This window comes from Plecotus auritus (genome assembly GCF_963455305.1).
Source record: "Plecotus auritus genome assembly, chromosome: 6".
Taxonomy (NCBI): domain Eukaryota; kingdom Metazoa; phylum Chordata; class Mammalia; order Chiroptera; family Vespertilionidae; genus Plecotus; species Plecotus auritus.
In genome coordinates, this window is record NC_137773.1 from 88,016,467 (window position 1) to 88,088,555 (window position 72,089).

Genomic DNA, 72,089 nt, shown 5'->3' on the forward strand with positions numbered 1-72,089 from the left:
ATTCGCATATTAGCCTTTAATTATATAGGATAAGGTGCCGATAGACATCCCCAGTCCCTTGGCACATGAACTTCTCCAGTGGGCAGCTGATGACATGGCAGCTATCTTCCATCAGAGTGAGCTGGTGAGAGCATCAAATAGGGCTGGTATTTGAAAGTCTGAGTCTATTTTTTACTCATTAATGTTGGAGGGACAGCCCAATATTTTTTGATATTTTATTCATTTCATGTAAGTCACAAGGTACAGCTCAGATGGAGAGGGGTATATACCAGGGCATGAATACAGAAGGCAGAGGATACTGGAAGCATCTAAAAGCCACCCACCACAAGGCCTCAATTTCTGACAGAAATTTGCGTTCTGAGCACATGATACTAGAGCTGTCTCTCTGCTTTCCAGCACAGTCTCCAGTCCTTCACATCACCAACTCCTCAAAACAAACAAAAACTAGCACATGCAAGATCTTGCTCTGCTTTAGGTATTTCTGCAGATCCCACAATGCTACTTCTTGCCATGCCATGAAAAGAGATCTTCCTGGTTTCTCTTATATCTACAGAGTCCTTCCTATTTGTCAGGAGAAGTCAGAGCCATTTTAGGACTCATTCAACATGTGTTCCTAGAGGCTTCTGATTTCTGTTCCACTAGTAAGGACTAACCTCTTATCAAATATATTTTCTTTTATAATCTTTGCATTTTAACTCTTGAAGTCTTTTAAAATGTGATTCTGCCTTATATGGTGATTGAAAGTGGGATGTATGGTAATGCTAATTGGTGACAACCCCTAACCTTTGCAGTCCTCCTGGCTCAGATTTCTCTGTATGAGGAGCTCAGAGAGCGATTTAACTGATATGAAGAAAACTTAAATACTTGCCAAGTTAAGTTGGATATGGGATAAAGTATGCTAATTATGTGTGTGTTCCTAAAGGGCAGAGGAAAACTTTGGGGATCCCAAATGACCAAATGGCAGGAGTATAGGAAAGTGAAGAAGGAGATGTGAGTGTTGGCACATTTTAGAATGCTATGGTAGGAGAAAAAGTGTAATAGTAAACTGAGCCAATTAGGTACTCAATTCACTGTAGTGAGGCTGGTAGGCTATATAGTTTAGTGCTTAAATTACATGAGTTATTGGATAATTTCTCAGAAACTCAGACTTCTACCTCTGCAAATATGTATTGTATCTTTTAAGGAAAAACTGATATGTACAAAGATACCTAAGTATCCTATCTAATAAAAGAGTAATATGCAAATTGACCGTCTCTCCAACACACATGATGGCCGCCCCCATGTGGTCAAAGATGGTACCCCCCCATGTGGACACAAGATGGCCACCACAAGATGGCCAGCTGGGGAGGTATGTTGTGGGTGATCAGGCCAGCAGGATAGGACAGTTGGGAGGGATCAGGCCTGCAGGGGAGGGCTGTTAGGGATGACCGGGCAGCAGAGGAGGGCAGTTAGGGGTGACCAGGGCTCCGGGGGAGGGAAATTGGTAGAGACCAGGCCTGCAGGGGAGGGCAGTTTGGGGTGAATAGCTGGCAGAGGAGGGCAGTTAGGGGTGAACGGGCTGGAAGAGGAGAGTAGTTGTGGGGAACCAGGCCTGCAGGGGAGGGCAGTTTGGGGGGACCAGGCCTCTAGGGGAAGGTAGTTGGGGGGGACCAGGCCTGCAGAAGATGGCAGTTGGTGGCAACCAGGCCTGCAGGGGAGGGCAGTTAGGGGCAACCAGGCTGACAAGAGAGGGAAGTTTGGGGTTACCGGGCAAGCAGGGGAGGGCAGTTAAGAGCAATCGTGCTGGCAGGGGAGCTGTTAGGCATTGATCAGGCTGGCAGGGGACTAGTTAGGGGGTGATCAGGCTGGCAGGCAGAAGCGGTTAGGGGCAATCATGCAGGTAGGCAGGCGAGCGGTTGAGAGCCAGCAGTCCTGGATTGTGAGAGGGATGTCCCACTGCCCATTTAAGCCCGATCCCACCGGGCAGTCAGACATCCCTTGAGGGGTCCCATATTGGAGAAGGTGCAGGCTGGGTTGAGGGACACCTCCCCCCCCCCCACTGCACAAATTTCGTGCACTTGGCCTCTAGTCCTATATAATAAAAGCATAGTATGCAAATTATCCCCTCGACCAGGAATTGGACTAGGAGGTTGGGCTGCCAGGGAAAGGGAGGGAGTACCCGGCCAGCAGCCGGCTTTCACTAGGGACCCTACAAGTGCACGAATTTCATGCACGGGGCCTCTAGTGTAGCATAAGACAATAGGAGGTCAAGGATAGATTGACCATGAAAAAAGAGAAGAAATGATGGTTACAAAGTGGAATCCTAATTGAGGCAGTTACCAGTGAAAGGAAAAATGTCCCCTTTGCTGAGGACATGGTTGTTTGTTATCCCTGAGTAATGAAAATGAAAATAGAGTTAAGTTCATTCATAATGACTTGGGAGACTTAACAATCTACAGGCACAATGAAAATCACACAGCCACTGGAAATAACATACCACTGTTTTTTTGTGTGTGTGTGTTTTTTTTTTTTGTTTTTTTAATATATTTTATTGATTTTTTACAGAGAGGAAGGGAGAGGGATAGAGAGTTAGAAACATCGATGAGAGAGAAACATCGATCAGCTGCCTCCTGCACACCCCCTAACGGGGACATGCCCGCAACCAAGGTACATGCCCTTGACCGGAATCGAACCTGGGACCTTTCAGTCCGCAGGCCGACGCTCTACCACTGAGCCAAACCGGTTTCGGCATAACATACCACTGTTTTAAACCTCAATTGTATACCCTTGACCCAGACATAACATTACAATTACCTTTTGGTCCTGAGCTGACTTTAAATTCTTCCAATTGTATATCACACCATAGCTTTATTCCCCATATTATGAGTTATCGGTGAGGGTTAAGTCAAGGAGAGAGTAGCCACACTAGTTATTTTTAAGGGAGATACTTTAATATAGGTACGATTAAATAGTTTTAGAAAGATGTAAGGCATAACTGAAAGAAATATGGTAATACAGTGTCATAACTGCAGGTTTTATTGACAACCACATAGGATAAGGGGCAAGGCAAATGGTTGGAAGAACCTTTCCTTTTACTGACAATTACTGGAAGAATCTAAAGAGAAGCCAGGTGGGAAATCAGAGGCCGCACCACAGCGTAACACCTGAAAGCATAGAAGGGTAAGTTTGGAGCAGAAAAACTATAGCTTAATATCAAGTACAGAGAGACAGCTGTGGAGTGTGGAGGGAGAAGATATGTAAAAAAAGATATTACCCAGAATGTGAGGGGAGGAAATCACATTGACCTTTACTAAGGCAAGCTCTTCCATAGCTGCTCCTTTGGAGTTCTGATCACTTTAAGGTCTTCAGTATCTGATCATGAACAGTAAAGAACCCGAGACATACCAGTCCTTTTTAAATAAAATTTCAGACAAAATTCAGTAGTTCTCGGCCAGGTCTCAATACACATTAGACCCACCTGGGGTATTGTTAAAAAACATTATCCTCTTTTCACTCTCCAATTCAGTTAAATCTTTGTGTATGGTTAATGGACTCAGGCATAAAGATTTTTAAAGCTCATCAGATGCTACCTAGATTGAAGATCAGTGCCACACATTCTCTCACACACCTGCACTAATAGATTTGATTAAAGCCAAAGTTTTGTGAAAAATAGCATGGACACAAAAAATAGCTTGGACAGTGAAATGGTTGAGAATCATATATAACATACATATTAAAAAAGAGTTGTGAATTTCTACAGGATGCCTGGGTCATAGGCAACAAATACAGAAAATTCCATATTTTAATTGGATTAAATTGTGTGGTGACTTGACATACATAGAATCCCAGAATACTCCCTTAATCCCATCAAAGATGTGCCCAAATAAATTATTTTTAGACATAATAGATCAGGAGGATTGAAAGTCGTAAGCTACAAAAATTGTCTGACCAAAAAGATGTTTGCCAACTACCAATGTTTGTTTTGAGTCATTTCTAATCGACAGACAAAATTAATAATAAATAAATAAATAAATAAATAAATAAATAAATAAATAAGAAAAAATCTACAATGGCCCATGTATTAAGACTAGGCTATTCTGTTGAGGAATCGCTGCAAGGCCCTCTTGATGTCCCTGTTCCTCAGACTGTAGATGAAAGGGTTCAGCATAGGGGTGACCACAGCATACACCACAGAGGTCCCTGCAGCCTTCCTGGGAAAATGTGAGACAGTGGAACTGAGGTACAACCCAAGGGCTGTCCCATAAAATAAACAAACAACTGACAGGTGAGAACCACAGGTGGAGAAGGCTTTATACTTTCCACCTGACGATGAGATTCTCAGAATGGAGGAAACAATTTTATAGTAAGAGAAAAAGATACCTGTGACTGGAATGCCACCAAAGATGGCCCCAATAAAATAGAGTAATATTTTATTAGTAGAGGTATCATTACAAGCAAGCTCGAGGAGTTGAGGAGGGTCACAGAAGAAATGAGGAATTTCCATGCTTGTGCAAAAGGAAAGCTGTGATATCATCAAGCAGTGCAGTTGGGAGTCCAAAAGGCTGATGATAAAAGACACCAGAAGCAGCAGGCTACAGACACGGGGGTTCATGATATCCAGGTATTGCAGGGGATAACAGATAGCAACGAACCGGTCATAGGCCATCACAGTTAGGAGCGCACTGTCCAAACATCCAAAAAAATTTAAAGAAGACAACTGAGTCAGGCAGCCAGCATAGGAGATGACTCTGCTACGAGTTTGAATGTCCAAAATCACCTTTGGGACGGTGGTAGAAGAAAAGCCAATGTCAGCCATGGACAGGTTGGAGAGGAAGAAGTACATGGGGGTGTGCAGACGGGAGTCAGAGCCGATGGCCAGGATGATGAGCAGATTCCCCAGCATAGTGACCAGGTACATGGACAGAAACAAGCTGAATGTTAGAGGCTGCAGTTCGGGATCATCTGAGAAGCCCAGAAGGAGGAATTCCAATGCACCTGTTAGATTCTGGGGCTCCACATAACAGAGACACCTTTTAGAAAATACTTGAGAGCTGGTATAAAGGAAACAAGCACATTAGTGTGTCTATATTTTGAATTTAAGCAATTCCTAGTTTTCACACTTAAGGACCATGCCTCTTTAGTAATATTTCTTGGTTATGAGAAACATTCTTCTTAGAACTCTTTGCATATTGCATTTTGCTCCATGAGCCTATTACTGCATGCTTCACTTTGGAAAATAAGGGCTGAATAAATGAGAGGAGTAAGGTTATTTAGAGCTTTATAAATCCATAAGCACACACTAGCCTATCAATACCCTCCTAAATAGGAAAAAAAAAAGGAATGAGAAGTATCCATCTCTCTTAACAAAATGCTCTTTATTATTGTCCTTATTAGTTCCAGGACACTAATAAGCAATTAAATGTACTTTTTTTATCCAAATGCAGCGTGATTAATTTCTTTGACTTGTAGTATTTATAAGCACGCTATAAGAACTATGTAATAAACACTCTGAGTCCATTTTTTGTGTGTAAAAAAGAATGATATCTCACCTTTTGTGACAGAATAGATGGACCTAGAGGGTATTATACCAAGTGAAATAAGTCAGACAGAGATAGACAAATACCGTATGATTTCACTTGTATGCAGAATCGAAAGAGCAAAATAAATAAACAAAATAAAAACAGACTTCAGTCCAACTTAGCTACAAATCAGAAGTTCTCAAAGCCCCCTCATCAGTTTCAATTAGTCATTCTGGGAAGCGTGCTTGGAGGAAAATGATGAATCTCATTCATTTCTTTAGTCACAGGACATTCCTGGAAGGCAGCAAACCAAGGCAGCAAAACCGCCAGTGTGTGTCAGCCATAGGGACTACGCTGTGTAATTATACACTAACAACATGTAAGCAGTATTTCACAGAGTGTGTATATGTTTTTGTTTGTTTTAGTTGCCTACTGTGTGCCAACCACAGAGTGGGTGCTGGGCAATCAGAAATAAATGAGAATCAGTTGCTTCCCCCACAGGCATGCACCTGAGGTGACCTGGAAAGGAAAAGGATAGACTGAGTAGGTTGGCCAGGAGGGTTTTTTGGTTTATTTTAATTTTCCTATTTGATTTAACTCATTATGCCAAAAACATAGTTTTACCAATATACACAATTGAGATATTTTACAATCTTTTCTTATATGTCTTCAAAATCCGGTGTTTTACTAGTATAAGGACAGCACATCTCAGTTTGGAGTAGCCACATTTCAAGAGCTCAATAGCCATGTGATGTAAATTGTATGGAAAGACATCGTTCTGCACCCTGTGTCCTGTGAATAGCGTCTCACTATCCAAATCTGACTCCACCTTTTTTGCCCAAGGACCTGGGTACAAATTGAATAGGAATATTTTGCTCCTTTCCTCAACTCTAAATTAACAATAGTTGTATACCCTGATCTTGAGGGTATTATGCAGGTGAAAATGGAAGCTACATAACACAGACCTCTGAATCTGGCACAAGGAAACCATCAATGGAGTTTTGTGAAATTATGGTTACTCTCCTCATCACTGTCATGATGATAACCACAGCATTCATGATCATACTGGAATGCTTAGGGAATGAAGAGGTCTGGTTCCCTCTCTGGTATGGGCAATGACTTTGGAAGGTAGGAATGGTAGTGGAGAAGAGCAGGATTCTGAATGAGAGTTCTAAAATCTCCAAGGGAAAAAAATAGCATAAATTTCATAGGCTTCTGAGCTGTAACTTTGCTTATCGATGCCCTCCCATCTGGCTATCTTAGCTGTCCTGCTGCCTTGAAAATGAGGAAACAAGTTTCTCCGTAATTCCCCCTCCATCTACCATATCCCTTGCCACTCACTGGTTTGTGCTGTCTCTCCGCTGAGTCATGACCTAAGACTTTGGATCCACTGCCCTCTCCTGCCTGCTAATAAGAAGGCTGAGGCTCTGTTCTCAGGACTGGCGTGAAGACAGACTCAGCCATGGATCTCCTGAAGCAGGTCTCAATTCTGGGAGGAAGAGCCACACATATGACTCTTAACTGGGAATGGCAGCCTGTATGGCCTTGAGCACTCAATGCACAGAGGTCATAATTAGTGAAATTGGTCCATGTTTTCCTAACCTCTGAGGACTTCCTAATATTAACAAAGAGGAAACGGAGAATAGGGAATGTACTTAGGAGGGTCTGGGACTTGCCTCTTCTCAGGAGAAAGCACATCTGTACATTTTGCTTCTGACTTCCAGTTTCAAAAATCTTAATATAGAATGCAGACTCTTTTCAATTTATGACTTTTTGACTTTGACATCTGCAAAATCATTGTATTAATCATGTAAATTAGGGACAATTAGGCCTTCTCTAACAAGAACCATAACTATTTCCATTTTCTTCATTAAGACTTCTGTCTTTAAAAGGAAAAGTCTATTTCCTTTTTTAGGTTTTATTTTTAAAGACATAAGTATTGTATATTGAAGGTTTACTGTGAGCAAGATGCTGTTTGCAGCACAATACATTTTTTATTTCTTTTTTTCACTTCTTTTTTTTTTTTTTTTTTTTTTTTTTGTTACCTATTTTATTTTATTTTTATTTTTATTTTTTTTTCAAATTTTTATTAAGGTATTATATGTGTACATATCTTACCATTGCCCCCCACCCCCACCCCACTCCCATACATGCCCTCACCCCCCAAAGTTTTGTATCCGTTGCTTACTCTTATATACATGCATATAAGTCCTTCAGTTGATCTCTTATTTCCCCCACCTCTCCCTAACCTTACCACTGTAATTTGACAGTCTGTTTGATGCTTTACTGCCTCTGTAACTATTTTTTTGTTCATCAGTTTATAATGTTTTTCATTATCCCCAAATGAGTGGGATCATGTGGTATTTTTCTTTCATTGACTGGCTTATTTCACTTAGCATAATGTTCTCTAATTCCATCCAAGTGCCTACAAATGGTAGTAATTCCTTCTTTTTTACGGCAGCATAGTATTCCATTGTGTAGATGTACCATAGTTTTCTGATCCAGTCATCTGCTGATGGGCACCTAGGCTGTTTCCAAATCTTAGCTATTGTAAATTGTGCTGCTATGAACATAGGGGTGCATATATCCTTTCTGATTGGTGTTTCTGGTTTCTTAGGATATATTCCTAGGAGTGGGATTACTGGGTCAAATGGGAGTTCCATTTTCAGTTTTTTGAGGAAACTCCATACTGTTCTCCACAGTGGCTGCACCAGTCTGCATTCCCACCAGCAGTGCACGAGGGTTCCTTTTTCTCCGCATCCTCGCCAACACTTGTCGTTTGTTGATTTGTTGATGATAGCCATTCTGACAGGTGTGAGATGGTATCGCATTGTTGTTTTGATTTGCATCTCTCGGATAATTAGTGACTTTGAGCATGTTTTCATGTGTCTCTTGGCCTTCCTTCTGTCTTCTTTCGAAAAGATTCTATTTAGGTCCGTTGCCCATTTTTTTATTGGATCCTTTATCTTCCTTTTATTAAGTTGTATAAGCTGCCTGTAGATGTTGGAAATTAAACCTTTATCAGTGATACCATTTGCAAATATGTTCTCCCATACAGTGGGGTTTCTTGTTGTTTTGTTGATGGTTTCTTTTGCTGTGCAAAAGCTTTTTATTTTGATGTAGTCCCATTTGTTTATTTTCTGTTTGGCTTCCATTGCCCTAGGGGCAGTATCACTGAAAAAGTTCTTTTGGCATATGTCTGAGATTTTGCTGCCTGTGGATTCCTCTAGTATTTTTATGGTTTCCCGTCTTATATTTAAGTCCTGTACCCATTTTGAGTTTATTTTTGTGTATGGTGTAAGTTGGTGATCTAGTTTCATTTTTTTGCATGTATCTGTCCAATTTTCCCAACACCATTTATTAAAGAGACTGTCTTGACTCCATTGTATGCTCATGCCTCCTTTGTCAAATATTAAATGCGCATATTGGTTTGGGTCGATATCTGGATTCTCTATTCTGTTCCATTGATCTATATGTCTGTTCTTGTGCCAGTACCAGGCTGTTTTGAGGACAGTGGCTTTGTAATACAGCTTGAAATCTGGTATTGAGATCCCTCCTACTTTATTCTTCTTTCTCAGGATTGCTGTGGCTATTCGGGGTCTTTTTTTATTCCAGATGAATTTTTGGAGAGTTCTTTCTAGGTCTGTGAAATACGCCGTTGGTATTTTAATGGGGAGTGCATTGAATCTATAGATTGCTTTGGGTAGTATGGACATTTTAATGATGTTGATTCTACCAATCCATGAACATGGTATGTTCTTCCATCTGTTTACATCTTCCTCTATCTCTTTTTTCAGGGTCCTGTAGTTTTCCGCATATAGGTCTTTTACCTCCTTGGTTAGGTTTATTCCTAAGTATCTTAATTTTTTTGGTGCAATGGAAAATGGGATTGCTTTTTTAGTCTCTCTTTCTGTAAGTTCATTGTTGGTGTATAGAAATGCCATAGATTTCTTGGCATTAATTTTGTATCCTGCTACATTGCCGAATTCATTTATTAAGTCTGTTAGTTTTTTTATGGAGTCTTTCGGGTTTTTTATGTACAATATCATGTCATCTGCAAATAAGGACAGCTTTACTTCTTCTTTTCCAATTTGGATGCCTTTTATTTCTTCTTCTTGTCTAATTGCAGTGGCTAATACTTCCAGTACTATGTCGAACAGGAGTGGTGAGAGTGGGCATCCCTGTCTTGTTCCTGTTCTTAGGGGAAATGGTTTTAGTTTTTGCCCATTGAGTATGATGTTAGCTGTGGGTTTATCATATATAGCTTTTATTATGTTGAGGTATGATCCTTCTATTCCCACCTTGTTGAGAGTTTTTATCAAGAAAGGGTGTTGGATTTTGTCAAATGCTTTTTCTGCATCAATTGATATGACTATGTGATTTTTATCTCTCAATTTGTTTATGTGATGTATCACATTTATTGATTTGCGGATATTGAACCATCCTTGCATTCCTGGGATAAATCCTACTTGGTCATGGTGTATGATCTTTCTGATGTACTGCTGGATCCTATTTGCTAGAATTTTATTGAGGATTTTGGCATCTACATTCATGAGGGATATTGGCCTGTAATTCTCCTTCATTGTGTTGTCTTTATCTGGTTTTGGTATTAGGGTGATGCTGGCTTCATAGAAGGAGCTTGGAAGTGTTCCTTCCTCTTGAATTTTTTGGAATAGTCTGAGGAGGATAGGTTTTAGTTCTTCCTTGAATGTTTGGTAGAACTCTCCTGTGAAGCCGTCTGGCCCCGGGCTTTTGTTTGCCGGAAGCTCTTTGATGACTGCTTCAATTTCTTCCATAGTTACTGGCATGTTGAGCTGTTTAGATTCTTCCTGATTGAGTTTTGGAAGGTTATATTTTTCTAGGAATATGTCCATTTCCTCCAGGTTGTCCAGTTTGTTGGAATAGAGTTGTTCGTAGTATTTTTTAACAATCCTTTGTATTTCAGCGGGATCTGTTGTTATTTCACCTCTTTCATTTCTGATCTTGTTTATTTGGGTCCTCTCTCTTTGCTTCTTGGTGAGCCTGGCTAGAGGTTCATCAATCTTGTTTATCCTTTCAAAGAACCAGCTCTTGGTCTTGTTGATCTTTTGAATTGTTTCTTTGGTCTCTATGTCGTTTATCTGTGCTCTGATCTTTATTATTTCCTTCCTTCTGCTTACACTGGGCTTTTCTTGTTGCTCTTTTTCTAACTCTTTGAGTTGTTGGGTTAGGTAATTTATTACCCCTGTTTCTTGTTTTTTGCAGTAGGCTTGTAGAGCTATGAACTTCCCTCTCAAGACTGCTTTCGCTGTGTCCCATAGATTTTGGATTGTAGTGTTTTCATTGTCATTTGTTGTCATGATGTTTTTTATTTCTTCTTTGATCTCTCTGGTAACCCAGTCATGGTTTAATAGCATGCTGTTTAGTCTCCATGTGTTTGATTTCTTTGGGTTGTTTTTATTGTAGTTGATTTCCAGTTTTATGCCACTGTGGTCTGAGAAGATGCTTGATATGATTTCTATCTTCTTGAATTTGAAGAGACTTTGCCTGTGTCCCAACATATGGTCTATCTTTGAAGATGACCCATGTGCACTTGAGAAGAATGTATATTCTGTGGCTTTGGGGTGAAATGTTCTGAAGATGTCAATTAATTCCAACTGGTCTAGTGAGTCATTTAGGATTGATGTTTCTTTGCTGATGTTTTGTTTAGAGGATTTGTCCAATGGTGATAGTGGGGTATTAAAGTCTCCTACTATGATTGTATTGCTGTCAATCTCTCCCTTGATATCCTCCAGGAGTTTTTTTATGTATTTGGGTGCTCCTGTATTGGGTGCATATATGTTTACCAGAGTTATTTCTTCTTGTTGGATTGCTCCCTTTAGTATTATGAAATGGCCTTCCTTATCTCTTGTTATGTCCTTCAGTTTGAGATCTAATTTGTCAGAAATAAGTATTGCTACCCCAGCTTTTTTTTCAGTTCCATTTGCCTGGAAAACCTTTTTCCATCCCTTCACCCTCAGTCTGTGTGCGTCTTTTTTTCTGAGGTGGGTTTCTTGTAGACAGCAGATATATGGGTCGTGTTTTCTTATCCAATCCGTTACCCTATGTCTTTTGATTGGGGCATTTAATCCATTTACATTTAAAGTTATTATTGATAGGTACTTATTTGTCGCCATTCCTATTCTTTACCCCTGTGTTACTTCTTCACTTCCTATTTCTTTTTTTTTACAGCAGACCCTTTAGCATTTCTTGCATTGCTGGTTTGGTGGTAATAAATTCCCTTAGTCCTTTTTTGTCTGTGAAGCTCCTGATTTCACCTTCAATTTTGATTGACAGCCTTGCTGGGTACAGTATTCTTGGATTCAGCCCCTTCCTTTGCATGACTTTGTATATTTCATTCCATTCCCTTCTGGCTTGATGAGTTTCTGTTGAGAAATCAGTTGCTAGTCTGATGGGGGTTCCTTTGTATGTAACTTTCTGTCTCTCTCTTGCTGCTTTTAAGATTCTTACTTTGTCGTTGTTGTTTGCCAATTTAATTATAATGTGCCTTGGCGTCGGTCTTTTGGGGTTCATTTTGCTTGGGACTCTGTGAGCTTCTTGGATTTGTGTGTGTTTTTTCTTCCCTATATCTGGGAAATTTTCTGTCATTATTTCTTCAAAGAGGTTTTCTATTCCTTGCTCAGCTTCCTTTCCTTCTGGAACCCCTATTATGCGGATGTTGTTTTGTTTCGTGTTGTCCCAAAGTTCCCTTAGACTCTCCTCTTGCCTTTTAATTTTTTTTTCTAGAAGTTGCTTTTCTTGGGTATTTTTTTCCATCTTGTCTTCTAGCTCACTGATGCGGTCCTCTGCTTCTTCTAGTCTACTCTTGATGCTTTCTATTGAGTTCTTTACAGCAGCGATGTCATTTTTCATTTCTTCTTGGTTCTTCTTCATTTCCTCTTGGTTCTTGCTCATATTGTCGAATTTGTCTTCCATTCTTTTCAGCCACCTTATGACCATTTCTCTGAATTCTTTTTCTGGAAGGTTGCTTGCCTCCATTTCGTTTACTTCCTTTTCTGGTGATGCCTGCTTTTCTTTCATATGCGGGCTGCCTCTTTGTCTCCCCATGGTCTCTCTTCTCTGGGTGTCTTGTTATGTAGTTCTTTCTCTCCTTATCCCAGGCGAAATCTGACCTTTCCGTGGTGGAGTGTAGAGCTCCTCTGAACCCGTGTGCTTGCGCCAGTTGGGGAGCGTTGTTCTGGGGCTCGCAGCTGTTCCTGGGGTGCCGCAGTTGTGGATTCTCAGGCTTCAGATAAGCTCCACTTTCCGGATCAAGATGGCGCAGACTCCGCGTCCAACCCCGCAGCTCCGGGAGGGGACCCAGCCGCAGTTGGTGCTGCCAGGTCAGGGGAACCCCATTCAGCAGTCCCCCACCTCCTTCTGGAATTCAGCTGTCTCCCAACCGGCCAACAAACACTCCTTGTGCGACCCTCAGCTGTTCTTTCTTTCTGCTCCGGGACAAGGCTCGGAACACGTCTGTCTATTCCGCCGCCATTATTCCCTTTTCTTCTTTCACTTCTTTTTTCTTTTTTTTCTTGAACTTATTGGAGATGACATTGATTAATACAATTATATAGGTTTCAGATGTACTATTCTATAATATGTCACCTGTATGTTGTAATGTGTGTTCAGCACCCCAAGTCAAGTAAGGGATTGTTTGCTTATTTAAATGACAGTCCAAGTTCTGATTTTTCTTGTTCATTGATGTTTTGGATACAGTAAAAACCTACTGACTTTCTCTTAAATTAAACAGGGTACCCAACAAGAGTGCAATCAAAGTATTAACTAGGGCTGCAGTCCCCTCAAAGTTTGACTGGGGTTGACCTATTCCAAACCACTCACTCTTGGAAGGAGGGGGTTCCTTGTGGGCTGTTGGCTAGAGGCCTTGCTCAGTCCTCTGCCTAATGCGCCTCTCACAGGGAAGCTCAGGCATGGCTGTGGCTCCCATTAGGACAGGTTACAAGAGACAAGGGCCAGGAATATAAAGCCTTTTTGTACCCTAATATCAGAAGTGACATCTCATCAGTTTTGCAATGTTGTGTTGGTTAGAAGCAAGTCAGTAGGCCCAAGACACACTAAAGAGAATGGGTTTCCACAACAGCGTGAATACAGGAGTGGAGGCCATTGGGAGCATATTGGAATCTGCCCACCATGCAGGACCCACCCTCTATCAGGACATTGGTCTCTAAGGACCACACACTGGAGAGATAGCTCTGCTTCCCAGATAGCCCACAATCCATCACACCACAATGCTCTCAGCAAAATTTCCTGCAGATAAACTGGCACATGAGTAGAAATTGCCTCTGTTTGGGCGTTTCTGCGAACCCCACCATGTTCCCTCAGGACACACAGTCCAAAAAAGCCAGCATGGTTTCCCTTCCATCACCATGGTCCCTCACATCAAGCTGCAGCCATTCTGTGCCAAGATTCAACAAATGTCTCCAATGGCTTCTGATTTCTGTCATTGAGAAGAGCTTAACCTATTACAGGATGAATTTTTCTTTGTGTCCACAGATCCTAAAATTTATATAAGTGTGTTTGGGGCCTATTTCGTTGTTGTTTTTTTCCAATTGATAACGTGAGTATGGGAATGATGGTACCTTGCAACCTCCCACATCCTACTCATGCAGTCCTCCTGCCTCAGATAACTCTGGATGAGGAATTTAGAGATCGGTCTGTCATTAACTGATAGAAAGAAAATGTGGCAAACCAAGTTGGTGATGTAGGAGACAACGGCCTCTGTTGGCCTGCAAAGATCAACAATTAGATCCATGAACGAAAACAGCTCTGGGAGAACTCAAGAGTCCACTTATGGAACGTCAGCAACACAGTGGAACAAAACACCTGAGAATAGCCACACAAAAGGAAACAAAGAGCAGCTTCATAGTTCCTGCATCATGCCATCACCTAGGCCAGGCTACTCAGCAACAACAGGAAACTCCAAGCTAGAAAGAGTTGTTAACCTGGTGGAAGAAGGGAGAGTAGAGTGAGCAACTAGTTTACCAAGTCTTATAGTGCCCCATAGGAAAGACCTGTTTTATTTCACTCCACCCAGAGAATGGCTAAGCTTAGACATAAAGACACAGCTAAAAGCAAAGAAGAAGAGCAGGGATTGCCACAATGGGATGTAGGAATGGATTAAAAATGGACAAAAAAGACCAATGGTACAGAATCTAGGGCCAGAAGTAAACCACTGCATACACAGGCAACTAATATTTGATAAGGGATACTCCGTTGGTTCTCAATCTAAGGAAATTTCAGGTGAAATATGAACCAGCCCCCATGCATGGAAAGCAGGGAGAGACCAAAGAAAGCTCACTACAGACCGGGAGGTGGCAGTTTTCATAAACCAGTGAATTTATATGCAAGGCTTGTCTAGGGTAGCCACAAGACAAGTATATCTATACACGTGCCCACCAAATCTTAAAAGTTCATATACAATAAAGGCCTTAACTGGGTTCAGTGATGTATAAAATCTAGATGGTCTCAACAAAACATAACTAGTTCAAGGGTATATCCTTAGGCCAGCTTCTGGAGAAGGGTAGGCAAGTGAAATGAACATTCCAAGGACAGGGGATTCCCCTGATTCTGCAGGGGCAGCTCTTGGGTCCAATGGCAGTCACATCTTCATGAACTCCTCCAACAGACCCAGTCATCAGTATTTATAAAATTCCCCAGTGGGTTCCAATAAAATCCATCATTATAAACCAGTGATCTGCATCCTCAGAAATTACCTGAATACTTAGATTTGAAAGATGCAAAATGTGTATGAAAAATACCAGAAAGACATGAGGAAAGATGTAACATTTAAGTATTTACTAAGAGAATTGTATATTTCACCTGGATACCAGAGTCAATGCATTTCTTATGGAATTATGATGGCGTACAAAGGATCCCAGATTACTCTGCAATTCAATTAAAGTCAAATCAAAAGAAATAAAGTTCATATGTGAAGCATGGAGAGGAATGAAAACCATGAGACTAAACACAATATGACTAAGGCAACAGTGTTCACTGGTCTACATGTTTGGTTTTGCTAGATTTCCCAACTACGCTCCATAGGGATTGCAGAGATATTAAGAGTAGACTGTTCTGCTGTAGAGCCTCCATAGGGCACTCTTAATGTCCCTGTTCCTCAGACTGTAAATGACAGGGTTCAGCATGGGGGTGACTATAGTGTACATGACCGAGGCCACCTCATCCTTCCTGGGGGAAGGCAACAGTGCTGATCCAAGGTAACCTCCAATAGCTGTTCCATAAAATAAGCAAACAACTGACAGGTGAGAGCCACAGGTGGAGAAGGCTTTATACTTCCCACCTATCGATGGAAATCTCAGAATGGAGGAAACAATTTTATAGTAAGAGCAAAAGATCCCTGAGATAGGGAGAAAACCAGAAATGGCACCAACAAAATACATGACTATGTTATTGGTGAAGGTGTCAGAGCAGCCAAGATGAAGGAGCTGAGAAGGATCACAGAAGAAATTAGAAATGTTTACATCTTTGAAGCAGGCAAGTTGTAACACAATTAAAGTATGCAGCTGGGAGTCCAAAAGGCTGATGAAAAATGACATCAAAACTAAGAAGCAACAGAGGCATGGGTTCATGATGGCTGAGTAGTGCAGAGGGTGACAGATGGCCACAAACCAGTCATAGGCCATGACAGTCAAAAGCATGCCATCCATACATCCAAAAAGGATCAAAAAAAGACATCTGTGTCAGGCAGCCCCCATAGGAGATGACTCTGCTGTGAGTCTGGATGTCCACAATCATCTCTGGAACAGTTGTAGAAATGAAACAGATGTCAGCCAAGGACAGGTTGCAGAGGAAGAAGTACATGGGGGTGTGGAGGTGGGAATCAGAGCTGACAGTCAGGATGATGAGCATGTTCCCCAACACGGCAACCAGGTACATGGACAGGAAGAGCCCCAAGAGCAGAGGCTGCAGTCCCAGGTCATCAGAGAGACCCAGGAGGAAGAATTCTGAGACACGTGTTAGATTTTGTGGTTCTATGTAGCCAGGACACCTTTAGAAGAGGATTGGGGAAAGGAAAATAAGTAAATGAGCACACAGCATTGTATCCATATTCTGTATTCAAGCTATTCACCCCTGAGGTCATATACTCCAGTACCTTTACCAATATTTCTCAGTATGATAAATCCTATTTAATTAGAACTGTTTCTTTTTTATTTTCTTTTTTTAAATGTGCCTTTATTGTTGAAAGTATTACAGATGTACCCTTTCCCCCGCATTGACCCTTCCAGCCTGCCCGCTCCCAGCCCCAGGCCTTCACCACACTATTGTCTTTCTTTATTGGTTTCCATGTTACTCACCTCTTTCTATATACACTTCACTGTCCAGAAACTCCATTGAAAAGTATCAGAGGAGCAAGAACATTAGAGATAACAAAGTCATAATCACAGGAAAACACAGCTACTTCTTTAAAATATATATAGAAGGAGAAACACCCATCCCCCTTTAAGAAATAAAAATTATTCTAATTTTAAGAAATTAAGAAGTAGCTACATATACCTTCTTTTATTAAAATACAATGCTAGTTAGTTAGTTCCTTTATTTAGAGTATTTTCAACACTGTATAAAAGACAGGATTGTGTAATCTGGATTCTAAATGAAAGTTGAATGTTCATAATCAGAAAATATTTTTATGAGATAGTTATCTTCATGGGTTTTACCATTCTTTGGTTTTCTGTCTCTCCTTCATAGAAATAAGTGATTACTCAAGCATGAGAGTTGTCCTTTAAAAGTCATTTGGAAGTTGTTTTTCAATTAGTACTAGTTTAAAATTTTTTGAGGAGCCACATATTGTTTATTATAATGATTGTAGGATATTTATTCACGCCATCAGTGTACCAGGGTTCCCTTTTCTTCACATCCTCACCAACACGTGTCTTTTTTTTCTTAATTTATCTTTATTGTTGAAAGTATTACAAATGTCACCCTTTTTTCCCCATTGACCCCCTCCAGTCCAGACCCTGCCCCCCACCCTATGCTCAGGCCTTCACTACACTGTTCTCTGTGTCCACGGATTATGCATATATGCATATAAATTATTTGGATAATCTCTCCCTAGCCACCACCACCTTCCATCTGAGATTTATCAGTCTGTTCCATTCTTCTATGTCTCTGAATCTATTTTGTGCATCATTTTATTGTGTTGATTAGATACCACATATGAGACTTTTCTTTTTTATAATAGCTATTCTGATAGGTGTGAGGTTATGTACTATTGTGATTTCTATTTGCATTTCCCTGATGGATAGTGATGTTGAGCACCTTTTCATATATGACTGTTAGTTTTGTTTTTCTGATCATAATCCCTCCTATTTATAGTTGAGGAGTTTAGCATTGGGGAGGTCCCACTCGTTTTAAGACCGAGATTTCTTATCCTATCTAATAAAAGAGTAATATGCAAATTGACTATCACTCCAACACACAAATGGCTGCCCCCATGTGGTCAAAGATGGCTGCACTCATGTGGACACAAGATGGCCACCACAAGATGGCCAGCAGGGGAGGGCAGTTGGGAAGGACCAGGCCTGAAAAGGAGGGCAGTTGGGGGCAATCAAGCCTGCAGGGGAGGGCAGTTAAGGGTGACCAGGCTGGCAGAGGAGGGAACTTGGGGGTGACCAGGCCTGCAGGGGAGAGCAGTTAGGGGTGACCGGGCCTGCAGGGGAGGGCAGTTAGGGGCAATCAGGGTGGCAGGGGAGCAGTTAGGCATCAATCAGGCTTGCAGGGGAGTGATTAGGGGGTGATCAGGCTGGCAGGCAGAAGCGGTTAGGGGCAATCAGGAAGGCAGGCAGGTGAGCAGTTGGGAGCCAACAGTCCTGGATTGTGAGAGGGATGTCCGACTGCCTGTTTAGGCCTGATCCCGATAGGACATCCCTCGAGGGGTCCCAGATTGGAGAGGGTACAGGCTGGGCTGAGGGACACACCCTCCCGTGCACGAATTTCGTGCACCTAGCCACTAGTCCTGTATAATAAAAGTCTAATATGCTAAGTGTCCAGCCATTGGTTAGACCACTCGACCAGTCTCTATGACACTCATTGACCACCAGGAGGCAAATGCTCCAACTGGTAGGTTAGCTTGCTGCTGGAGTCCTGCCAATCGGGACTGGGCAAGATGGGCCAGACATGCTCTGGAGCCCTCCCATGGTCCCACCCCAGCCCCTATCATGCACCAGTGGGGTCCCTAGGCCTGGCCTGCACCCTCTCACAATCTGGGACCCCTCAAAAGATGTCGGAGAACCAGTTTTGGCCTGATCCCCACAGGCCAGGCCGAGGGACCTCACCAGTGCACAAATCTGTGCACCCAGGCCTCTAGTGCCTAGATAATAGATTTTGATATCAATCCTTTCTGACACAGTGATTGAAATTCTCTTTCTTCAGCTACCAGAACGTTTATTATTTTGACAGAACACACTATGATTCAATTGAGGAAAAATTCAAAATAGAACAATGTAAATATATATGGGCAGTTTCCTCTGGTATAAAATTGAGATAATAATTGAAGCTACCTTTAATGTTTATTGTAAGGAAGTTTTAAAAAATCACTTCAGTTGCTTAAACCAGTGATTATTATTTCCAGTTGATTGATATATTTGCCTGTGGTTGTTTAAAAATATACAGATACTGTGGCCTCAGCCTAGAATCAATTTATGCAGCATCCCTACATGTGAGATTCTTGGTTGTCCTGGTGTGAAGCCAGGATTGAGAAACACTGCCTTAGAATACTGCCCAACACTTAGGTAATACTCCACTGATATTACCTATTATTACTGCCATTGACACCCACCACCCACATTAAAAATATAAACATTTAACAGTATTTCCTTCAGATCTCATGTTGTAGAGAGATTTGAAACATTACCGATAAGTATTGATTTTTCTTGGGATCTTAATTCAATCCCATTTCTATAAATACTCATTGCCCAAAGGCAACCAGTGTCATTGCTTTGGTGGGCATATTTGTTTTTTTTTTTGTCAATGTTGACTTACGTACCCATAAGCAGTTTTCTTAAAACCTTGCCTATATACGTCATCACTGAAATGTACTTCCTTACCACAACATTGTGTTTAAGTCTCTTAATGCAGTACATACATTGACCTAAAACATTTTATTGATGCACATTATTATGTGAGAGAAGACTTCATTTTATTTCGTTTATAAATTTATGTCTATATATTTTAATATAAATTTGACAAATGTAAAATATATATTTAAGATATTTATAACTTAACATATTTTATTTTTATGTTAAATATTTTACATTGTATATTTTATATTTCTATTATATTGTTATTTATATCAGTTTCTTCATACCACAATTCCATGGAAATTCTTGCACCTCTCTTAATTTCACACAAGTGAGAACTTGTATTGATAAGTTAGTGGTGATTAATATTTCAACTTCTACAAATTGGTGCCAGACTGATCAGCAGCCCCTGAACGACGGATGAACAGATTACTCCCACACAGTTTAACTGTGAAAGAGAGGGTTAAGGGGCTCCCTGGCTCTAGTGGCCAGAGCAGCCTCTATTGCCTGCCTCGTTAGGCCTTTATTGGAATTTTTATCTTTAGATACAATGAGTAGGGTGAGTAATCTTGGGAGGACACATGTGCTTACATTGTACTCTAAGCAAGGGCATCCAGGCATTAAGATTAAGGATCCCAGTAAACACCCGGGTGTCTGCACGTACACAGACTTGTTTGAAAAGGTCAAGGAATAATTAGGGGCACCGCCTTCCACACTCCCCTAAGTCTCCCCTAAGTCAGAATTCTGATAAACAGGTCAGGTGGCCTTCCAAAAATTTCCCTTTTATCAGAAGGTCCTCCTTACAACTTTCCAACCAAGTCTCTTGTGCTCCCCAACAAATTGGTACATGTGCAATATTTCTTGTTCCAATACAAAAATCATTTTCTATTAACTACATCCTTTTATTATAAGGATATGCATTTGAAAGTGTTCCTGAAGTCTGTTTTATAATAGTCATTCCATGAGAACTCCACATGAAATTTTCATCTTCATAGCAATTTATTTTCCATTTTGGATTTCAAAACTGGACTGTACAATGCTTGACTATTTATAGAAAACCATAAAATCCATAATGTTTGTGACATTATGGCCCCTGTAAATCACTGACACATTTCCAAATTCACAGGTAAACTCACTGAACCAAAAGGGGATAAATCAGTTCTTCTACCTCCATTTCGCATTGAAGACCAAAGTAGGTTTGAAAGAACCACTCCTTAGCTAATGTGGAGGTGACAGTGCCCTGGTTCAGGAATAAGGAGATCCATTTTTGAGTCCTGAATCTTTCACGCCCTCCATGTGGAGTGTGTGGAAATCTCGGAATCTCTGTGCTTGCGTTCCTTCTTGGAAATGGCCAGTCTAACATTCATCTCTAGACCATGTGTGGGACCTAAGGGAAGTTTGGAAATCAAGAAAGTTTTGATCATTTTTTAACAAAGAATTTCAATCATTATTAGGATAGTGTGCTTACTAATAAAATGCAATTCCAAAAATGTAATACTATTCTATGGCGGAAAGGGTGAAGCCTCTCCTGTCTCAATCAAGGCACTAGAGCATGGAATGACATGAAACCCTGAAATGTATCTCAGCTCAGCACTAACATTTACTACCCCCTTCTTTCCTGCTGCTTTTCAAAATATTTATGAAAAACCCCTGCAATGGATATTCAGTATTTGAATAATATAGATACTACTACATGGAAATTAACAGGTGTCATAAAAAGCCCATGACATAGCACAAATAAACACTATTTTATCTTCTCTCTATTCCTATGGGACATTCTAGAAATGGAAGGAAACACTGGCATGGATGGTCAAATGCAGAGAATTCATATTGACCACTTTATTTCTATACACAATGGAAGAGTCTATTCAATATTTAAGTGAGATTTTTTGTGTTTGATGCCTCCTGTCTGCCCAAAAGGTATAGGCTTGGGATGGGGGATCAGAAATAAATGACAGTCATTTCCCTCAATATACTAAGGATGTACTTGTAAAAACCAAAATGAATGGTCATGTCAGGGATGTAGGGAAACCATTAAGTTCAGCTCACCCTTACTGTATGCATTCATAACATATTTATTACATAGAGGGCATCAATTATTTGTTTAATCCTTATTCAGTGAAGTTGTGTCAACTGGGCATCAACTCAGAGGACAATCCCACGTTTCAAAGACATTAAGAACTTTCCCCGAAGCACACTAATAATAAGTAGAGCAGAAGGAATTCAAAATTAAATGATCATTCTCTGAAGTCTCATGCACTAAACTTCATTGTGCCCAACTTTCTGAAATTTTAAGCAGAGGTACAGAGATCTTAACCACAGGTATCTCTGAGGTACATTTTGAACTGCTTTGAGTATCCTGAATAGGAATGGACCCAAAGATTCTGACTTTGGCCCTTGCCAGTTTTGCCCATTGGATAGAGCATTGGCCTGGAGACTGAAGGGTCCCAAGGGCACATGCCCAGGGTGCAGGCTCAGTCCCCAGTAGGGGGCGTGCAGGAGGCAGCCAATCAATGATTCTCTCTCACCAATGATGTTTCTATCTCTCTCCCCCTCTCCCTTTCTCTCTGAAATTAATAAAAATATATTTTTAAAAAAGACTCTGATTTTGTCTCCTTTTGAAATTGAGTAGGTTGATTATAAGAATGGAGGAAGAAGGGGACAGTTGATTGAAATCCAGGAGCAAGGACAAGACAGGGACCAAATTATCGGCCCTAAATTATCATGTGCCAATTCTTTCTATGACCTTTGCCAGTGGTCTCAGCCATCCTTTTTATAGTTGATGCAGCAAATGTGGCCTACTGCTCTCCACTGTGGTCTACCAGAAGACTCCATAGAGAAGATAACAGTAAGTAGTGGGTTCCTGTCAGGATTGAGAGGGAAATGAAATGACTGCTTGTATTGGCCAAGGAGAAAACTGGCCAGATGTCCTGAATCTGGAGTCAGACTGCCCATATACAAACCTGCTTCAGTTCTTACTAACTCATGATCTGTTTCGAGTTACATAAAATGCTATGTTCTGTAGAGGTGTTTTCTCTTTTCCGCGTCAGCATGGGAAAGGAACGGGTCCGATTCTGAGTGGAGGAGCTGGGGACTAAGAAATAAAAGAAAGAAAGAGACCAGATAGAAAGATAGAAACAAAGCTGAGAGCCAGTTGGGATTCCATCCTCTCTGATGGAGAGGCAGGGACCCCGGAGCCCACATAGCACATTTATTTTATACCCCCAAATACCAGAAAATATCACCAAAACTTAGGATCAAAGGAGCTTATTTGCATTCTTGAGTAAGCCCTAGCATTCCTGGTGCTTGCCTGGATTTACATATTAAAGTCCGCTCCCCTGCACCTGGACAAAGGTAAAAATTCAGTACTGATAACACCTCCCCCCCCCACCCCCACCCTAGCCTTCTTGGGGAGGGTGTAACTGAGACTGCTCTGCCAGTCACCTCTGGCTCAGCTGACAACAATTTAAAGAAATGCCCATGTGCCTTCCCAGGCGGCCCTCTACAATGCTCCTTTCTTTTTATGTAAAAGAATAATAATGTTTGCACTAATAATTCATAAGAGATTATACAGATGAAACCAAACAAAATACATAAAACACATATTTCAGAGCCTGGCACTTAGGAAGCCCTCAATAAAAGTGCTTGATGTTATGGTTAATGTCACCCTTCTCATCATCACCTTCATAATCATTTTGGGGTGCTTAGGGGCAAGTTTAGAGAGATTCACTTTCTGCTATGCTGAGCAAGATGCCAACCAGAGCCAGAACCAATGAGGATGGAAGTGAACTCTGAAAGACTCACACCCCCACCATAACCAAGAACACAAACTTCATAGGGCTCACATCTGAAATTTTGCATATTGGTGCCATCTCATCAATCTGTTCCAAACTGTTCCTTCTCCAGTCACCATCTCCCATAGCACTAACTGGACTGGGCTGCATCTCTGCTGGAACATGAGCAAGGAGTATCAATGAATCTGCTGCCCTTCTCCTGCCTTGTGTGGGAGAGGGCTTAGGGTTTCTCCTCAGGGATGGCAGGAAAACAGGGACCTTCTGATGCATATGCCACAAAGAAAGGAGATAGATATGTAGCCACTACAATATAATTCACATCCATAAGGGCTGGAGGAATCAGCCAATTATTTACTACTAGAGGCCCGGTGGAGGATATTCGTGCACTGCGGTGGGTGTCCCTCAGCCTAGCCTGGACCCTCTCCAATCGGGGCCCCCTTGAGGGATGTCTGACTGATGGTTTAGGCCAGATCCCTCTCACAATCCGGGACTGCTGGCTCCTAACTGCTACTGCCTGCCAGCCTGATCACCCTATAACCACTCCTCTGCCAGCCTGATTGACGCCTAACTACTCCCCTGCTGGCCTGATTGCCCCCAAGTGCCCTCCCTTGCCAGCCCGATCGCCCTCAACTGCCCACCCCTGTGGCCTGATCTCCCCCAACTGCCTTCCCATACTGGCCCGGTCGCCCCCAACTGCCATCCCCTGCTGGCCTAGTCACCATAACTGCTTTTCCCTGCCAGCCTAGATGCCCCCAACTGCCCTCTCCTGCCGGCCTGGTTGCCCCTTACTCCCCTCCTCTACTGGCCTGGTTGCCCCCAACTACCCTCCCCTGCAAGCCAACTTGTGGCAGCCTTCTTGTGATGACATGGGTGTAGCCATCTTGTGACCACAGGGGGACAGCCATCTTGTGACCACATGGTGCAGCCATCTTGTGTGTGAGGGCATGATGGTCAATTTGCATATTATATCTTTATTATATAGGACTAGAGGCCCGGTGTACAAAATTCATGCATCGAGGGGGTGTATCCTTCAGTCCAGCCTTCACCCTCTCCAATCTGGGACCCCTCGAGGGATGTCCACTGGGATCAGGCCTAAATGGTCAGTTGGACATCCCTCTCACAATCCAGGACTGCTGGCTCCCAACCTCTCACCTGCCTGCCTGATCACCTCCTAACCACTTCCCTGACAGCCTGATTGACTACTAACTGCTCCCCTGCCGGCCTGATAGCCCATAACTACCCTCCCCTGCTGGCCTGGTCACCCCTAACTGCCCTTCCTTGCCAGCCAGGTCACCCATAACTGCCCTTCCTTGCCAGCCAGGTCACCCGTAACTGCCCTCCCCTGCTGGCCTAGTCACCCCTAACTACTGCCCTTCCCTGCTGGCCTGGTCGCCCCCAACTTCCCTCCCCTGCAGACCCAGTTTTCCCTCACTGTACTCCCCTGCAGCCCTGGTCGCCACCAACTGCCCTCCCCTGCTGGCCTGATCACCCCTAACTTCCCTCCCTTGCCAGCCTGGTTGCCCGTAATTGCCCTCCCCTGCCAGCCTGGTCACCCCTAACTGCTGCCTTCCCCTGTCAGCCTCATTGCCCCAACTGTCCTCCCCTGCAGGACTGGTTGCCCCTAACTACCCTCCCCTGCTGGCCCGGTCACCCCTAAATGCCATTCCTTGCCAGCCTGGTCATCCCTAAGTGCCCTCCCTTGCAGGCCCTGTTGCCCCTAACTGTCCTCCCCTGCAGGCCTGGTTGCCACCAACTGCCCTCCCCTGCTGGCCCGGTCACCCCTAACTTCCCTCCCTTGCCAGTTTGGTCACCCGTAACTGCCATCCCCTGCCAGCCTGGTCACCTCTAACTACTGCCCTCCCCTGTTGGCCTGGTGGTCCCTAACTGTCCTACCCTGCAGGCCTGGTTGTCCACAACTGCCCTCCTTGCTGGCCCAGTCACCCTTAACTGCCCTCCCCTGCTGGTCTGGTTGACCCCAACTGCCCTCCCTTACAGGTCTGGTCCCTCTGAATGGCCCTTCCCTGCTGCCCTGATCACCCACAACTGCCCTGCCCTGCCGTCCATCTTGTGGCAGCCATCTTGTGTCCACATGGAGCAGCCGTCTTTGACCACATAGGGGCATCCATCTTGTGTGTTGGAGTGATGGTCAATTTGCATATTACCTCTTAATTATATGGTGTGTTATGATCTTAGGGGCTCACTGCACAAATCTCCTAATTAGCCAATTGGTCCATGTTGTACTAATTCTGGATATTTGCTAGTATCAATGAAAGGGAAAAAGGAAAAAAAGTGAATGTCCCTGGAGGATCTTGACCTCTCCAGAGAAGGAAGGTCACCTCTACTTCTTGCTTCTTACTTCTGAGTTTCAGGATCTTAACATAAAATTGAGACTTCTTTTTTTCTTTAAGAACTTGCTGTGTGATTTTGGTATCTGTAAATTGCATTCTATTAATCATGAAATCCAAACATAATTAGTTCTTCTATACAGAGAATGTGATACTCTTTCCATTTTATCAATTAATATTTGTCTCTACAGATAACCTCCTATTTTCATTGCCTTAGTTGTTGGTTGGCATTTTGTATTTTGGAGATTCACAGGAGTTTTGTTTTCCTTTAGGAGCTGTTTATTTTGTGTGGTTTTTTTTTTTTTGGTTGGTTTTTTGTTTGTGTGCCAGTTTGAATGAGGCTTCAGTTCTAAGTTTTTCTTTAATTGAATCATATTAATATATTAAAATACTATTAATTGTTATATATTTACTAGAGGCCAGGTGCATGAATTTGTGCACTTGGGGGGGGGGGCACTCAGCCTTGCCTGCACCTTCTTGCAGTCCAAAAGCCCTTGGGGGGTGTCTGACTGACAGCTTTGGCCCACTCCCCAGACATCCTTAGCACTGCCGCAGAGGTGGAAGTGGGTCCTGTCACCACCAATGCCCTTGCCAGCCATGAGCCCGTCTTCTGGCTGAGTGGTGCTCCTCCTACGGGATCGCACTGACCACCAGAGGACAGCTCCTGCATTAAGCATCTGCCCCTGGTGGTCAGTGAACGTCATAGCAACTGGTCATTCTGCCATTTGTTCCATTCACATATTAGCCTTTAATTATATAGGATAAGTTGCCAATAGATATCCCCAGTCCCTTGCCACATGAGCTTCTCCAGTGGGCAGCTGACAACATGGCAGCTATGTTCCATCAGAGTGAGCTGGTGAGAGCGTAAAATAGGGCTGGTTGTTGAAAGTCTGAGTCAACACTCATTAATGTTGGAGTGACAGCCCAATATTTTTTGATATTTTATTTATTTCATGAAAGTCACAAGGTACAGCTCAGATGGAGAGGGGTATATACCAGGGCATGAATACAGAAGGCAGAGGATACTGGAAGCATCTAAAAGCCACCCACCACAAGGCCTCAATTTCTGACAGAAATTTGCATTCTGAGCACATGATACTAGAGCTGTCTCTCTGCTTTCCAGCACAGTCTCCAGTCCTTCACATCACCAACTCCTCAAAACAAACAAAAACTAGCACATGCAAGATCTTGCTCTGCTTTAAGTATTTCTGCAGATCCCACAACACTACTTCTTGCCATGCCATGAAAAGAGATCTTCCTGGTTTCTGTTATATCTACAGAGTCCTTCCTATTTGCCAGGAGAAGTCAGAGCCATTTCAGGACTCATTCAACACGTGTTCCTAGAGGCTTCTGATTACTGTTCCACTAGAAAGGACTAATCTCTCTCCAAATATATTTTCTTTTGTAATCTTTGCATTTTAACTCTTGAAGTCTTTTAAAATGTGATTTTGCCTTATATGGTGATTGAAAGTGGGATGTATGGTAATGGTAATTGGTGACAACCCCTAATCTTTGCAGTCCTCCTGGCTCAGATTTCTCTGTATGAGGAGCTCAGAGAGTGACTTAACTGATATGAAGAAAACTTAAATACTTGCCAAGTTAAGCTGGATATGGGATAAGTATGCTAATTATGTGTGTGTTCCTAAAGGGCAGAGGAAAACTTTGGGGATCCCAAATGACCAAATGGCAGGAGTATAGGAAAGTGAAGAAGGAGATGTGAGTGTTGGCACATTTTAGAATGCTATGGTAGGAGAAAAAGTGCAATAGTAAACTGAGCCAATTAGGTATTCAATTCACTGTAGTGAAGCTGGTAGGCTATATAGCTTAGTGCTTAAATTACATGAGTTATTGGATAATTTCTCAGAAACTCAGACTTCTACCTCTGCAAATATGTATTGTATCTTTTAAGGAAAAACTGATATGTACAAAGATACCTAAGTATCCTATCTAATAAAAGAGTAATATGCAAATTGACCATCACTCCAACACACAAGATGGCCACCCCCAGGTGGTCAAAGATGGTCCTCCCATGTGGACACAAGATGGCCACCACAAGATGGCCAGCAGGGGAGGTATGTTGTGGGTGATCAGGCTAGCAGGGGAGGGCAATTGGGAGGGACCAGGCCTGCAGGGGAGGGCAGTTAGGGATGACTGGGCAGCAGAGGAGGGCAGTTATGGGTGACCAGGGCTGCAGTGGAGGGCAATTGGGAAGGACAAGGCCTGCAGGAAGGGCAGTGGGGGTGAACAGGCTGGCAGAGGAGGGCAGTTATGGGTGAATGGGATGGAAGAGGAGGGTAGTTGGGGTGAGCCTGGCCTGCAGGGGAGGGCTGTTGGTGGTGACCAGGCCAGCAGGGGAGGGCAGTTAGGGGCAACCAGGCTGGCAAGGGAGGGCAGTTTGGGGTTACTGGGCCAGCAGGGGAGGGCAGTTAGGGGCAATCAGGCTGGCAGGGGATCCGTTAGGCTTTGATCAGGCTGGCAGGACACTGGTTAGGGGGTGATCAGGCTGACAGGCAGAAGCGGTTAGGGGCAATCATGCAGGTAGGCAGGTGAGTGGTTGAGATCCAGCAGTCCTGGATTGTGAGAGGGATGTCCGACTGCCCATTTAGGCCCAATCCCACCAGGCAATCGGATATCCCTTGAGGGGTCCCATATTGGAGAAGGTGCAGGCTGGGTTGGGAAACACCCCTCCCCAGTCCCCCATGCATGAATTTCGTGCACTGGGCCTCTAGTCCTATATAATAAAAGCATAGTATGCAAATTATCCCCTCTACCAGGAATTCGACCAGGTGGTGGGGCTGCCCAGGGAGAGAGAGGGAGTACCCGGCCAGCAGCCGGCTTTCACTAGGGACCCTCAAGGGCATGAATTTCATGAATGGGGCCTCCAGTGTAGCATAAGACAATAGGAGGTCAAGGATAGATTGACCACGAATAAAGAGAAGAAATGATGGTTACAAAGTGGAATCCTAATTGAGGCAGTTACCAGTGAAAGGAAAAATGTCCCCTTTGCTGAGGACATGGTTGTTTGTTATCCCTGAGTAATGAAAATGAAAATAGAGTTAAGTTCATTCATAATGACTTGGGAAACTTAACATTCTACAGGCACAATTAAAATCACACAGCCACTGGAAGTAACATACCACTATTTTAAACCTCAATTGTATACCCTTGACCCAGACATAACATTACAATTACCTTTTGGTCCTCAGCTGACTTTAAATTCTTCCAATTGTATATCACACCATAGCTTTATTCCCCGTATTATGCGTTATCGGTGAGGGTTCAGACAAGGAGAGAGTAGCCACACTAGTTATTTTTAACGGAGATACTTTAATATAGGTACGATTAAATAGTTTTAGAAAGATGTAAGGCATAACTGAAAGAAATATGGTAATACAGTGTCATAACTGCAGGTTTTATTGACAACCACATAGGATAAGGGGTAAGGCAAATGGTTGGAAGAACCTTTCCTTTTACTGACAATTACTGGAAGAATCTAAAGAGAAGCCAGGTGGGAAATCAGAGGCCGCACCACAGCGTAACACCTGAAAGCATAGAAGGGTAAGTTTGGAGCAGAAAAACTATAGCTTAATATCAAGTACAGAGAGACAGCTGTGGAGTGTGGAGGGAGAAGATATGTAAAAAAAGATATTACCCAGAATGTGAGGGGAGGAAATCACATTGACTGTTACTAAGGCAAGCTCTTTCATAGCTGCTCCTTTGGAGTTCTGATCACTTTAAGGTCTTCAGTATCTGATCATGAACAGTAAAGAACCCGAGACATACCAGTCCTTTTTTAATAAAATTTCAGACAAAATTCAGTAGTTCTCGGCCAGGTCTCAATACACATTAGACCCACCTGGGGTATTGTTAAAAAACATTATCCTCTTTTCACTCTCCTATTCAGTTAAATCTTTATGTACGGTTAATGGACTCAGGCATGAAGATTTTTAAAGCTCATCAGATGCTTCCTAGATTGAAGATCAGTGCCACACATTCCCTCACACACCTGCACTAATAGATTTGATTAAAGCCAAAGTTTTATGAAAAATAACATGGACACAAAAAATAGCTTGGACAGTGAAATGGTTGAGAATCATATATAACATACATATTAAAAAAGAGTTGTGAATTTCTACAGGATGCCTGGGTCATAGGCAACAAATACAGAAAATTCTATATTGTAATAGGATTAAATTGTGCGGTGAATTTGACATACATAGAATCCCAGAATACTCCCTTAATCCCATCAAAGATGTGCCCAAATAAATTATTTTTAGACATAATAGATCAAGAGGATTGAAAGTCGTAAGCTACAAAAATTGTCTGACCAAAAAGAGGTTTGCCAACTACCAATGTTTGTTTTGAGTCATTTCTAATCCACAGACAAAATTAATAATAAATAAATAAATAAATAAATAAATAAGAAAAAATCTACAATGGCCCATGTATTAAGACTAGACTATTCTGTTGAGGAATCGCTGCAAGGCCCTCTTGATGTCCCTGTTCCTCAGACTGTAGATGAAAGGGTTCAGCATAGGGGTGACCACAGCATACACCACAGAGGCCCCTGCAGCCTTCCTAGGAAAATGTGAGACAGCGGATCTGAGGTACAACCCAATGCCTGTCCCATAAAATAAACAAACAACTGACAGGTGAGAACCACAGGTGGAGAAGGCTTTGTACTTTCCACCTGACGATGAGATTCTCAGAATGGAGGATACAATTTTATAGTAAGAGAAAAAGATACCTGCGACTGGAATGCCACCAAAGATGGCCCCAATAAAATAGAGTAATATTTTATTAGTAGAGGTATCATTACAAGCAAGCTCGAGGAGTTGAGGAGGGTCACAGAAGAAATGAGGAATTTCCATGCCTGTGCAAAAGGAAAGCTGTGATATCATCAAGCACTGCAGTTGGGATTCCAAAAGGCTGATGATAAAAGACACCAGAAGCAGCAGGCTACAGACACGGGGGTTCATGATATCCAGGTATTGCAGGGGATAACAGATAGCAACGAACCGGTCATAGGCCATCACAGTTAGGAGCGCACTGTCCAAACATCCAAAAAAATTTAAAGAAGACAACTGAGTCAGGCAGCCAGCATAGGAGATGACTCTGCTACGAGTTTGAATGTCCAAAATCACCTTTGGGACGGTGGTAGAAGAAAAGCCAATGTCAGCCATGGACAGGTTGGAGAGGAAGAAGTACATGGGGGTGTGCAGACGGGAGTCAGAGCCGATGGCCAGGATGATGAGCAGATTCCCCAGCATAGTCACCAGGTACATGGACAGAAACAAGCTGAATATTAGAGGCTGCTGTTCTGGATCATCTGAGAAGCCCAGAAGGAGGAATTCCAATGCACCTGTTAGATTCTGGGGCTCCACATAGCAGAGACACCTTTTAGAAAACACATGAGAGCTGGTATAAAGGAAACAAGAACATTAGTGTGTCTATATTTTGAATTTAAGCAATTCCTAGTTTTCACACTTAAGGACCATGCCCCTTTAGTAATATTTCTTGGTTATGAGAAACATTCTTCTTAGAACTCTTTGCATATTGCATTTTGCTCCATGAGCCTATTACTGCATGCTTCACTTTGGAAAATAAGGGCTGAATAAATGAGAGGAGTAAGGTTATTTAGAGCTTTATAAATCCATAAGCACACACTAGCCTATCAGTACCCTCCTAAATATGAAAAAAAAAAAAAGGAATGAGAAGTATCCATCTCTCTTAACAAAATGCTCTTTATTATTGTCCTTATTAGTTTAAGGACACTAATAAGCAATTAAATGTACTTTATTTTATCCAAATGCAGCATGATTAATTCCTTTGATTTATAATATTTATGAGCATGCTATAAGAACTGTGTAATAAACTGTCTGAGTCCATTTTGTGCGTGTGATGTTTGGCTACTAACAGTTTTAAACCACTTCTCTCTCTTCTCCTTCTGCTCACAGGCTAGCTGATAAGAAAGCCTTTTGGTGACAATGTGGAGAAAAAGGAACTCTAGTTCATTATTGGTGGGAATGCCGATTGCTTCAAATACTATGGTAAACAGTTTGGAAGTTCCTAAAAAAATTATATTGTCTTATGACTCAACAATTTCACTTCTGGGAATATCTCTGAAGAAAATTGAAACACTAATTTGAAAGAGTATGCATACCTCTGTGTTTATTGCAGCATTATTTACAATAGTCAAGATATGCAAGAAACCTGGAGCCCATCACTGAATGAGTGGATAAAAAGCTGTAGTACATATACACAACAGAATAGTACTAGGACATAAAAAACAATGATACCTCACCTTTTGTGACAGAATAGATGGACCTAGAAGGTATTATACTAAGTGAAATAACTCAGACACAGATAGACAAATACCATATGATTTCATTTGCGCATGGAATCCACGGAGCAAAATAAATAAACAAAATAAAAACAGACTTCAGTCCAACTTAGCTACAAATCAGAAGTTCTCAAAGCCCCCTCCTCAGTTTCAATTAGTCATTCTGGGAAGCGTGCTTGGAGGAAAATGATGAATCTCATTCATTTCTTTAGTCACATGCCATCCCTAGAAGTGATGAAACCAAGGCAGCAAAACCGCCAGTGTGTGTCAGCCATATAGACTATGCTGTGTTATTATCCGGGGGTCCTCAAACTACGGCCTGCGGGCCACATGTGGCCCGCCGAGGACATTTATCCGGCCCACCGGGTGCCGCTGCCTGTCCTGCTTAGCAGTCGACTTGTCCCGGGCCCGCAGTGCACAAAGGAATTTGTTCATAGTTTTTTTTAAAAAACTATAGTCCGGCCCTCCAACGGTCTGAGGGACAGTGAACTGGCCCCCTGTTTAAAAAGTTTGAGGACCCCAACATGTAATCAGTATTTCACAGAGTGTGTATATGTTTTTGTTTATTTTAGTTGCCTACTGTGTGGCAATCAGAAATGATTGAGACTCAGTTGCTTCCCCACAGGCATGCTGCCTGGGGTGATCTGGATAGAAAAAGGATTGACTGAGTAGGTTGGCCAGGAGGGTTTTTTTTTGGTTTATTTTAATTTTCATATTTGATTTAACTCATTATGCCAAAAACATAGTTTTACCAATATACACAATTGAGATATTTTATAGTCTTTTCTTATAAGTCTTCAAAATCCAGTGTTTTACTAGTATAAGGACAGCACATCTCAGTTTGAACTAGCCACATTTCAAGAGCTCAATAGCCATATGACCTGAATTGTACGGAAAGACATCATTCTGCACCCTGTGTCCTGTGAATAGTGTCTCAGTGCTCAGATACAAATCTGATTCCACGCTTTTTACCCAAGGACCAGGGTACAAATTAAATAGGAATATTTTGCTCCTTTCCTCAACTCTAAATTAACAATAGTTGTATACCCTGATCTTGAGGGTATTATGCAGGTGAAAATGGAAGCTACATAACACCGAGCTCTGAATCTGGCACAAGGAAACCGTCAATGGAGTTGTGTGAAATTATGGTTACTCTCCTCATCACTGTCATGATGATAACCACAGCATTCATGATCATACTGGAATGCTTAGGGAATGAAGAGGTCTGGTTCCTGCTCTGGTATGGGCAATGACTTTGGAAGGTAGGAATGGTAGTGTAGAAGAGCAGGATTCTGAATGAGAGTTCTAAAATCTCCAAGGGAAAAAAATAACATAAACTTCATAGGCCTCTGAACTGTAACTTTGCTTATCAGTGCCCTCCCATCTGGCTATCTCAGCTGTCCTGCTGCCTTGAAAATGAGGAAACAAGTTTCTCCGTAATTCCCCCTCCATCTACCATATCCCTTGCCACTCACTGGTTTGTGCTGTCTCTCCGCTGAGTCATGATCAACTGCCGTCTCCAGCCTGGTAATAAGAAGGCTGAGGCTCTGTTCTCAGGACTGGCATGAAGACAGACTCAGCCATGGATCTCCTGAAGCAGGTCTCAATTCTGGGAGGAAGAGCCACACATATGACTCTTAACTGGGAATGGCAGCCTCTATGGCCTTGAGCACTCAATGCACAGAGGTCATAATTAGTGAAGTTGGTCCATGTTTTCCTAACCTCTGAGGACTTCCTAATATTAACGAAGCAGAAACGGAGAATAGTGAATGTACTTAGGAGGGTCTGGGACTTTCCTTTTCTCAGGAGAAAGCACATCTGTACACTTTGCTTCTGACTTCCAATTTCAAGAATCTTAACATAGAATGCAGACTCTTTGTAATTTATGACTTTTTGACTTTGACATCTGCAAAATCATTGTATTAATCATGTAAATTAGAGGCAATTAGGCCTTCTCTAACAAGAACCTATAACCATTTCCATTTCTTTGTTAAGACTTCTGTCTTTAAAAGAAAAGTCTATTTTCCTTTTTTATTTTTTATTTTTAATAGACATAAGTATTGTATATTGAGGGTTTACTGTATGCAAGGTGCTGTTTGCAGCACTATATATTAGTGATCTCTTTTTTTCATTTCTTTTTTCTTTTTCTTTTTTTTTGAACTTATTGAGGATGACATTGATTAATACAATTATATAGGTTTCAGATGTACTATTCTATAATATGTCACCTGTATATTGTAATGTGTGTTCAGCACCCCGAGTCAAGTAAGGGATTGTTTGCTTATTTAAATGACAGTCCGAGTTCTGATTTTTCTCGTTCATTGATGTTTTTGGTACACTAAAACACTACTGACTTTCTCTTAAATTAAGCAGGTACCCAACAAGAGTGCAATCAAAGTGTTTGCTAGGGCTACAGTCCCCTCAAAGTTTGACTGGGGTTGACCTATTCCAAATCCACTCACTTTTGGAAGGAGGGAGTTCCTTGTGCACTGTTGGCCAGAGGCCTTGCTCAGTCCTCTGCCTAATGGGCCTCTCACAGGGAAGTTCAGGCATGGCTGTGGCTCCCATTAGGACAGGTTACAAGAGACAAGGGCCAGGAATATAAAGCCTTTTTGTACCTTAATATCAGAAGTGACATCTCATCAGTTTTGCCATGTTGTGTTGGTTGGAAGCAAGTCAGTAGGCCCAAGACACACTTAACAGGATGGGTCTCCACAACAGCGTGAATACAGGAGTGGAGGTCATTGGGAGCATATTGGAATCTGCCCACCATGCAGGCCTCACCCTCTATCAGGGCATTGGTCTCTAAGGACCACAACACTGAAGAGATGGCTCTGCTTCCAAAACCCAACACACCACAATGCTCTCAGCAAAATTTTCCTGTTGCTAAATTGGCACATGAGTAGAAATTGCCTCTGTTTTGGCGTTTCTGCAAACCCCACCATGTTCCCTCAGGACACACAGTCCAAAAAAGCCAGCATGGTTTCCCATTCATCACCAGGGTCCCTCACAGCAATCTGTAGTCATTCTGTGCCCAGATTCAAGAAATGTCTCCAATGGCTTCTGATTTCTGTCATTGAGAAGAGCTTATCCTATCCCAGGATGAATTTTTCTTTAGCTTTCTGTCCATAGATCTTAAAATTTATAAACTGTGTTTGGGGCCTATTTCATATGTGTGTTTTTTTCTAATTGATAACGTGAGTTTGAAATGATGGTACTTTGCAACCTCCCACATTCTACTCATGCAGTCCTCCTTCCTCAGATAACTCTGGATGAGGAATTTAGAGAAAGTCCTTCAATAACTGATACGAAGAAAATGTGGCAAAACCAAGTTGGTGATGTAGGAGACAATGGCCTCTGTTATCCAGCAAAGATCAACAATTAGATCCATGAACAAAAGCAGATCTGGGAGAGCTCAAGAGTCTACTTATGGAACATCATAACAAGGTGAAACAAAACCCCTGATTATAACCACACACAAAAAAAACAAAGAGCAACTTCATAGTTCCTGTATCATGCCATTGTCCAGGCCACCACGTCATTCCTGGGGGAAGGCAGCAGTGCTGATCCAAGGTAACCTCCAATAGCTGTTCCATAAAATAAGCAAACAACAGACAGGTGAGAGCCACAGGTGGAGAAGGCTATGTACTTCCCACTTATCGAAGGAACTCTCAGAATGGAGGAAACAATTTTACAGTAAGAGCAAAACTCCCTGAAATAGGGAGAAAACCAGAGATGGCACCAACAAAATACATGACTGTGTTATTGGTGAAGGTGTCAGAGCAGCCAAGATGAAGGAGCTGAGAAGGATCACAGAAGAAATTAGAAATGTTTACATCTTTGAAGCAGGCAAGTTGTAACACAATTAAAGTATGCAGCTGGGAGTCCAAAAGGCTGATGAAAAATGACACCAAAACAAAGAAGCAGCAGAGGCATGGGTTCATGGTGGCTGAGTAGTGCAGAGGGTGACAGATGGCCACAAACCGGTCATAGGCCATGACAGTCAAAAGCATGCCATCCATACATCCAAAAAGGATCAAAAAAGACATCTCTGTCAGGCAGCCCCCATAGGAGATGACTCTGTTGTGAGTCTGGATGTCCACAATCATCTCTGGAACAGTGGTAGAAACAAAACAAATGTCAGCCAAGGACAGGTTGCAGAGGAAGAAGTACATGGGGGTGTGGAGGTGGGAATCAGAGCTGACAGTCAGGATGATGAGCATGTTCCCCAACACGGCAACCAGGTACATGGACAGGAAGAGCCCCAAGAGCAGAGGCTGCAGTTCCAGGTCATCTGAGAGACCCAGGAGGAAGAATTCTGAGACACGTGTTAGATTTTGTGGTTCTATGTAGCCAGGACACCTTTAGAAGAGGATTGGGGAAAGGAAAATAAGTAAATGAGCACACAGCATTGTATCCATATTCTGTATTCAAGCTATCCACCCATGACATCATATACCCCAGTACCTTTACCAATATTTCTCAGTATGACAAATCCTGTTTCTCTTTTGTTTTCTTTTTTAAAATGTGCCTTTATTGTTGAAAGTATTACAGATGTACCCTTTCCCCCCCATTGACCCTTCCAGCCTGCCCGCTCCCAGCCCCAGGCCTTCACCACACTATTGTCTTTCTTTATTGGTTTCCATGTTATTCACCTCTTTCTATATACACTTCACTGTCCAGAAACTCCATTGAAGAGTATCAGAGGAGCAAGAACATTAGAGATAACAAAGTCATAATTACAGGAAAACACAGCTACTTCTTTAAAATATATATAGAAGGAGAAACACCCATCCCCCTTTAAGGAAAAAATCATTCTAATTTTAAGAAATCAAGAAGTAGCTAAATATACCTCCATTTATTCAAATACAATGCTAGCTAGATAGTTCCTTTGTTTAGAGTATTTTCAACACTATAAAAGATAGGATTGTGTAATCTGGATTGTAAATGAAAGTTGAATGTTCATAATCAGAAAACATTTTTATGTGATAGTTATCTTCAGAAGTTTTACCATTCTTTGGCTTTCTGTCTCTCCTTCATAGAAATAAGTGATTACTCAAGCATGAGAGGTGTCCTTTACGTCATTTTGAAGTAGTTTCTTCAATTCATACTAGTTTAAAAATTTTTGAGGAGCCTCCATATTGTTTATTAAAATGCCTGTAGGATATTTATTCACACCAACAGTATATTAGGGTTCCCTTTTCTCTACATCCTCACCAACATGTGTCATTTTTTTCTTAATTTATCTTTATTGTTGAAAGTATTACAATTGTCACCTTTTTTTCCCCATTGACCCCCTCCACCCCAGACCCATCTCCCCCTCTCCAGGCCTTCACTACACAGTTGTCTGTGTCCTTGGCTTTTGCATATATCCATATAAATTATTTGGATAATCTCTTCCCACCCATCCCACCCACCCCAGCCACCTTCCATCTGAGATTTATCAGTCTGCTCCATCCTTCTATGTCTCTGCATCTATTTTGTGCATCAGTTTATTGTGTTGATTAGATACCACATATGAGACTTTTCTTTTTTTATAATAGCCATTCTGATAGGTGTGAGATTATGTACTATTGTGATTTTTATTTGCATTTCCCTGATGGATAGTGATGTTGAGCAGCTTTTCATATATGACTGTTAGTTTTGTTTTTCTGATCATAATCCCTCCTATTTATAGTTGAGGAATTTAGCATTGTGGAGGTCCCACTGCGAGGTCAAAGACCAAGACTTTTTATACTGTATAATAAAAGTCTAATATGCTAAGTGTCCAACCATTCATTCAACCGCTCGACCAGTCACTATGACACTCACTGACCACCAAGGGGCAGACGCTTCAACCAGTAGGTTATCTTGCTGATGGGGTCTGGCTGATCGGGACTGGGCAAGATGGGCCAGACATGCCCTGAAGCCCTCCTATGGTCCCTCCCTGGCCCCTATTGTGCACTGGTGGGGTCCCTAGGCCTGGCCTGCACCCTCTCACAATCTGGGACCCCACAGGGGATGTCGTAGAGCTGGTTTGGACCTGATCACCACAAGCCACGCCGAGGGACCCCACTGGTGCACAAATCCGTGCACCAGGCCTCTAGTGCCTAGATAATAAATTTTCATATCAATCCTTTCTGACACAGTGATTGAAATTCTCTTTTTTCAGCTACCAGAACATTTATTATTTTGACAGATCACACTACGATTCAATTGAGGAAAAATGCAAAACAGAACAATGTAAATATATCTAGGCAGTTTCTTCAGGTGTAAAATTGAGATAATAATTAAAGCTACCTTTAATGATTATTGTAAGAAAGTTTTATTTATTTTTTTAAATTTAATAAATCTTTATTGTTCAGATTATTACAATTGTTCCTCTTTTTTCACCCCATAGTTCCCCTCCACCCGGATCCCACCCCACCCTCTGCCATTCCCTCCCCTCCACTGTCCTCATCCATAGGTGTACAATTTTTTTCCAGTCTCTTCCCGCTCCCCCCACACCCCTTTCCCCTGATAATTGTCAGTCCACTCCCTTTCTATGACCCTGATTCTATTATATTCATCAGATTATTCTGTTTATCAGATTTTTAATTTACTTGATTTTTAGATTCACTTGTTGATAGACATGTATTAGTTGTTCATAATTTTTATCTTTACCTTTTTCTTCTTCCTCCTCTTCTTAAAGAATACCTTTCAGCATTTCATATAATACTGGTTTTTCGGTGATGAACTCCTTTAGCTTGTTCTTATCTGTGAAGCTCTTTTTCTGACCTTCAATTCTGAATGATAGCTTTGCTGGGTAGATTAATCTTGGTTGTAGGTTCTTGCTATTCATCACTTTGAATATTTCTTGCCACTCCCATCTGGCCTGCATAGTTTCTGTTGAGAAATCAGCTGATAGTCGTATGGGTGCTCCCTTGTAGGTAACTAACTATTTTTCTCTTGCTTTTAATATTCTCTCTTTGTCTTTTGCCCTTGACATTTTAATTATGATGTGTCTTGGTGTGGTCCTCTTTGGATTCCTCTTGTTTGGGGTTCTCTGCGCTTCTGGACTTGTAAGTTCATTTCTTTCACCAGGTGGGGAAAGTTTTCAGTCATTATTTCTTCAAATAGGTTTTTAGTATCTTGCTCTCTCTCTTCTTCTGGCACCCCCATAATTCTGATGTTGGTATGCTTGAAGTTGTCCCAGAGGTTCCTTACACTATCTTCATATTTTTGTATTCTTTTTTCTTTTTGCTTTTCCGGTTGAGTGTTTTTTTGCTTCTTTGTATTTCAAATCTTTGACTTGATTCTTGCTATCCTCTAGTCTGCTGTTAGATCTCTGTATAATATTTTTTATTTCAGTCAGTGTAAGCTTAATTTCTAGTTGATCCTTTTTCATATCCTTGAGGGTCTCACTAAATTTATCAGCCTTATCTAGAAAATTCTTGAAAAACCTTATAGCTATGGTTTTGAACTCTGTGTCCAGTCATTTGCTTTCCTCCATTTCTTTCATTTGTGACCTGTTTCTTTGTCTCCACATTTTGGCTGCTTCCCTGAGTTGATAGCGTGGTTTTGTGTGTTAGGTGTCCTATAGGGCCCAGTGGCTCAGCCTTCCCAATCACCTGAGGTGGACTCTCTTGGTGCACCCCTTTGTGGGCTGTGTGCACAGTCTTATTGTAGTTAAGTCTTGATTTTTGTTGGTATCACTGGGAGGAATTGACCTCCAGGCCAATTGGCTGTGAGGATCAGCTGTGTCTACGCTGGGAGAACTTGTGTGCTGGAGACACCCTTATGAGACAAGACTTGCAAAAGCCTCTGTGATCAGCTTGGATGGGGCAGAATTTCAGGGCGGAGCAGACAGCATTGGTTTCCCACCAGCTTTTCCCTAATAGGCCCCTGTGTCTCAGTGTCCTGTGGTAATTGCTGCAAGCACCTCTGAGAGAAAGACGCCCTTGAGTTCCGCCTGCTGCCAGACAGTCCAGTTTCTCCCCGAATGAGTCTGGGTCCTGAGAGTCTCACCCGGAACTGGAGTTCAGAGCAGTCTGGAGCTTTTGTTTCCCACCCTCTTGAGAAAGCCAGCCATGCACTCAGTTGCCAGTCCTCTCCATGCGTGTGTCTCCGTACCCCTGTCTCCTGCAGCTCCTCTGAGTCTCAGTGTGCTTTTCTCTTTCCTTCTAGTTGTAGAATTTCCACTCAGCCAGCCTTCCTGTTGTTGTGCAAGGCAGCAGTTTAGGTGTTTACCTATGCCACCATCTTGGTTTCTCCTATTGTAAGAAAGTTTTAAAAAATCACTTCAGTTGCTTAAACCAGTGATTCTTATTTCCCATTGATTGACATATTTGCCTGTGGTTATTTAAAAATATACAGATGCTGTGGCCTCAGCCTAGAACCAATTCATGCAGCAGCTCTACATGTGAGATTCTTGGTTGTCCTGGTGTGTAACTGGGATTGAGAAACACTGCCTTAGAATACTGCCCAACACTTAGGTAATACTCCTATTGATATTACCTATTATTACTGTCATTAATACTTACCACCCATATTAAAAATATAAACATTTAACAATATTTCCTTCAGATCTCATGTTGTAGAGAGATTTGAAACATTACTGATAAATTTTGATTTTTATTGGTATCTAAATTCAATCCCATTTCTATATATACTCACTAGGGACCTGGTGCATGAAGATTCATGCACGGAAGGAGGGAGATGGGTCCCTCAGCCTGACCTGCACCCTCTCCAATCAGGAAGCCCTCAGGGGAGCCGCCTCCAATCCAGGAGTTTCTGTCTGTCTTTGCAATCATATGAGCGAATTGTCTGAGACCCCAACCCAGTTTGGTTTGTTGTTCACAGAATAATAGAGGCATTTTTTTTCTTTGATTCATTGGTGTAGATTTCCTTTAAGTTTTAGGATATCTTACCTTTAATTTTTTTTAGACACTCTGATTTTATTTATGTCTATCACCTTTGCTTTCCCTCCATCCCCCACCGCAATAGTAACTTGCTCCAGGCTCACTTTTCTCTAGTGTCTAGGACAGCAAACTCATTAGTCAACAGAACGGCAAACCATGGCTCACGAGCTGCAGGTGGCTCACAAGCTGTGGTTTGCTGCTCTGTTGACTAATGAGTTTGCCGACCACTGGTCTAGGAGATCCCTCTGCCACCAGAACTACAATTCCCAGCTGTCCTGGTGCTCCCTGCACTCTGGGCTTCCGATTCTGGTCCTGGGGCTGCCACCAGATCTACTATTCCCAAAATTCCTGGTGATCACCATGCTATTGATTTTCCCTTCCTGCTCAGTCTCAGTTCCACAGCCTCCAAGCCACCAGCTCTTCCTCTCTGCTCTCCATCTGGTGGCATGGGGCGCCAAATTCCCGAAGCCATCCACTCTCTGCCACCTCTCCCGCTCTGCTCTCTGCCCTGCTACTGTGTATGCAAATTGACCCAACATCTTTGTTTGGTCAATTTGCATACTCACTCCTGATTGACTGGTGAGCATAGCAAAGATATGGTGATTTACATGTTTCTCTTTTATTATATAGGATTGCCCAAAGGCAACCAGTGTCATCGGTTTGGTGGGCATGTTTTTTTGTCAATGTTGACTTATGCGCCCATAAGCAGTTTTCTTAAAACCTTGCCTAACCAGTATACCATACACGTTATCACTGAAATGTACTTCCTTACCACAACATTGTGTGTAAGTCTCTTAATGCAGTACATACATTGACCTAAAACATTTTATGATGCACATTATTATGTGAGGGAAGACTTCATTTTATTTGGTTTATAAATTTATGTCTATACATTTTAATATAAATTTGACAAATGTAAAATATATATTTAAGATATATTTATAATTTAATATATTTTATTTTTACATTAAATATTTATTTTACATTATATATTTTATATTTCTATTGTATTATTATTTATATCAGTTTCTTCATACCACAATTCCATGGAAATTCTTGGACCTCTCTTGATTTCACACAAGTGAGAATTTGTATTGATAAGTTAGTGGTGATTAATAATTCAACTTCTCATAATTGGTGCCAGACTGACCAGCAGCCCCTGAACAACGGATGAACAGATTAATCCCACACAGTTTAACTGTGAAAGAGAGGGCTAAGGGGCTTGCCCAGCTTTAGTGGCCAGAACAGCCTCTATTGCCTGCCTCGTTAGGCCTTTATTGGAATTTTTATCTTTAGATACAATCAGTAGGGTGAGTAATCTTGGGAGGACACATGTGCTTACATTGTACTCTAGGCAAGGGCATCCAGGGAATAAGATTAAGGATCCCAGTAAACACCCGGGTGTCTGCACATACACAGACTTGTTTGGAAAGGTCAAGGAATAATCAGGGGCGCCGCCTTCCACACTCCCCTAAGTCTCCCCTAAGTCGGAATTCTGATAAACAGGTCAGGTGGCCTTTCACACACTTCCCTTTTATCATAATGTCCTCCTTACAACTTTCCAACCAAGTCTCTTGTGCTCCCCAAGAAATTGGTAATTGTGAAATATTTCTTATTCCAATACAAAAATCATTTTCTATTAACTACATCCTTTTATTATAAGGGTATGCATTTGAAAGTGTTCTTGAAGTCTGTTTTATAATAATCATTCTATGAGAGCTCCACATGAAATTTTCATCTTCATAGCAATTTATTTTCCATTTTGGATTTCACACTGGACTGTACAATGCTTGACTATTTATAGAAAACCATAAAATCCACAATGTTTGTGACATTATGGCCAAAGTAAATCACTGACACATTTCCTAATTCACAGGTGAACTCACTGAACCAAAAGGGGATAAATCAGTTCTTCTACCTCCATTTCCCATTGGGGACCAAAGTAGGTTTGAAAGAACCACTCCTTAGCTAATGTGGAGGTGACAGTGCCCTGGTGCGGGAATAAAGAGATCCATTTTTGAGTTCTGAATCTTTCACGCCCTCCAAGTGGATTATGTGGAAATCTCGGAATCTCTGTGCTTGTGTTCCTTCTTGGAAATGGCCAGTCTAACATTCATCTCTAGACCATGTGTGGGACCTAAGGGAAGTTTGGAAGTCAAGAAAGATTGGATCATTTTTTAACAAAGAATTTCAATCATTATTAGGATAGTGTGCTTACTAATAAAATACAATTCCAAAAATGTAATACCATTTTATGGTGAAAAGGGTGAAGCCTCTCCTGTCTCAATCAAGGCACTAGAGCATGGAATGACATGAAACCCTGAAATGTATCTCAGCTCAGCACTAACATTTACTACCCCCTTCTTTCCTGCTGCTTTTTAAAATATTTATGAAAAACCCCTGCAATGGATATTCAGTATTTGAATAATATAGATACTACTACATGGAAATTAACAGGTGTCATAAAAAGCCCATGACATAGACACAAATAAACACTATTTTATCTTCTCTCTATTCCTATGGGACTTTCTAGAAATGGAAGGAAACACTGGCATGGATGGTCAAATGCAGAGAATTCATATTGACCACTTTATTTCTATACACAATAGAAGAGTCTATTCAATATTTAAGTGAGATTTTTTGTGTTTTGATGCCTCCTGTCACTCCACAAGGTATAGGCTTGGGATGGGGTATCAGAAATAAATGACGGTCATTTCCCTCAATATACTAAGGATGTACTTGTAAAAACCAAAATGAATGGTCATGTCAGGGATGTAGGGAAACCATAAGTTCAGCTCACCCTTACTGTATGCATTCATCACATATTTATTACATAGAGGGCATCAATTATTTGTTTAATCCTTATTCATGAAGTTGTGTCAACTGGGCATCAACTCAGAGGACAATCCCACGTTTCAAAGACATTAAGAACTTTCCCCGAAGCACACTAAAAATAAGTAGAGCAGAAGGAATTCAAAATTAAATGATCATTCTCTGAAGTCTCATGAACTAAACTTCATTGTGCCCAACTTTCTGAAATTTTAAGCAGAGGTACAGAGATCTTAAACACAGGTATCTCTGAGGTGCATTTTGAACTGCTTTGAGTATCCTGAATAGAATGGACCCAAAGAATCTGACTTTGGCTCTTACCAGTTTTGCCCACTGGATAGAGCATTGGCCTGAAGACTGAAGGGTCCCAAGGGCACATGCCCAGGTTGCAGGCTCAATCCGCAGTTGGGGGCGTGCAGGAGGCAGCCAATCAATGATTCTCTCTCACCAATGATGTTTCTATCTCTCTCCCCCTCTTCTTTCTCTCTGAAATTAATAAAAATATATTTTTAAAAAAGACTCTGATTTTGTCTCCTTTTAAAATTGAGTAGGTTGATTATAAGAATGGACGAAGAAGTGGACAGTTGATGTGAAATCCAGGAGCAAGGACAAGACAGGGACCAAATTATCCTCCGTAAATTATCATGTGTCAATTCTTTCTATGACCTTTGCCTGTGGTCTCAGCCATCTTTTTTATAGTTGATGCAGCAAATGTGGGCTACTACTCTCCACTGTGGTCTACCAGAAGACTCCATAGAGAAGATAACAGTAAGTAGGGGGTTCCTGTCAGGATTTAGAGGGAAATGAAGTGACTGTTTGGATTGGCCAAGGAGGAAACTGACAGATGTCCTGAATCTGAAGTCAGACTGCCCAGATACAAACCTGGCTTCAGTTCTTACTAATTCATGATCGGTTTCGAGTTACATAAAATGCTATGATCCCCTCTTTTTATGTAAAAGAATAATAATGTTTGCACTTATAATTCATAAGATATTATACAGATGAAACCAAACAAAATACATAAAACACATATTTTAGAGCCTAGCCCTTAGGAAGCACCCAATAAAAGTGCTTGATGTTACACTGGCATGGATGGTTAATGTCACCCTTCTCATCATCACCTTCATGATCATTTTGGAGTGCTTAGGGGCAAGTTTAGAGAGATTCACTTTCTGCTATGCTGAGCAAGATGCCAACCAGAGCCAGAACCAATGAGGATGGAAGTGAACTCTGAAAGACTCACACCCCCACCATAACCAAGAACACAAACTTCATAGGGCTCACATCTGAAATTTTGCATATTGGTGCCATCTCATCAATCTATTCCAATCTCTTCATTCACCAGTCACCATCTCCCATAGCACTTACTGGGCTGGGCTGCATCTCTGCTGGAGCATGACCAAGGAGTATCAGTGAATCTGCTGCCCTTCTCCTGCCTTGTGTGGGAGAAGGGTTTGGGGTTTCTCCTCAGGGATGGCAGGAAAACAGGGACCTTCTGATGCATATGCCACAAAGAAAGGAGACAGATATGTAGCCACTACAGTATAATTCACATCCATAAGGGCTGGAGGAATCAGCCAATTATTTACTACTAGAGGCCCGGTGGAGGATATTCGTGCACTGCGGTGGGTGTCCCTCAGCCTAGCCTGGACCCTCTCCAATCTGGGACCCCTTGGGGGATGTCCGACTGCCGGTTTAGGTCCGATCCCTCTTACAATCCGGGACTGCTGGCTCCTAACTGCTACTGCCTGCCAGCCTGATCACCCTATAACCACTCCTCTGCCAGCCTGATTGACGCCTAACTGCTCCCCTGCTGGCCTGATTGCCCCCAAGTGCCCTCCCTTGCCAGCCCGATCTCCCCCAACTGCCCTCCCCTGCAGCCTGATCTCCCCCAACTGCCTTCCCATACTGGCCACGTCACCCCCAACTGCCATACCCTGCTGGTCTACTCGCCCTAACTGCCCTTCCCTGCCAGCCTGGTTGCCCCCTACTGCCCTTCTCTACTGGCCTTGTCGCCCCCAACTACCGTCCCTTGCCAGCCAACTTTTGGCAGCCATCTTGTGATCACATGGATGCGGCCATCTTGTGACCACATGGGGCAGCCATCTTGTGTGTGAGGGCATGATGGTCAATTTGCATATTTTATCTTTATTATATAGGAGTAGAGGCCTGGTGCACAAAATTCATGCATGGAGGGCAGTGTATCCCTTAGCCCAGACTTCACCCTCTCCAATCTGGGAAGCTTCGAGGGATGTCCACTGGGATCAGGCCTAAACAGGCAGTCGGACATCCCTCTCACAATCCAGGACTGCTGGCTCCCAACCGCTCACCTGCCTGCCTGCCTGATCACCTCCTAACCACTTCCCTGACAGCCTGATCGACGCCAAACGCTCCCCTGCCGGCCCGATTGCCCCTAACTGTCCTCCCCTGAAGGCCTCGTTGCCACTAACTACCCTCCCTTGCTGGCCCGGTCACCCCTAACTGCCCTTCCTTGCCAGCCAGGTCACCCATAACTGCCCTCCCCTGCTGGCCTAGTCACCCCTAACTGCTGGCTTGGTCACCCCCAACTGCCCTCCCCTGAAGACCCGGTTGTCCCTAACTGTCCTCCCCTGCAGCCCTGCTTGCCACCAACTGCCCTCCCCTGCTGGACCGATCACCCCTAACTTCCCTCGCTTGCCAGCCTGGTCGCCCGTAACTGCCCTCCCTTGCTGGCCTGGTCACCCCTAACTACTGCCCTCCTCTGTCAGCCTGGTAGCCCCTAAATGTCCTCCCCTGCAGGCCTGGTTGCCCCTAACTACCCTCACCTGCTGGCCTGGTCACCCCTAAATGCCATTACTTGCCAGCCTGGTCGCCCCTAACTGCCCTCCCCTGCCACCCTGGTCACTTCCAACTCCCCTCCCCTGTAAACCCAGTCACCCCTAACTGTCCTCTCCTGCAGGCCTGATCGCCACCAACTGCCCTTCCCTGCTGGCCCGGTCACCCCTAACTTCCCTCCCTTGCCAGCCTGGTAACCCGTAATTGCCCTCCCCTGCAGGCCTGGTCTCCCCCAACTTCACTATCCTGTGAGCCTGGTTGCTTCCAACTGCCCTACCTTGCAGGCCTGGTCCCTCTGAATGGCCCTCCCCTGCTAGCCTGATCACCCACAACTGCCCTCCCCTGCTGTCCATCTTGTGGCAGCCATCTTTGACCACATGGGGGCATCCATCTTGTGTGTTGGAGTGAGGGTCAATTTGCATATTACCTCTTAATTATATAGTATGTTATGATCTTAGGGGCTCATTGCACAAATCTCCTAATTAGCCAATTGGTCCATGTTGTACTAATCTCTGGATATTTGCTAGTATCAATGAAAGGGAAAAAGGGAAAAAAGTGAATGTCACTGGAGGATCTTGGTCCTTTCTCTACAGAGAGGGAAGGTCACCTCTACTTCTTGCTTCTTACTTCTGAGTTTCAGGATCTTAACATAAAATTGAGACTTCTTTTTTCTTTAAATTTAAGAACTTACTGTATGCTTTCGGTATCTGTAAATTGCATTCTATTAATCATGAAATCCAAACATAATTAGTTTTTCTATACAGAGAATGTGATACTCTTTCCATTTTATCAATTAATATTTGTCTCTACAGATAACTTCTTATTTTCATTGCCTTACTTGTTGGTTGGCGTTTTGTATTTTGGAGATTCACAGGAGTTTTGTTTTTTTTTTAGGGGCTGTTTATTTTGTTTCTTTTTTTCGTTGTTATTTTGTGTGTGTGTGTGTGTGTGTGTGTGTGTGTGTGTGTGTGCCAGTTTGAATGAGGCTTCGGTGCTAAGTTTTTCTTTAATTGAATCATATTAATATATTAAAATACTATTAATTTTTATATATTTACTAGAGGCCAGGTCCATGAATTTGTGCACTTGGGGGCGGGGGTCCCTCAATCCAGCCTGCACCTTCTTACAGTCCAAAAGCCCTCGGGGGGTGTCTGACTGACAGCTTAGGCCTGCTCCCCAGACATCCTTAGCTCTGCCGTAGGGGCGGGAGAGGCTCCCATCACCACCACTGCCCTCGCCAGCCATCAGCCTGGCTTCTGGCTGAGTGGTGCTCCTCCTACGGGGTCACACTGACCACCAGGGGAGAGCTCCTGCATTAAGCATCTGCCCCTGGTGGTCAGTGAATGTCATAGTGACCGGTCATTCTGCCATTTGGTCGATTCGCATATTAGCCTTTAATTATATAGGATAAGGTGCCGATAGACATCCCCAGTCCCTTGGCACATGAACTTCTCCAGTGGGCAGCTGATGACATGGCAGCTATCTTCCATCAGAGTGAGCTGGTGAGAGCGTCAAATAGGGCTGGTATTTGAAAGTCTGAGTCTATTTTTTACTCATTAATGTTGGAGGGACAGCCCAATATTTTTTGATATTTTATTCATTTCATGTAAGTCACAAGGTACAGCTCAGATGGAGAGGGGTATATACCAGGGCATGAATACAGAAGGCAGAGGATACTGGAAGCATCTAAAAGCCACCCACCACAAGGCCTCAATTTCTGACAGAAATTTGCGTTCTGAGCACATGATACTAGAGCTGTCTCTCTGCTTTCCAGCACAGTCTCCAGTCCTTCACATCACCAACTCCTCAAAACAAACAAAAACTAGCACATGCAAGATCTTGCTCTGCTTTAGGTATTTCTGCAGATCCCACAATGCTACTTCTTGCCATGCCATGAAAAGAGATCTTCCTGGTTTCTCTTATATCTACAGAGTCCTTCCTATTTGTCAGGAGAAGTCAGAGCCATTTTAGGACTCATTCAACATGTGTTCCTAGAGGCTTCTGATTTCTGTTCCACTAGTAAGGACTAACCTCTTATCAAATATATTTTCTTTTATAATCTTTGCATTTTAACTCTTGAAGTCTTTTAAAATGTGATTCTGCCTTATATGGTGATTGAAAGTGGGATGTATGGTAATGCTAATTGGTGACAACCCCTAACCTTTGCAGTCCTCCTGGCTCAGATTTCTCTGTATGAGGAGCTCAGAGAGCGATTTAACTGATATGAAGAAAACTTAAATACTTGCCAAGTTAAGTTGGATATGGGATAAAGTATGCTAATTATGTGTGTGTTCCTAAAGGGCAGAGGAAAACTTTGGGGATCCCAAATGACCAAATGGCAGGAGTATAGAAAAGTGAAGAAGGAGATGTGAGTGTTGGCACATTTTAGAATGCTATGGTAGGAGAAAAAGTGTAATAGTAAACTGAGCCAATTAGGTACTCAATTCACTGTAGTGAGGCTGGTAGGCTATATAGTTTAGTGCTTAAATTACATGAGTTATTGGATAATTTCTCAGAAACTCAGACTTCTACCTCTGCAAATATGTATTGTATCTTTTAAGGAAAAACTGATATGTACAAAGATACCTAAGTATCCTATCTAATAAAAGAGTAATATGCAAATTGACCGTCTCTCCAACACACATGATGGCCGCCCCCATGTGGTCAAAGATGGTACCCCCCCATGTGGACACAAGATGGCCACCACAAGATGGCCAGCTGGGGAGGTATGTTGTGGGTGATCAGGCCAGCAGGATAGGACAGTTGGGAGGGATCAGGCCTGCAGGGGAGGGCTGTTAGGGATGACCGGGCAGCAGAGGAGGGCAGTTAGGGGTGACCAGGGCTCCGGGGGAGGGAAATTGGTAGAGACCAGGCCTGCAGGGGAGGGCAGTTTGGGGTGAATAGCTGGCAGAGGAGGGCAGTTAGGGGTGAACGGGCTGGAAGAGGAGAGTAGTTGTGGGGAACCAGGCCTGCAGGGGAGGGCAGTTTGGGGGGACCAGGCCTCTAGGGGAAGGTAGTTGGGGGGGACCAGGCCTGCAGAAGATGGCAGTTGGTGGCAACCAGGCCTGCAGGGGAGGGCAGTTAGGGGCAACCAGGCTGACAAGAGAGGGAAGTTTGGGGTTACCGGGCAAGCAGGGGAGGGCAGTTAAGAGCAATCGTGCTGGCAGGGGAGCTGTTAGGCATTGATCAGGCTGGCAGGGGACTAGTTAGGGGGTGATCAGGCTGGCAGGCAGAAGCGGTTAGGGGCAATCATGCAGGTAGGCAGGCGAGCGGTTGAGAGCCAGCAGTCCTGGATTGTGAGAGGGATGTCCCACTGCCCATTTAAGCCCGATCCCACCGGGCAGTCAGACATCCCTTGAGGGGTCCCATATTGGAGAAGGTGCAGGCTGGGTTGAGGGACACCTCCCCCCCCCCCACTGCACAAATTTCGTGCACTTGGCCTCTAGTCCTATATAATAAAAGCATAGTATGCAAATTATCCCCTCGACCAGGAATTGGACTAGGAGGTTGGGCTGCCAGGGAAAGGGAGGGAGTACCCGGCCAGCAGCCGGCTTTCACTAGGGACCCTACAAGTGCACGAATTTCATGCACGGGGCCTCTAGTGTAGCATAAGACAATAGGAGGTCAAGGATAGATTGACCATGAAAAAAGAGAAGAAATGATGGTTACAAAGTGGAATCCTAATTGAGGCAGTTACCAGTGAAAGGAAAAATGTCCCCTTTGCTGAGGACATGGTTGTTTGTTATCCCTGAGTAATGAAAATGAAAATAGAGTTAAGTTCATTCATAATGACTTGGGAGACTTAACAATCTACAGGCACAATGAAAATCACACAGCCACTGGAAATAACATACCACTGTTTTTTTGTGTGTGTGTTTTTTTTTTTTTGTTTTTTTAATATATTTTATTGATTTTTTACAGAGAGGAAGGGAGAGGGATAGAGAGTTAGAAACATCGATGAGAGAGAAACATCGATCAGCTGCCTCCTGCACACCCCCTAACGGGGACATGCCCGCAACCAAGGTACATGCCCTTGACCGGAATCGAACCTGGGACCTTTCAGTCCGCAGGCCGACGCTCTACCACTGAGCCAAACCGGTTTCGGCATAACATACCACTGTTTTAAACCTCAATTGTATACCCTTGACCCAGACATAACATTACAATTACCTTTTGGTCCTGAGCTGACTTTAAATTCTTCCAATTGTATATCACACCATAGCTTTATTCCCCATATTATGAGTTATCGGTGAGGGTTAAGTCAAGGAGAGAGTAGCCACACTAGTTATTTTTAAGGGAGATACTTTAATATAGGTACGATTAAATAGTTTTAGAAAGATGTAAGGCATAACTGAAAGAAATATGGTAATACAGTGTCATAACTGCAGGTTTTATTGACAACCACATAGGATAAGGGGCAAGGCAAATGGTTGGAAGAACCTTTCCTTTTACTGACAATTACTGGAAGAATCTAAAGAGAAGCCAGGTGGGAAATCAGAGGCCGCACCACAGCGTAACACCTGAAAGCATAGAAGGGTAAGTTTGGAGCAGAAAAACTATAGCTTAATATCAAGTACAGAGAGACAGCTGTGGAGTGTGGAGGGAGAAGATATGTAAAAAAAGATATTACCCAGAATGTGAGGGGAGGAAATCACATTGACCTTTACTAAGGCAAGCTCTTCCATAGCTGCTCCTTTGGAGTTCTGATCACTTTAAGGTCTTCAGTATCTGATCATGAACAGTAAAGAACCCGAGACATACCAGTCCTTTTTAAATAAAATTTCAGACAAAATTCAGTAGTTCTCGGCCAGGTCTCAATACACATTAGACCCACCTGGGGTATTGTTAAAAAACATTATCCTCTTTTCACTCTCCAATTCAGTTAAATCTTTGTGTATGGTTAATGGACTCAGGCATAAAGATTTTTAAAGCTCATCAGATGCTACCTAGATTGAAGATCAGTGCCACACATTCTCTCACACACCTGCACTAATAGATTTGATTAAAGCCAAAGTTTTGTGAAAAATAGCATGGACACAAAAAATAGCTTGGACAGTGAAATGGTTGAGAATCATATATAACATACATATTAAAAAAGAGTTGTGAATTTCTACAGGATGCCTGGGTCATAGGCAACAAATACAGAAAATTCCATATTTTAATTGGATTAAATTGTGTGGTGACTTGACATACATAGAATCCCAGAATACTCCCTTAATCCCATCAAAGATGTGCCCAAATAAATTATTTTTAGACATAATAGATCAGGAGGATTGAAAGTCGTAAGCCACAAAAATTGTCTGACCAAAAAGAGGTTTGCCAACTACCAATGTTTGTTTTGAGTCATTTCTAATCCACAGACAAAATTAATAATAAATAAATAAATAAATAAATAAATAAATAAATAAATAAATAAGAAAAAATCTACAGTGGCCCATGTATTAAGACTAGGCTATTCTGTTGAGGAATCGCTGCAAGGCCCTCTTGATGTCCCTGTTCCTCAGACTGTAGATGAAAGGGTTCAGCATAGGGGTGACCACAGCATACACCACAGAGGTCCCTGCAGCCTTCCTGGGAAAATGTGAGACAGTGGAACTGAGGTACAACCCAATGCCTGTCCCATAAAATAAACAAACAACTGACAGGTGAGAACCACAGGTGGAGAAGGCTTTATACTTTCCACCTGACGATGAGATTCTCAGAATGGAGGAAACAATTTTATAGTAAGAGAAAAAGATACCTGTGACTGGAATGCCACCAAAGATGGCCCCAATAAAATAGAGTAATATTTTATTAGTAGAGGTATCATTACAAGCAAGCTCAAGGAGTTGAGGAGGGTCACAGAAGAAATGAGGAATTTCCATGCCTGTGCAAAAGGAAAGCTGTGATATCATCAAGCAGTGCAGTTGGGAGTCCAAAAGGCTGATCAAAAAAGACACCAGAAGCAGCAGGCTACAGACACGGGGGTTCATGATATCCAGGTATTGCAGGGGATAACAGATAGCAACGAACCGGTCATAGGCCATCACAGTTAGGAGCACACTGTCCAAACATCCAAAAAAATTTAAAGAAGACAACTGAGTCAGGCAGCCAGCATAGGAGATGACTCTGCTACGAGTTTGAATGTCCAAAATCACCTTTGGGACGGTGGTAGAAGAAAAGCCAATGTCAGCCATGGACAGGTTGGAGAGGAAGAAGTACATGGGGGTGTGCAGACGGGAGTCAGAGCCGATGGCCAGGATGATGAGCAGATTCCCCAGCATAGTCACCAGGTACATGGACAGAAACAAGCTGAATGTTAGAGGCTGCAGTTCTGGATCATCTGAGAAGCCCAGAAGGAGGAATTCCAATGCACCTGTTAGATTCTGGGGCTCCACATAACAGAGACACCTTTTAGAAAACACATGAGAGCTGGTATAAAGGAAACAAGAACATTAGTGTGTCTATATTTTGAATTTAAGCAATTCCTAGTTTTTACACTTAAGGACCATGCCCCTTTAGTAATATTTCTTGGTTATGACAAACATTCTTCTTAGAACTCTTTGCATATTGCATTTTGCTCCATGAGCCTATTACTGCATGCTTCACTTTGGAAAATATGGGCTGAATAAATGAGAGGATTAAAGTTATTTAGAGCTTTATAAATCCATAAGCACACACTAGCCTATCAATACCCTCCTAAATAGGAAAAAAAAAAAGGAATGAGAAGTATCCATCTCTCTTAACAAAATGCTCTTTATTATTGTCCTTATTAGTTCCAGGACACTAATAAGCAATTAAATGTACTTTATTTTATCCAAATGCAGCGTGATTAATTTCTTTGACTTGTAGTATTTATAAGCACGCTATAAGAACTATGTAATAAACACTCTGAGTCCATTTTTTGTGTGTAAAAAAGAATGATATCTCACCTTTTGTGACAGAATAGATGGACCTAGAGGGTATTATACCAAGTGAAATAAGTCAGACAGAGATAGACAAATACCGTATGATTTCACTTGTATGCAGAATCAAAAGAGCAAAATAAATAAACTAAATAAAAACAGACTTCAGTCCAACTTAGCTACAAATCAGAAGTTCTCAAAGCCCCCTCATCAGTTTCAATTAGTCATTCTGGGAAGCGTGCTTGGAGGAAAATGATGAATCTCATTCATTTCTTTAGTCACAGGACATTCCTGGAAGGCAGCAAACCAAGGCAGCAAAACCGCCAGTGTGTGTCAGCCATAGGGACTACGCTGTGTAATTATACACTAACAACATGTAAGCAGTATTTCACAGAGTGTGTATATGTTTTTGTTTGTTTTAGTTGCGTACTGTGTGCCAACCACAGAGTGGGTGCTGGGCAATCAGAAATAAATGAGAATCAGTTGCTTCCCCCACAGGCATGCGCCTGAGGTGACCTGGAAAGGAAAAGGATAGACTGAGTAGGTTGGCCAGGAGGGCTTTTGGTTTATTTTAATTTTCCTATTTGATTTAATCCATTATACCAAAAACATAGTTTTACCAATATACACAATTGAGATATTTTACAATCTTTTCTTATATGTCTTCAAAATCCGGTGTTTTACTAGTATAAGGACAGCACATCTCAGTTTGGAGTAGCCACATTTCAAGAGCTCAATAGCCATGTGATGTAAATTGTACGGAAAGACATCGTTCTGCACCCTGTGTCCTGTGAATAGCGTCTCACTATCCAAATCTGACTCCACCTTTTTTGCCCAAGGACCTGGGTACAAATTGAATAGGAATATTTTGCTCCTTTCCTCAACTCTAAATTAACAATAGTTGTATACCCTGATCTTGAGGGTATTATGCAGGTGAAAATGGAAGCTACATAACACAGACCTCTGAATCTGGCACAAGGAAACCATCAATGGAGTTTTGTGAAATTATGGTTACTCTCCTCATCACTGTCATGATGATAACCACAGCATTCATGATCATACTGGAATGCTTAGGGAATGAAGAGGTCTGGTTCCCTCTCTGGTATGGGCAATGACTTTGGAAGGTAGGAATGGTAGTGGAGAAGAGCAGGATTCTGAATGAGAGTTCTAAAATCTCCAAGGGAAAAAAATAGCATAAATTTCATAGGCTTCTGAGCTGTAACTTTGCTTATCGATGCCCTCCCATCTGGCTATCTTAGCTGTCCTGCTGCCTTGAAAATGAGGAAACAAGTTTCTCCGTAATTCCCCCTCCATCTACCATATCCCTTGCCACTCACTGGTTTGTGCTGTCTCTCCGCTGAGTCATGACCTAAGACTTTGGATCCACTGCCCTCTCCTGCCTGCTAATAAGAAGGCTGAAGCTCTGTTCTCAGGACTGGCGTGAAGACAGACTCAGCCATGGATCTCCTGAAGCAGGTCTCAATTCTGGGAGGAAGAGCCACACATATGACTCTTAACTGGGAATGGCAGCCTCTATGGCCTTGAGCACTCAATGCACAGAGGTCATAATTAGTGAAATTGGTCCATGTTTTCCTAACCTCTGAGGACTTCCTAATATTAACAAAGAGGAAACGGAGAATAGGGAATGTACTTAGGAGGGTCTGGGACTTGCCTCTTCTCAGGAGAAAGCACATCTGTACATTTTGCTTCTGACTTCCAGTTTCAAAAATCTTAATATAGAATGCAGACTCTTTTCAATTTATGACTTTTTGACTTTGACATCTGCAAAATCATTGTATTAATCATGTAAATTAGGGACAATTAGGCCTTCTCTAACAAGAACCATAACTATTTCCATTTTCTTCATTAAGACTTCTGTCTTTAAAAGGAAAAGTCTATTTCCTTTTTTAGGTTTTATTTTTAAAGACATAAGTATTGTATATTGAAGGTTTACTGTGAGCAAGATGCTGTTTGCAGCACAATACATTTTTTATTTCTTTTTTTCACTTCTTTTTTCTTTTTTTTCTTGAACTTATTGGAGATGACATTGATTAATACAATTATATAGGTTTCAGATGTACTATTCTATAATATGTCACCTGTATGTTGTAATGTGTGTTCAGCACCCCAAGTCAAGTAAGGGATTGTTTGCTTATTTAAATGACAGTCCAAGTTCTGATTTTTCTTGTTCATTGATGTTTTGGATACAGTAAAAACCTACTGACTTTCTCTTAAATTAAACAGGGTACCCAACAAGAGTGCAATCAAAGTATTAACTAGGGCTGCAGTCCCCTCAAAGTTTGACTGGGGTTGACCTATTCCAAGCCACTCACTCTTGGAAGGAGGGAGTTCCTTGTGCACTGTTGGCCAGAGGCCTTGCTCAGTCCTCTGCCTAATGCGCCTCCTACAGGGAAGCTCAGGCATGGCTGTGGCTCCCATTAGGACAGGTTACAAGAGACAAGGGCCAGGAATATAAAGCCTTTTTGTACCCTAATATCAGAAGTGACATCTCATCAGTTTTGCCATGTTGTGTTGGTTGGAAGCAAGTCAGTAGGCCCAAGACACACTAAAGAGAATGGGTTTCCACAACAGTGTGAATAAAGGAGTGGAGGTCATTGGGAGCATATTGGAATCTGCCCACCATGCAGGACCCACCCTCTATCAGGGCATTGGTCTCTAAGGACCACACACTGGAGAGATGGCTCTGCTTCCCAGATAGCCCACAATCCATCACACCACAATGCTCTCAGCAAAATTTCCTGCAATAAACTGGCACATGAGTAGAAATTGCCTCTGTTTGGGCGTTTCTGAGAACCCCACCATGTTCCCTCAGGACACACAGTCCAAAAAAGCCAGCATGGTTTCCCTTCCATCATCTTGGTCCCTCACATCAAGCTGCAGCCATTCTGTGCCAAGATTCAACAAAGGTCTCCAATGGCTTCTGATTTCTGTCATTGAGAAGAGCTTAACCTATTCCAGGATGAATTTTTCTTTGTATCCACAGATCCTAAAATTTATATAAGTGTGTTTGGGGCCTATTTCGTTGTTGTTTTTTTCCAATTGATAACGTGAGTATGGGAATGATGGTACCTTGCAACCTCCCACATCCTACTCATGCAGTCCTCCTGCCTCAGATAACTCTGGATGAGGAATTTAGAGATCAGTCAGTCATTAACTGATAGAAAGAAAATGTGGCAAAACCAAGTTGGTGATGCAGGAGACAACGGCCTCTGTTGCCCTGCAAAGATCAACAATTAGATCCATGAACGAAAACAGCTCTGGGAGAACTCAAGAGTCCACTTATGGAACGTCAGCAACACAGTGGAACAAAACACCTGAGAATAGCCACACAAAAGGAAACAAAGAGCAGCTTCATAGTTCCTGCATCATGCCATCACCTAGGCCAGGCTACTCAGCAGCAACAGGAAACTCCAAGCTAGAAAGAGTTGTTAACCTGGTGCAAGAAGGGAGAGTAGAGTGAGCAACTAGTTTACCAAGTCTTTTAGTGCCCCATAGGAAAGACCTGTTTTATTTCACTCCACCCAGAGAATGGCTAAGCTTAGACATAAAGACACAGCTAAAAGCAAAGAAGAAGAGCAGGGATTGCCACAATGGGATGTAGGAATGGATTAAAAATGGACAAAAAAGACCAATGGTACAGAATCTAGGGCCAGAAGTAAACCACTGCATACACAGGCAACTAATATTTGATAAGGGATACTCCGTTGGTTCTCAATCTAAGGAACTTTCAGGTGAAATATGAACCAGCCCCCATGCATGGAAAGCAGGGAGAGACCAAAGAAAGCTCACTACAGACCGGGAGGTGGCAGTTTTCATAAACCAGTGAATTTATATGCAAGGCTTGTCTAGGGTAGCCACAAGACAAGTATATCTATACACCTGCCCACCAAATCTTAAAAGTTCATATACAATAAAGGCCTTAACTGGGTTCAGTGATGTATAAAATCTAGATGGTCTCAACAAAACATAACTAGTTCGAGGGTATATCCTTAGGCCAGCTTCTGGAGAAGGGTAGGCAAGTGAAATGAACATTCCAAGGACAGGAGATTCCCCAGATTCCGCAGGGGCAGCTCTTGGGTCCAATGGCAGTCACATCTTCATGTACTCCTCCAACAGACCCAGTCATCAGTATTTATAAAATTCCCCAGTGGGTTCCAATAAAATCCATCATTATAAACCAGTGATCTGCATCCTCAGAAATTACCTGAATACTTAGATTTGAAAGATGCAAAATGTGTATGAAAAATACCAGAAAGACATGAGGAAAGATGTAACATTTAAGTATTTACTAAGAGAATTGTATATTTCACCTGGATACCAGAGTCAATGCATTTCTTAAGGAATTATGATGGCGTACAAAGGATCCCAGATTACTCTGCAATTCAATTAAAGTCAAATCAAGAGAAATAAAGTTCATATGTGAAGCATGGAGAGGAATGAAAACCATGAGACTAAACACAATATGACTAAGGCAACAGTGTTCACTGGTCTACATGTTTGGTTTTGCTAGATTTTCCAACTACACTCCATAGGGATTGCAGAGATATTAAGAGTAGACTCTTGGACTGTAGAGCCTCCATAGGGCACTCTTAATGTCCCTGTTCCTCAGACTGTAAATGAAAGAGTTCAGCATGGGGGTGACTATAGTGTACATGACCGAGGCCACCTCATCCTTCCTGGGGGAAGGCAACAGTGCTGATCCAAGGTAACCTCCAATAGCTGTTCCATAAAATAAGCAAACAACTGACAGGTGAGAGCCACAGGTGGAGAAGGCTTTATACTTCCCACCTATCGATGGAAATCTCAGAATGGAGGAAACAATTTTATAGTAAGAGCAAAAGATCCCTGAGATAGGGAGAAAACCAGAAATGGCACCAACAAAATACATGACTATGTTATTGGTGAAGGTGTCAGAGCAGCCAAGATGAAGGAGCTGAGAAGGATCACAGAAGAAATTAGAAATGTTTACATCTTTGAAGCAGGCAAGTTGTAACACAATTAAAGTATGCATCTGGGAGTCCAAAAGGCTGATGAAAAATGACATCAAAACTAAGAAGCAACAGAGGCATGGGTTCATGATGGCTGAGTAGTGCAGAGGGTGACAGTTGGCCACAAACCAGTCATAGACCATGACAGTCAAAAGCATGCCATCCATACATCCAAAAAGGATCAAAAAAGACATCTGTGTCAGGCAGCCCCCATAGGAGATGACTCTGCTGTGAGTCTGGATGTCCACAATCATCTCTGGAACAGTGGTAGAAATGAAACAGATGTCAGCCAAGGACAGGTTGCAGAGGAAGAAGTACATGGGGGTGTGGAGGTGGGAATCAGAGCTGACAGTCAGGATGATGAGCATGTTCCCCAACACGGCAACCAGGTACATGGACAGGAAGAGTCCCAAGAGCAGAGGCTGCAGTTCCAGGTCATCTGAGAGACCCAGGAGGAAGAATTCTGAGACACGTGTTAGATTTTGTGGTTCTATGTAGCCAGGACACCTTTAGAAGAGGATTGGGGAAAGGAAAATAAGTAAATGAGCACACAGCCTTGTATCCATATTCTGTATTCAAGCTATTCACCCCTGAGGTCATATACTCCAGTACCTTTACCAATATTTCTCAGTATGATAAATCCTATTTAATTAGAACTGTTGCTTTTTTATTTTCTATTTTTAAATGTGCCTTTATTGTTGAAAGTATTACAGATGTATCCTTTCCCCCGCATTGACCCTTCCAGCCTGCCCGCTCCCAGCCCCAGGCCTTCACCACACTATTGTCTTTCTTTATTGGTTTCCATGTTATTCACCTCTTTCTATATACACTTCACTGTCCAGAAACTCCATTGAAAAGTATCAGAGGAGCAAGAACATTAGAGATAACAAAGTCATAATCACAGGAAAGCACAGCTACTTCTTTAAAATATATATAGAAGGAGAAACACCCATCCCCCTTTAAGAAATAAAAATTATTCTAATTTTAAGAAATTAAGAAGTAGCTACATATAACTTCTTTTATTAAAATACAATGCTAGTTAGTTAGTTCCTTTATTTAGAGTATTTTCAACACTGTATAAAAGACAGGATTGTGTAATCTGGATTCTAAATGAAAGTTGAATGTTCATAATCAGAAAATATTTTTATGAGATAGTTATCTTCATGCGTTTTACCATTCTTTGGTTTTCTGTCTCTCCTTCATAGAAATAAGTAATTATTCTAGCATGAGAGTTGTCCTTTAAAAGTCATTTGGAAGTTGTTTTTCAATTAGTACTAGTTTAAAATTTTTTGAGGAGCCACATATTGTTTATTATAATGACGGTAGGATATTTATTCATGCCAACAGTGTACCAGGGTTCCCTTTTCTCCACATCCTCAGCAACATGTGTCTTTTTTTTCTTAATTTATCTTTATTGTTGAAAGTATTACAAATGTCACCCTTTTTTCCCCATTGACCCCCTCCAGTCCAGACCCCACCCCCCACCCCATGCTCAGGCCTTCACTACACTGTTCTCTGTGTCCACGGATTATGCATATATGCATATAAATTATTTGGATAATCTCTCCCTACCCACCACCACCTTCCATCTGAGATTTATCAGTGTGTTCCATTCTTCTATGTCTCTGAATCTATTTTGTGCATCATTTTATTGTGTTGATTAGATACCACATATGAGACTTTTCTTTTTTATAATAGCTATTCTGATAGGTGTGAGGTTATGTACTATTGTGATTTCTATTTGCATTTCCCTGATGGATAGTGATGTTGAGCACCTTTTCATATATGACTGTTAGTTTTGTTTTTCTGATCATAATCCCTCCTATTTATAGTTGAGGAGTTTAGCATTGGGGAGGTCCCACTGCCAGGTTTAAGACCGAGATTTCTTATCCTATCTAATAAAAGAGTAATATGCAAATTGACCATCACTCCAACACACAAGATGGCTGCCCCCATGTGGTCAAAGATGGCTGCACTCATGTGGACACAAGATGGCCACCACAAGATGGCCAGCAGGGGAGGGCAGTTGGGAAGGACCAGGCCTGAAAAGGAGGGCAGTTGGGGGCAATCAAGCCTGCAGGGGAGGGCAGTTAGGGGTGACCAGGCTGGCAGAGGAGGGAACTTGGGGGCGACCAGGCCTGCAGGGAAGGGCAGGTGGGGGTGACCAGGCCTGCAGGGGAGAGCAGTTAGGGGTGACCGGGCCTGCAGGGGAGGGCAGTTAGGGGCAATCAGGGTGGCAGGGGAGCAGTTAGGCATCAATCAGGCTTGCAGGGGAGTGATTAGGGGGTGACCAGGCTGGCAGGCAGAAGCGGTTAGGGGCAATCAGGAAGGCAGGCAGGTGAGCAGTTGGGAGCCAACAGTCCTGGATTGTGAGAGGGATGTCCGACTGCCTGTTTAGGCCTGATCCCGATAGGACATCCCTCGAGGGGTCCCAGATTGGAGAGGGTACAGGCTGGGCTGAGGGACACACCCTCCCGTGCACGAATTTCGTGCACCTAGCCACTAGTTTTGTATAATAAAAGTCTAATATGCTAAGTGTCCAGCCATTGGTTAGACCACTCGACCAGTCTCTATGACACTCATTGACCACCAGGGGGCAAATGCTCCAACTGGTAGGTTAGCTTGCTGCTGGAGTCCTGCCAATCGGGACTGGGCAAGATGGGCCAGACATGCCCTGGAGCCCTCCCATGGTCCCACCCCAGCCCCTATCGTGCACCAGTGGGGTCCCTAGGCCTGGCCTGCACCCTCTCACAATCTGGGACCCCTCAAAAGATGTCGGAGAACCAGTTTTGTCCTGATCCCCACAGGCCAGGCCGAGGGACCTCACCAGTGCACAAATCTGTGCACCCAGGCCTCTAGTGCCTAGATAATAGATTTTGATATCAATCCTTTCTGACACAGTGATTGAAATTCTCTTTCTTCAGCTACCAGAACGTTTATTATTTTGACAGAACACACTATGATTCAATTGAGGAAAAATTCAAAATAGAACAATGTAAATATATATGGGCAGTTTCCTCTGGTATAAAATTGAGATAATAATTGAAGCTACCTTTAATGTTTATTGTAAGGAAGTTTTAAAAAATCACTTCAGTTGCTTAAACCAGTGATTAATATTTCCAGTTGATTGATATATTTGCCTGTGGTTGTTTAAAAATATACGGATACTGTGGCCTCAGCCTAGAACCAATTTATGCAGCATCCCTACATGTGAGATTCTTGGTTGTCCTGGTGTGAAGCCAGTATTGAGAAACACTGCCTTAGAATACTGCCCAACACTTAGGTAATACTCCACTGATATTACCTATTATTACTGCCATTGACACCCACCACCCACATTAAAAATATAAACATTTAACAGTATTTCCTTCATATCTCATGTTGTAGAGAGATTTGAAACATTACCGATAAGTATTGATTTTTCTTGGGATCTTAATTCAATCCCATTTCTATAAATACTCATTGCCCAAAGGCAACCAGTGTCATTGCTTTGGTGGGCATGTTTTTTTTTTTTTTTTTGTCAATGTTGACTTACGTACCCATAAGCAGTTTTCTTAAAACCTTGCCTATATACGTCATCACTGAAATGTACTTCCTTACCACAACATTGTGTTTAAGTCTCTTAATGCAGTACATACATTGACCTAAAACATTTTATTGATGCACATTATTATGTGAGAGAAGACTTCATTTTATTTCGTTTATAAATTTATGTCTATATATTTTAATATAAATTTGACAAATGTAAAATATATATTTAAGATATTTATAACTTAACATATTTTATTTTTATGTTAAATATTTTACATTGTATATTTTATATTTCTATTATATTGTTATTTATATCAGTTTCTTCATACCACAATTCCATGGAAATTCTTGCACTTCTCTTAATTTCACACAAGTGAGAACTTGTATTGATAAGTTAGTGGTGATTAATATTTCAACTTCTACAAATTGGTGCCAGACTGATCAGCAGCCCCTGAACGACGGATGAACAGATTACTCCCACACAGTTTAACTGTGAAAGAGAGGGTTAAGGGGCTCCCTGGCTCTAGTGTCCAGAGCAGCCTCTATTGCCTGCCTCGTTAGGCCTTTATTGGAATTTTTATCTTTAGATACAATCAGTAGGGTGAGTAATCTTGGGAGGACACATGTGCTTACATTGTACTCTAAGCAAGGGCATCCAGGGATTAAGATTAAGCATTCCAGTAAACACCCGGGTGTCTGCACGTACACAGACTTGTTTGAAAATGTCGAGGAATAATTAGGGGCACCGCCTTCCACACTCCCCTAAGTCTCCCCTAAGTCAGAATTCTGATAAACAGGTCAGGTGGCCTTCCAAAAATTTCCCTTTTATCAGAAGGTCCTACTTACAACTTTCCAACCAAGTCTCTTGTGCTCCCCAACAAATTGGTAATTGTGAAATATTTCTTGTTCCAATACAAAAATCATTTTCTATTAATTACATCCTTTTATTATAAGGATATGCATTTGAAAGTGTTCCTGAAGTCTGTTTTATAATAGTCATTCCATGAGAACTCCACATGAAATTTTCATCTTCATAGCAATTTATTTTCCATTTTGGATTTCAAAACTGGACTGTACAATGCTTGACTATTTATAGAAAACCATAAAATCCACAATGTTTGTGACATTATGGCCCCTGTAAATCACTGACACATTTCCAAATTCACAGGTAAACTCACTGAACCAAAAGGGGATAAATCAGTTCTTCTACCTCCATTTCCCATTGGGGACCAAAGTAGGTTTGAAAGAACCACTCCTTAGCTAACGTGGAGGTGACAGTGCCCTGGTTCAGGAATAAGGAGATCCATTTTTTATTTCTGAATCTTTCACGCCCTCCATGTGGAGTGTGTAGAAATCTCAGAATCTCTGTGCTTGCGTTCCTTCTTGGAAATGGCCAGTCTAACATTCATCTCTAGACCATGTGTGGGACCTAAGGGAAGTTTGGAAGTCAAGAAAGTTTTGATCATTTTTTAACAAAGAATTTCAATCATTATTAGGATAGTGTGCTTACTAATAAAATGCAATTCCAAAAATGTAATACTATTCTATGGCGGAAAGGGTGAAGCCTCTCCTGTCTCAATCAAGGCACTAGAGCATGGAATGACATGAAACCCTGAAATGTATCTCAGCTCAGCACTAACATTTACTACCCCCTTCTTTCCTGCTGCTTTTTAAAATATTTATGAAAAACCCCTGCAATGGATATTCAGTATTTGAATAATATAGATACTACTACATGGAAATTAACAGGTGTCATAAAAAGCCCATGACATAGACACAAATAAACACTATTTTATCTTCTCTCTATTCCTATGGGACATTCTAGAAATGGAAGGAAACACTGGCATGGATGGTCAAATGCAGAGAATTCATATTGACCACTTTATTTGTATACACAATGGAAGAGTCTATTCAATATTTAAGTGAGATTTTTTGTGTTTGATGCCTCCTGTCTGCCCAAAAGGTATAGGCTTGGGATGGGGGATCAGAAATAAATGACAGTCATTTCCCTCAATATACTAAGGATGTACTTGTAAAAACCAAAATGAATGGTCATGTCAGGGATGTAGGGAAACCATTAAGTTCAGCTCACCCTTACTGTATGCATTCATCACATATTTATTACATAGAGGGCATCAATTATTTGTTTAATCCTTATTCAGTGAAGTTGTGTCAACTGGGCATCAACTCAGAGGACAATCCCACGTTTCAAAGACATTAAGAACTTTCCCCGAAGCACACTAATAATAAGTAGAGCAGAAGGAATTCAAAATTAAATGATCATTCTCTGAAGTCTCATGCACTAAACTTCATTGTGCCCAACTTTCTGAAATTTTAAGCAGAGGTACAGAGATCTTAACCACAGGTATCTCTGAGGTACATTTTGAACTGCTTTGAGTATCCTGAATAGGAATGGACCCAAAGATTCTGACTTTGGCCCTTGCCAGTTTTGCCCATTGGATAGAGCATTGGCCTGAAGACTGAAGGGTCCCAAGGGCACATGCCCAGGGTGCAGGCTCAGTCCCCAGTAGGGGGCGTGCAGGAGGCAGCCAATCAATGATTCTCTCTCACCAATGATGTTTCTATCTCTCTCCCCCTCTCCCTTTCTCTCTGAAATTAATAAAAATATATTTTTAAAAAAGACTCTGATTTTGTCCTCTTTTGAAATTGAGTAGGTTGATTATAAGAATGGAGGAAGAAGGGGACAGTTGATGTGAAATCCAGGAGCAAGGACAAGACAGGGACCAAATTATCGGCCCTAAATTATCATGTGCCAATTCTTTCTATGACCTTTGCCAGTGGTCTCAGCCATCCTTTTTATAGTTGATGCAGCAAATGTGGCCTACTGCTCTCCACTGTGGTCTACCAGAAGACTCCATAGAGAAGATAACAGTAAGTAGTGGGTTCCTGTCAGGATTGAGAGGGAAATGAAATGACTGCTTGTATTGGCCAAGGAGAAAACTGGCCAGATGTCCTGAATCTGGAGTCAGACTGCCCATATACAAACCTGCTTCAGTTCTTACTAACTCATGATCTGTTTCGAGTTACATAAAATGCTATGTTCTGTAGAGGTGTTTTCTCTTTTCCGAGTCAGCATGGGAAAGGAACGGGTCTGATTCTGAGTGGAGGAGCTGGGGACTAAGAAATAAAAGAAAGAAAGAGACCAGATAGAAAGATAGAAACAAAGCTGAGAGCCAGTTGGGATTCCATCCTCTCTGATGGAGAGGCAGGGACCCCAGAGCCCACACAGCACATTTATTTTATACCCCCAAATACCAGAAAATATCACCAAAACTTAGGATCAAAGGAGCTTATTTGCATTCTTGAGTAAGCCCTAGCATTCCTGGTGCTTGCCTGGATTTACATATTAAAGTCCGCTCCCCTGCACCTGGACAAAGGTAAAAATTCAGTACTGATAACATCTCCCCCCCCCCACCCCCACCCTAGCCTTCTTGGGGAGGGTGTAACTGAGACTGCTCTGCCAGTCACCTCTGGCTCCCCTGACAACAATTTAAAGAAATGCCCATGTGCCTTCCCAGGCGGCCCTCTACAATGCTCCTTTCTTTTTATGTAAAAGAATAATAATGTTTGCACTAATAATTCATAAGAGATTATACAGATGAAACCAAACAAAATACATAAAACACATATTTCAGAGCCTGGCACTTAGGAAGCCCTCAATAAAAGTGCTTGATGTTATGGTTCATGTCACCCTTCTCATCATCACCTTCATAATCATTTTGGGGTGCTTAGGGGCAAGTTTAGAGAGATTCACTTTCTGCTATGCTGAGCAAGATGCCAACCAGAGCCAGAACCAATGAGGATGGAAGTGAACTCTGAAAGACTCACACCCCCACCATAACCAAGAACACAAACTTCATAGGGCTCACATCTGAAATTTTGCATATTGGTGCCATCTCATCAATCTGTTCCAAACTGTTCCTTCTCCAGTCACCATCTCCCATAGCACTAACTGGACTGGGCTGCATCTCTGCTGGAGCATGAGCAAGGAGTATCAATGAATCTGCTGCCCTTCTCCTGTCTTGTGTGGGAGAGGGCTTAGGGTTTCTCCTCAGGGATGGCAGGAAAATAGGGACCTTCTGATGCATATGCCACAAAGAAAGGAGACAGATATGTAGCCACTACAGTATAATTCACATCCATAAGGGCTGGAGGAATCAGCCAATTATTTACTACTAGAGGCCCGGTGGAGGATATTCGTGCACTGCGGTGGGTGTCCCTCAGCCTAGCCTGGACCCTCTCCAATCTGGGACCACTTGGGGGATGTCCGACTGATGGTTTAGGCCCGATCCCTCTCACAATCCGGGACTGCTGGCTCCTAACTGCTACTGCCTGCCAGCCTGATCACCCTATAACCACTCCTCTGCCAGCCTGATTGACGCCTAACTGCTCCCCTGCTGGCCTGATTGCCCCCAAGTGCCCTCCCTTGCCAGCCCGATCACCCTCAACTGCCCTCCCCTGCGGCCTGATCTCCCCCAACTGCCTTCCCATACTGTCCCGGTCGCCCCCAGCTGCCATCCCCTGCTGGCCTAGTCACCCTAACTGCCTTCCCCTGCCAGCCTAGATGCCCCCAACTGCCCTCTCCTGCCGGCCTGGTTGCCCCTTACTGCCCTCCTCTACTGACCTGGTCGCACCCAACTACCCTCCCCTGCAAGCCAACTTGTGTCAGCCTTCTTGTGATGACATGGGTGTAGCCATCTTGTGACCAAAGGGGGACAGCCATCTTGTGACCACATGGGGCAGCCATCTTGTGTGTGAGGGCATGAGGTCAATTTGCATATTACATCTTTATTATATAGGACTAGAGGCCCGGTGCACAAAATTCATGCATCAAGGGGGGTGTATCCTTCAGTCCAGCCTTCACCCTCTCCAATCTGGGACCGCTCGAGGGATGTCCACTGGGATCAGGCCTAAACGGGCAGTTGGACATCCCTCTCACAATCCAAGACTGCTGGCTCCCAACCTCTCACCTGCCTGCCTGATCACCTCCTAACCACTTCCCTGACAGCCTGATTGACGACTAACTGCTCCCCTGCCAGCCAGGTCACCCGTAACTGCCCTCCCCTGCTGGCCTAGTCACCCCTAACTACTGCCCTTCCCTGCTGGCCTGGTCGCCCCCAACTTCCCTCCCCTGCAGACCCAGTTTTCCATCACTGTACTCCCCTGCAGCCCTGGTCACCACCAACTGCCCTCCCCTGCTGGCCTGATCACCCCTAACTTCCCTCCCTTGCCAGCCTGGTTGCCCGTAATTGCCCTCCCCTGCCAGCCTGGTCACCCCTAACTGCTGCCTTCCCCTGTCAGCCTCATTGCTCCAACTGTCCTCCCCTGCTGGCCCTGTCACCTCTAACTTCCCTTCCTTGCCAGCCTGGTCACCTCTAACTACTGCCCTCCCCTGTTGGCCTGTTCGTCCCTAACTGTCCTCCCCTGCAGACCTGGTTGTCCACAACAGCCCTCCTTTGCTGGCCCAGTCACCCGAACTGCCCTCCCCTGCTGGTCTGGTTGACCCCAACTGCCCTCCCTTGCTGGCCCAGTTACCCACAACTGCCCTCCCCTGCAGGCCTGGTTGCCCATAACTGCCCTTCCCAGCTGGCCTGGTCACCCCCACTGCCCTCCCTTGCAGGCCTGGTCCCTCTGAATGGCCCTCCCCTGCTAGCCTGATCACCCACAACTGCCCTCCCCTGCCGTCCATCTTGTGGCAGCCATCTTGTGTCCACAAGGGGCAGCCATCTTGTGTGTCGGAGTGATGGTCAATTTGCATATTACCTCTTAATTATATGGTGTGTTATGATCTTAGGGGCTCATTGCACAAATCTCCTAATTAGCCAATTGGTCCATGTTGTACTAATTCTGGATATTTCCTAGTATCAATGAAAGGGAAAAAAGGAAAAAAGTGAATGTCCCTGGAGGATCTTGGTCCTTTCTCTCCAGAGAAGGAAGGTCACCTCTACTTCTTGCTTCTTACTTCTGAGTTTCAGGATCTTAACATAAAATTGAGACTTCTTTTTTTCTTTAAGAACTTGCTGTGTGATTTTGGTATCTGTAAATTGCATTCTATTAATCATGAAATCCAAACATAATTAGTTCTTCTATACAGAGAATGTGATACTCTTTCCATTTTATCAATTAATATTTGTCTCTACAGATAACTTCCTATTTTCATTGCCTTAGTTGTTGGTTGGCATGTTGTATTTTGTAGATTCACAGGAGTTTTGTTTTCCTTTAGGAGCTGTTTATTTTGTGTGGTTTTCTTTTGGTTGGTTTTTTGTTTGTGTGCCAGTTTGAATGAGGCTTCAGTTCTAAGTTTTTCTTTAATTGAATCATATTAATATATTAAAATACTATTAATTTTTATATATTTACTAGAGGCCAGGTGCATGAATTTGTGCACTTGGGGGGGGGCACTCAGCCTAGCCTGCACCTTCTTGTAGTCCAAAAGCCCTTCAGGGGTGTCTGACTGACAGCTTTGGCCCACTCCCCAGACATCCTTAGCACTGCCGCAGAGGTGGAAGCGGGTCCTGTCACCACCAATGCCCTTGCCAGCCATGAGCCCGTCTTCTGGCTGAGTGGTGCTCCTCCTACGGGATCGCACTGACCACCAGAGGACAGCTCCTGCATTAAGCATCTGCCCCTGGTGGTCAGTGAACGTCATAGCAACTGGTCATTCTGCCATTTGTTCGATTCACATATTAGCCTTTAATTATATAGGATAAGTTGCCAATAGATATCCCCAGTCCCTTGCCACATGAGCTTCTCCAATGGGCAGCTGACGACATGGCAGCTATGTTCCATCAGAGTGAGCTGGTGAGAGCGTAAAATAGGGCTGGTTGTTGAAAGTCTGAGTCAACACTCATTAATGTTGGAGTGACAGCCCAATATTTTTTGATATTTTATTTATTTCATGAAAGTCACAAGGTACAGCTCAGATGGAGAGGGGTATATACCAGGGCATGAATACAGAAGGCAGAGGATACTGGAAGCATCTAAAAGCCACCCACCACAAGGCCTCAATTTCTGACAGAAATTTGCGTTCTGAGCACATGATACTAGAGCTGTCTCTCTGCTTTCCAGCAGTCTCCAGTCCTTCACATCACCAACTCCTCAAAACAAACAAAAACTAGCACATGCAAGATCTTGCTCTGCTTTAGGTATTTCTGCAGATCCCACAACACTACTTCTTGCCATGCCATGAAAAGAGATCTTCCTGGTTTCTGTTATATCTACAGAGTCCTTCCTATTTGCCAGGAGAAGTCAGAGCCATTTTAGGACTCATTCAACACGTGTTCCTAGAGGCTTCTGATTACTGTTCCACTAGAAAGGACTAATCTCTCTCCAAATATATTTTCTTTTGTAATCTTTGCATTTTAACTCTTGAATTCTTTTAAAATGTGATTTTGCCTTATATGGTGATTGAAAGTGGGATGTATGGTAATCCTAATTGGTGACAACCCCTTACCTTTGCAGTCCTCCTGGCTCAGATTTCTCTGTATGAGGAGCTCAGAGAGTGACTTAACTGATATGAAGAAAACTTAAATACTTGCCAAGTTAAGTTGGATATGGGATAAGTATGCTAATTATGTGTGTGTTCCTAAAGGGCAGAGGAAAACTTTGGGGATCCCAAATGACCAAATGGCAGGAGTATAGGAAAGTGAAGAAGGAGATGTGAGTGTTGGCACATTTTAGAATGCTATGGTAGGAGAAAAAGTGCAATAGTAAACTGAACCAATTAGGTATTCAATTCACTGTAGTGAGGCTGGTAGGCTATATAGTTTAGTGCTTAAATTACATGAGTTATTGGATAATTTCTCAGAAACTCAGACTTCTACCTCTCCAAATATGTATTGTATCTTTTAAGGAAAAACTGATATGTACAAAGATACCTAAGTATCCTATCTAATAAAAGAGTAATATGCAAATTGACCATCACTCCAACACACAAGATGGCCACCCCCAGGTGGTCAAAGATGGTCCTCCCATGTGGACACAAGATGGCCACCACAAGATGGCCAGCAGGGAAGGTATGTTGTGGGTGATCAGGCTAGCAGGGGAGGGCAATTGGGAGGGACCAGGCCTGCAGGGGAGGGCAGTTAGGGATGACCGGGCAGCAGAGGACGGCAGTTAGGGGTGACCAGGGCTGCAGTGGAGGACAATTGGGAGGGACAAGGCCTGCAGGTGGGGCAGTGGGGGTGAACAGGCTGGCAGAGGAGGGCAGTTATGGGTGAATGGGATGGAAGAGGAGGGTAGTTGGGGTGAGCCAGGCCTGCAGGGGAGGGCTGTTGGTGGTGACCAGGCCAGTAGGGGAGGGCAGTTAGGGGCAACCAGGCTGGCAAGGGAGGGCAGTTTGGGGTTACTGGGCCAGCAGGGGAGGGCAGTTAGGGGCAATCAGGCTGGCAGGGGATCCGTTAGGCATTGATCAGGCTGGCAGGACACTGGTTAGGGGGTGATCAGGCTGACAGGCAGAAGCGGTTAGGGGCAATCATGCAGGTAGGCAGGTGAGCGGTTGAGATCCAGCAGTCCTGGATTGTGAGAGGGATGTCCGACTGCCCATTTAGGCCCAATCCCACCAGGCAATCGGACATCCCTTGAGGGGTCCCATATTGGAGAAGGTGCAGGCTGGGTTGGGAAACACCCCTCCCCAGTCCCTCATGCATGAATTTCGTGCACTGGGCCTCTAGTCCTATATAATAAAAGCATAGTATGCAAATTATCCCCTCGACCAGGAATTCGACCAGGTGGTTGGGCTGCCCAGGGAAAGGGAGGGAGTACCCGGCCAGCAGCCGGCTTTCACTAGGGACCCTAAAAGTGCATGAATTTCATGAATGGGGCCTCCAGTGTAGCATAAGACAATAGGAGGTCAAGGATAGATTGACCACGAAAAAAGAGAAGAAATGATGGTTACAAAGTGGAATCCTAATTGAGGCAGTTACCAGTGAAAGGAAAAATGTCCCCTTTGCTGAGGACATGGTTGTTTGTTATCCCTGAGTAATGAAAATGAAAATAGAGTTAAGTTCATTCATAATGACTTGGGAGACTTAACAATCTACAGGCACAATTAAAATCACACAGCCACTGGAAGTAACATACCACTATTTTAAACCTCAATTGTATACCCTTGACCCAGACATAACATTACAATTACCTTTTGGTCCTCAGCTGATTTTAAATTCTTCCAATTGTATATCACACCATAGCTTTATTCCCCGTATTATGCGTTATCGGTGAGGGTTCAGTCAAGGAGAGAGTAGCCACACTAGTTATTTTTAACGGAGATACTTTAATATAGGTACGATTAAATAGTTTTAGAAAGATGTAAGGCATAAATGAAAGAAATATGGTAATACAGTGTCATAACTGCAGGTTTTATTGACAACCACATAGGATAAGGGGCAAGGCAAATGGTTGGAAGAACCTTTCCTTTTACTGACAATTACTGGAAGAATCTAAAGAGAAGCCAGGTGGGAAATCAGAGGCCGCACCACAGCGTAACACCTGAAAGCATAGAAGGGTAAGTTTGGAGCAGAAAAACTATAGCTTAATATCAAGTACAGAGAGACAGCTGTGGAGTGTGGAGGGAGAAGATATGTAAAAAAAGATATTACCCAGAATGTGAGGGGAGGAAATCACATTGACCTTTACTAAGGCAAGCTCTTTCATAGCTGCTCCTTTGGAGTTCTGATCACTTTAAGGTCTTCAGTATCTGATCATGAACAGTAAAGAACCCGAGACATACCAGTCCTTTTTTAATAAAATTTCAGACAAAATTCAGTAGTTCTCGGTCAGGTCTCAATACACATTAGACCCACCTGGGGTATTGTGAAAAAACATTATCCTCTTTTCACTCTCCAATTCAGTTAAATCTTTATGTATGGTTAATGGACTCAGGCATGAAGATTTTTAAAGCTGATCAGATGCTTCCTAGATTGAAGATCAGTGCCACACATTCTCTCACACACCTGCACTAATAGATTTGATTAAAGCCAAAGTTTTGTGAAAAATAGCATGGACAAAAAAATAGCTTGGACAGTGAAATGGTTGAGAATCATATATAACATTCATATTAAAAAAGAGTTGTG

The 72,089-nt window shown here is 42.7% G+C and overlaps 3 protein-coding genes and 2 pseudogenes across 5 annotated transcripts; all 5 read right to left on the reverse strand.

Moving 5' to 3' along the window:
* Positions 1–4,066: 4,066 nt before the first annotated feature.
* LOC308251433 (olfactory receptor 7E178-like) lies at positions 4,067–4,987 on the reverse strand (the record flags this gene model as incomplete). Its single annotated transcript, XM_080674819.1, has 1 exon — positions 4,067–4,987. Exon 1 carries the CDS (start codon positions 4,895–4,897, stop codon positions 4,067–4,069), a length of 831 nt encoding a protein of 276 aa, XP_080530945.1. The 5' UTR covers positions 4,898–4,987.
* Positions 4,988–15,592: 10,605 nt separating this feature from the next.
* On the reverse strand, positions 15,593–20,744 carry LOC308251723 (olfactory receptor 7E24-like; annotated as a pseudogene). The gene is made up of 2 exons: positions 20,707–20,744; positions 15,593–16,542 (listed from the first exon to the last, which is right to left on the reverse strand). The product of its transcript is annotated as an olfactory receptor 7E24-like (transcript).
* A 9,419-nt stretch (positions 20,745–30,163) lies between these two features.
* LOC308251724 (olfactory receptor 7E178-like) lies at positions 30,164–37,137 on the reverse strand (annotated as a pseudogene). The gene is made up of 3 exons: positions 37,133–37,137; positions 35,631–36,414; positions 30,164–30,330 (listed from the first exon to the last, which is right to left on the reverse strand). The product of its transcript is annotated as an olfactory receptor 7E178-like (transcript).
* Positions 37,138–52,021: 14,884 nt separating this feature from the next.
* LOC308251434 (olfactory receptor 7E178-like) lies at positions 52,022–58,949 on the reverse strand (the record flags this gene model as incomplete). Its single annotated transcript, XM_080674820.1, has 2 exons — positions 58,907–58,949; positions 52,022–52,896 (listed from the first exon to the last, which is right to left on the reverse strand). The coding sequence occupies exon 2, from the start codon at positions 52,850–52,852 to the stop codon at positions 52,022–52,024; it is 831 nt and encodes a 276-aa protein (XP_080530946.1). The 5' UTR covers positions 52,853–52,896; positions 58,907–58,949.
* Positions 58,026–58,970, reverse strand: LOC308251725 (olfactory receptor 7E24-like; the record flags this gene model as incomplete). The annotated part of the gene is made up of 1 exon (XM_080675445.1): positions 58,026–58,970. The coding sequence occupies exon 1, from the start codon at positions 58,860–58,862 to the stop codon at positions 58,026–58,028; it is 837 nt and encodes a 278-aa protein (XP_080531571.1). The 5' UTR covers positions 58,863–58,970.
* Between the last annotated feature and the right edge of the window lie 13,119 nt (positions 58,971–72,089).